Source organism: Mercenaria mercenaria, unplaced genomic scaffold (genome assembly GCF_021730395.1).
Source record: "Mercenaria mercenaria strain notata unplaced genomic scaffold, MADL_Memer_1 contig_1910, whole genome shotgun sequence".
NCBI classification, from domain to species: domain Eukaryota; kingdom Metazoa; phylum Mollusca; class Bivalvia; order Venerida; family Veneridae; genus Mercenaria; species Mercenaria mercenaria.
In genome coordinates, this window is record NW_026459928.1 from 455 (window position 1) to 72,543 (window position 72,089).

At 32.8% G+C, this 72,089-nt stretch overlaps 1 protein-coding gene and 1 long non-coding RNA gene across 2 annotated transcripts; both read right to left on the reverse strand.

Annotated features, from left to right (window-relative positions):
- Window positions 1-27,592: 27,592 nt before the first annotated feature.
- LOC128551986 (uncharacterized) lies at window positions 27,593-39,404 on the reverse strand. Its single transcript, XM_053532962.1, has 2 exons — window positions 38,909-39,404; window positions 27,593-29,594 (listed from the first exon to the last, which is right to left on the reverse strand). The coding sequence occupies exons 1-2, from the start codon at window positions 39,265-39,267 to the stop codon at window positions 28,259-28,261; spliced, it is 1,695 nt and encodes a 564-aa protein (XP_053388937.1). The 5' UTR covers window positions 39,268-39,404; the 3' UTR covers window positions 27,593-28,258.
- Window positions 35,150-38,343, reverse strand: LOC128551987 (uncharacterized). The gene is made up of 4 exons (XR_008368940.1): window positions 37,562-38,343; window positions 36,864-37,026; window positions 36,411-36,508; window positions 35,150-35,957 (listed from the first exon to the last, which is right to left on the reverse strand). It is a non-coding gene; the product is annotated as an uncharacterized LOC128551987 (long non-coding RNA).
- Window positions 39,405-72,089: the final 32,685 nt, after the last annotated feature.

Sequence of the window (72,089 nt, forward strand, 5' to 3'; positions counted from 1 at the left end):
ATCAAATTAATTCAGTAAGAACGTCTACAATTTTTGAATAATTTTATCTCATTAGAAAGTCATATAAATGTTTTAAATCTTTTTTCCCCAATTAATCCGAAAAATTAATTTCCCCATAGTGCGAAATTTATACAAATTTCTTAGTAATTTTACTGAGAGTTCAACTGATTGAATCAATTAACTAGCGTACTAAAAACGCATAAATTTACCTAGCTATTAAAGTAAGAAATTTTTACAGTAATTTTTAAAAAGCAATTTTCTCGTAATATGTCTTTATTCGATAATTATACTTCAGTTAAAAAGTAACGACTGATTTAATCAATTTACCCATTAAAAACGTCATAAAACAGTTTTGTTACTGCTTGAATAAATTTACTCTCAAAAAAGTCATATCATTGATTAGAAAATTTCATCGGTAAAAAAGTCTAAAATTAAACTGAATCATTTACCCAGTAAAAAAACACATAAACTCTACAACTGATTTATAAAATTTACTTCGCCCATTCTTGATCACGGTATATTTCCTTAACATAACTACTCAATGAATATCATCAGGTATCATAATAAACAAATAATCTAGCAAATCAGTTTTTGCTCCTCTTACAAATATCATAAAAAACTTGACACATAGATATATATATATATAATGATTTGACGTCATCTAAACAACAAGAACACCCGAAAAATGATTTCTTTTTAATTTGTAAATAAAAGTAGTAAAAAATTAAAATGGGCCCCTCGCTGCATTTAATACCCGAACAAACAAACATTCAATCAAAATTGGTCGAATAAAACCCTAATTAAAATTTACGACTTTGCATAAAAATTTCAAAACTTTCACCCCAAAATTTGTCAAAAAGGGCTTATTGCATAGACTTTGAAAATAGAGGAAAAAACGTAAAAAAAAACAAAATACAAATAAAAATTATTATATCAGAATTACCCCCTTTACATTGAGTCGCGTCATTCCTTAACGTACGTTAATTTGTATGTACACTGAGGGGCCCGATGGGCGAAACTGTTTGTATTTTTAAATTTAAAAATACTTTTGGAAAGGCATGTAAGTCATTTTTTTATTTGATTTATAGACTTCCTCTTGGCCGAGTCTTTCATTGTAAATTTATTATATATATAAAATTTATATATAATAAAATAAATATATATATGAAATTGGATATGTTTGGGGCAGCAACCTACAAACAATACAACAAAAATTTTTCTGCCCAAAAAATTAAGGGCATATGTCAAAATTTAACTTATATACAATCTTTTAACATTCAACTTCATAAACGTATATTTTATTGTGCAAGTCCATGGCAACAATTAACTGTTTCTTTGATTCATCAACTAGTACCTTTTGGTCTAAGTTTTTCCAAAGGGTTTAAGTTTTTCCCCTACATACCTAAATTTCTATCATATGTGAAAAATTAGGAATTGGACCGGACACAAGAATCTTTTTCCCTAGTTGTAAGACAAATCCCAAAAACCATTTTTAAAAAAAAGAATATCAATGGCTTTGTTTTTTCCATTCCACAAGAACAATTATTCCGTTGTTCTGTCTTTTTATAAAATTTTATTTGTACTAGACTAAGATAAATTAGAGGGGAGTGTGAAGATTCGTCGGCCGGTATTTTCGTGTCAATTGTGCGATAAGGTTCCCTTTCAATCATACGTCTTAAATGACCTGGGACGTTGTGCTGTGCCTCCCCCAAAAGTGCGAAAGGAATCATTCAACAGAAAACGCCTTTGCATGGAACGCCTCGTGAACGACTTTGTCAGTGACATTGTTTTGCGTTACTGAGCAAACTGTTTTTTTTGCTTGTCTGTATTGTAATAGCTAATTCTTTTGTTTTGAAGATTAATATACCCCATATATCCCGGGGCCCGTTTTTAGCCATTTTTTTTAAATACCTACAAAAAAATTTTCAGTCTCGGGAAAATGTCAAACCAATGAGTCCACCAAGTACACTATCAAAAATTTTGCGTCATTATCGAAAAATATATCTTTTTCGAAATTTTTCAACGGATTTTGCGCAAAGTCCGTCGACGCCATCGATGGCATTTAAAATACTGTGCTAATGAAAACAAAGTCCTTCAATGTTTTAAAGTTCTTTGTCGTCATATCTTTTTCGTTTTTCTTTGTTCATTTTTTTCATTTGGACAAACAGTTGTGCTCACTATATTATCGTTCTCGCAAAGTTTTTTACCTTGATTAAAAATTTATCTAAGGGCTTGCAGATCATTCATTCTTTCTGAAATTTTCCCTTATATCTTTCATTCATTTTCTCAAGCGACCTACTCTCAAGCTCTTCTTTTTTGAAACAAATTTTCTTGTTGTCCCTTTTTATGTCATTGATAATTCAGTTTTAAAAGTACTCATTTTTTTATTTTTCTCTTGGGGGCCCGTTTGTGTCCTCGTACAGGGTTTTGAGCCATGACACCCTCCACGTATGGGTGTATTGTTGACTCGTTCTATTCTTTACCCGTTTAAAAATTTTGGGTGAACGTCTTTGCACCTCTAAAAGAAATATATTACAAAGTAAGGTAGTAGTATAGAAGATTTCTGTTTGTCAAAAAAAAAGTCTTGTAAAAGCCAATTCGAATCTGACTAGCAAATCAGAGAAAGTACATTTTCCAAAGACGGGGTAAAAGCGATTCAAAATAAAGAAAATAAGGATGCGACCGTCTACAGAAAAGTTGAAAAAAGAATGTTTGAAAAGTTTTAACATACCCCCGAAAAAACCAAAAAAGACATCACGTAAAAGAAGAAAATCAATACTGACAACGCTTCAAATTGCAAACAAAGATTTTTTTCAAAGCTGTTTCAATATGTACCCTTTTTCTATAAAAAATTCCATCAAACGACAAAAAAGGTTGCCCCACAATTTTAAAATTTGGGAAATACTGCTTAAAATCCAAAAAAAGGGCCATAAAATTTACGGGAAAGAAAGGAAATCCCAGTGTGCTAATTAAAATCCGTAAATTTGCAGGTCTTTAAAATGAAACAAAAACCCGGGAAAAAGATATGTTAAATAAAATGCATAATTTATTTTAAAAAAAGAAAAATTTTGAGTTTTTAATGAAATAATAAAATGCGAGGCTTGCTGAGCATTTAATCATTTCATTCAATGATTTAAAAAATTCAGTTTAAAAAAAACCGAATTAAAATATTCTTTTTGTAATTATTCCTTTCTAAAACATAAAAATTTTCCTTCTTTACCTTTATGACAAAGTCAATCCCCACGCCCTTTATTTTATTAAAACAACGTCAATGTCAAAAGATTTTACACTAGTGTTATACGATTAAAATACAGTTTACAAGTTAGTGTAATACCAAATTTATATAATGGCTTTATTTTACCCCCCACACGTAAAAACCAAAATCCCAAGATAGGAAATTTTTTACACGTTCCGTTAATCAAAAAGTAACTTTCAACCTTCGTTTACATTAAAGCGTGACCAATAGTATGAGTATCATTTAATAACATTGAAGCCATTTTGTTTGCTTATTTGTCAATTCAAATCCCTTTTAAAACAAAAGTATACTTCCAAGTCTTACAAATAAAAACAAAGTCTTTAATTAGTTAGACGTTGCGATTATTTTTATACAAGTCGACATCCAAAAAAAGACACAGTGGGAATGGTAGGTTTTTGTAAAAGAAAAGGAGTGTCTCTCTGAGATTACAAAAACATTTTTTTTTTTTCCTCCTTTACTTTTTTTTAAATGTAATAAATTTAGGTAAACGTGAAATAAATTTAAATCAAATAAAAATTTGAGCGTCGTTCTTTTGCAACATGAAAAAAAATCTTTTTACGAATAATAAAAAAAGAATTGGTCATGTATATTAGCCCCATTTTAAAAAGAAACACAGATAACATTGTCGGGTAAAAACAAAAAATGTAAATTTACTATATAAAATTTTAACCCCAAAAAAGGTTTAAAATACCTGTGATCGGTGCTATACACACGTACAGCAAAAAAAACTTTAAGTTCACACAGTACATTTTTAAACATTTTGCAGGATGATTACACACGGCTAACGGGAAGTAGGGTGCGGATACCGGTTCCCCAGTTTACTCTTTCGTTTGGGTTGGAGGTCCCCCTTTTTTATCAGGTGCCCCCTTAAAAACCCGGGAAAAATTTGTTGTGACGACGGATTTTTCTAACATAAACAACATACAAATCACAGTATTAGCGCTTCCTTATAAACCCCACTTCTTCGACGGGGAACAGTTATAATATATTTCCTCGGAAGCACTGAGCACAGTTTGTGACAAATGTCCTCCTTCCGCCATGTTTGCGCACTTCTTTAATTTTCCGTATGCATAGCTCTTAAGCAACTGTTATTGATCGTGCAACATTTCAAATAACAAAAAATATCATAAAGGTAGACGAATATTTATTTAAACCTCGACAATCGTTATCAAAGGTAAAACATGATCTTCAAAATGAAATATGATCAGGAAGGTTTAAACGGTAGATTAAACTCTTTGTACAAATCCTTGACATGAAACAAAATTAAAACTGTAAAGTGACTGAGTAACCTTGTTCTTCTAAATTAAATCAACTAAATACAATACTATAATCATGAGAGTTGTACGATGGTTCAGTATGCCACACAAACATTATTTGCTAAGATCTTTAAGAACATCAACTTAAAGATTGTAAAAGTATCGCAGCGAAATATAGTTACTTAATAATTGTCACAGGGTACTCGAACCATTGACTCCATTCAATAAACTGTCACAAAGTTTCAGACTTCGCGGTAAGAATAATAATATGTTAATTGTTTTTTTTTTCTGGTTTGTTTTTCTTTCTTTTTGTTTTTGCTTCTTTTTTTCATGAAGATGAGGTGACCTTTCTCATCTGATGATTCTACACAGAGGGGAACCTCCGTTGTCGAGTGGTTTAGGTCGCTAACTTCGAATCTCTTGCCGCTCACCGATGTGGCTTCGAGTCGTGATCACTCGGGGTATTGAATTCTTCATGTCGGGAAGATCGGCGGGCTTAGGGAAAGGTCGGTGGTTTGTACTATTCCGCCCTGTGAAAAATGCCGGGGGACCCGGGGTCTTTCTCCACCTGAAAAGCTGGAAAGCGCCATACGACCTTTTAATTTTGTTGGGGCCCCCATTAAACCCAACAGAAAAAAAATGCACAGAAATTTAAAAAGTAAAAAACTGTCACCTTAAAAATTCCTAACGTTTGCCCCTCACAAATACCCCTTGCCCGGGAAAAACATGGCTGTTTAAAAGAAATTTCTTTTTTTTCGATTTTATTTTTTTCGGGGGTAGGTCTAAAACCAAATTTTTTACCTACTTAAAAACCCAAAAAAAGTTTTGAACCCAAAAAAACAGCGGGATGGACAGAAAGATACATGCATATTTTTAATTGGCTGAAAATAATTACTATTTTTACAAAACAGTTTCGCTACTTTCATCAGGTATTACATGAATTGATATATTACATACTGTCTCTAAACTTTATCGGGGAAAAACGAAGATTATTTCGACAGGAGGTTTTTAAAATGAAATTTTTGGGGTTTTTTCCCGAATGATGATTCGTTTTTTGTGACCCAAAACGCAACTCCAAGCTATTTATGTACATTTTGGTGACGGTCGTGGGTTGCTCGGCTATCTCCTAAACTTGTAAAGTATTGCGGGTTAATTTCCAAAGCTTTATTAAATTTAAAAGTGTTAAAATGCAAGCTTTGATAGACTTTGAATCACCAACTTCCGTCAATTTGCCGGTATATCTACCAAAAAGTCTCAGAAATGCAGTATTGATTTGAAATTACACATGAATATTCGAATTCATTTGTACAGTGTCATAATTTTGTCAAGAAGTCGTTCATTTCTTATGTAAACAACACACGGGAGACTGTTCTTTATTTATAATACAATCCAACATTTTCATTATATTAAGTCCCTTCCAACGCCGAATATCTTCTTAAAAGATATTTCTTGTTTCATTTTATCACACACTTTAGCATTAAATCTCTGAAAATATCGAAAACTAATACAATTACCAAAGTTTAATGTCAAACACTTTTTGATGTGAGGGGGGGGGGGTGCAGGGTGGTGTGTGTGAGTTTTTAAAGCTCCCCCTGGGTTTTTCGTATGAATACCCCAAGTACTGAATTCCCCAGTTCTTTTTTAAAAATACCACGTTATTCGAACCCTTTAATTATTTACCCGAAATTTTTAGCTGATTCTGAGCGATAGAAATTTATTCCCCCCGGGACGCGGTTTTGGTCAAACTATCTCACACCAATCGAATTTTTCAACGTGTTATCTTTCGCCCTTTATGCAGTTCCCCCGTTTACCTGTATACAATGTAGTAATAACACAAAGGGTTTAAACTTATTTTTTACTAATTTAACATAAAGCTTTGGGCATTATAAGTTAAGGGGGAAAAATTAGTTGATTAATTCTAATTACCAATTAAATATCTTTTTACGTTCACAAGACAGTATTTTTTTTATGTTACCGCATATCTTTTCCGGTTATTGTGTTATGCCTTTTATTTTAATTAATGACTTATTTGACAATATTTATGTTAAACTGAGAAATTTTAATCACAGGAACCTACTCAAAATAACATTCTTATATATTCATCGCATTTTAACAAACTTTAACTTCAGGCCGGTGCTGAAATATACAATTCCTTTTGAATTACCGTGCTGCATTTTTAAAAAAAAATAAATGTAGTAATTTCCTCCAAAGATGTTCAATATTAGCCTAATGCAAATTCCATGTAAAATTTTAATGTTATTTAATACAAAAAAGCCAGAGAAATTTTAAAACAGTTTCGTTATTTGTAAAAAAAAAAAAAGCCAAAAAACAATTGTACTTAATTATTGATATTATTTACTCCAAACAAAGAAATGCTAGAGGATTGACTCCAGTACGTTTAAAATCTGATTAAGAAAACGTGAAAATAATAAAACTATATATATAGTACTAAACTCATGCAATTTTCTTAACAAGGGTTTTTGCTATTTTCGCCTGATTTTGTTCAGCAACGAAATGTGTTGAAAAACATGATGTAAAAATGCCCAAAAGTAAAAATGTACAAAAACCCTCAAAAAACCCGTGTGCATTTGAAACGCATTTTTATGTCATTACCCCCACGATGTTTTACATGTATAAAAAAGCTGTTAACTTGTTTCGCAATTATTACGTATGTTGAGGTTGAATATACAAAGCCCAAATAGTTTTAAAACAGTTTTTTTTTTTCAAGTATTTGTCAAATTTAGAGACCAAAAAATCAAACTTAGTACATTATCTGATGATTTTATCTACACACATCAAAAAAAAACACAAGGTCTACCCAATACATTTAAAACTTTGGGGAAAATTTTAAAGCCTAGATCATACTAACTCGTGCATTTTCCTTAACACGGGAATTTTTAGCTATTTTTTTCGCGATTTTTGTTTAGCGAGCCAAATATAGAAATTTCCTGATTGAAAACATGTTTCAACAAGCTAGGCCCCAAGTGTGTTTTACATGTTGAAATAAATTTTAGTTTTACGACGGTTTAAATAAAATTAATGCTGCAGCGCACGGGTTTGGATATTGGCAAAAAATATAGAAACCGTGAGATATCCAAATAAAAACATGGGAATCACAGCAAAACAATTCTATGCAAAAAAAAAAATAAAAATAAATAAATAAATAAAATAAAAAATTTGAGTTACATAACGAACAGTATATCCTACAGAAAAATTGTCCCCAAAATTTTTGCAACCTGAAGACACTATTTTAAAAATTATACATGAATTTGCTATATTTTAATAAGCTCTTATCTTTATAAAATGTCGCTTTTTGCATTAAAAAGTTATTAAGTTGACACAAAAATCTTGACGTGTAAAATTTGAAAGTTTAAAGTCTCAGTTGTTACTGACATACCCAAGGGGAATCTTTTCAAAGCTTTTGCTCATTAATAAAAAGGGGTTTTTTTTTTGTCACTGACATTCTTATCATTTCAATAAGTAGAGTAGACAACAAATTTTATCTGCACATGACTTTTCTTAAATTCAGGGCCCTAGAAATTCAATTTGTCAAAACAACGTTTTAAGAAAATTTGTTTGTTTGGGCGGGGGGAAAGACCTCATCTCCCGCTTATCAGTTTTTTTCTTCAGTGTTATCACACCCGGGGTTTTTTTGCGGTAGCATTTTTGTGGTATTTTTTTGGGAAAAAAGAACGAAAATAATTAATGATAGAAGACAGTGCTGATAAATGAAAAATCCCCGTTTTCTACAGGTGAGTTCCAAGTATCAGAAAATACAATATGTAATCATCGTTTAATTCACAACTTATTATACATGTACTACGTTTGATTGAAACCTGAAAACAGAGAAAATTTTATTGCGATTGAAGGATTTTATTGAATATAAAACTTTTAAAATTTACATAACGATATTAATTTCGGTTGTTACATATTGGTTTTTCATTTCTTTTACTCATTAACTGCCGACACAAAATAAAACATTTCCCCATTTGGTGAAAAATTAAAGCAGTATTTATTTTGGGTGAAGTAATTTTTTTTAGTTTTTTAAATGGATACGTATGAGTTACTGGGTATTAAATAGCATTGAGGAAAAACAAATATATAATAAACTAAAAAAACTTACGATATAAAAGTTTTGATTAAAAAACAAAATCTGAATTTAAAATACCCAGACGATTCATTTTTAAACTTCCTTGTCAAAAGGGATTTTTACTGAGCATTCCGTTTTTCATGTACTTTGTTTTTTAAAGAGTATGATAAACATTCGGTATATTCAGCTGTTGCTTCAGTTTTCATTTTCCTACCTTTGTAATTGTTTTACTTTTTTTCATTTTCTGATCGAAACTCCATTAGTTTTGTTTGCAATTAAATCATGTTCAGTTTTAAAAGGAAAAAAACGTCACAAAAAATTGGGGAAAAAGACTTTTGAGTGTGGGGTTGAAAACACGCCCACAAATTTTGAAAAATTAACATGTAAAAACAAAGTTTTACGAAGCCTGGTTTTTTTAAAAAAAAATAAAAACAAAAACCTTTTTATGGGAAAATATTGGGAAAAAAATAATAGACTGGGAAATGCGTAAACTTTTTTTAATCTTTTTTAATATTGATTTCTATTTTCCCGTGCAAAAAATAACGATTTCATGCAAAATCAGGGACTGCGAGTCATTGGGAGTTTGAATTAAGATTCCCCGATTTTTTTTTCCTGTTTCCGATATCGAACCTAAAAATTTTTCTTTGCATTTAAATAAGCGCAAATTCTTTTTTCTAAAAAAATCAGTTTTGTTAACCTGTTTTCGGGGGAAAAAAAGCGCAAAAAAAAATAAAAAACTTTTTTTCTGTCATTCTTCCTGTTTGAGTCATGGGGTTTTCCCCCAGTTCATCTTTTTCAAATTAATTACCTCTACATTTTTTTCGTCCAACCCCGAGTCATGAGTTTATGTCTATCTGGGAACGTCATTCTTGTAAAACCTTATCTTTTGATTGGGAGATTATGCAAATAAGTTTTTGTGTTTTTGTTTTTATGCATGATTTCGTTAAACCCAATGGTTTTTAAAGGAAACACTAATATGTTTTATTTTTTTTCTGTTTTTAACGAGTAGAACTGAAGGAAAAATAAATTTCTGCCTTAGCACAGATTCAAAGGGGGGATCCAGGGTTGGGGCATTTTTTCTCGCCGCTAGCTTGCATGGTAATTTTATCATTTTTTTTGGTGAAAATAAAATAGCATTTTTTTCGCTGCTATGCTGATAGGCAATTTGTCTTTTGTTTAGTAAAAAAATGCATTTTTTTTTTGCCGCTACGTCGCAAAATAAAAGACCCACAAGTTTGATGAGCTCCCTTTAAAATTTTTTTTTTTCGTTAATAAACTTTTTGTAAAAACCCCCCAATAAAAAAACCTCAGAAAAAAGGGGTTAGAAATTCCATTCCGAGATACTTAAACAAGAAAAAGTTGCGAGAAATTAACTGGACTTACGTACATGTTTTTTGGGTTGTTTTTTCATAAAACCTGTCCTTTTTTATACAAAAAAAAAACACCTAGAACGCCAAGGTGCACCAGATGGATCTAATGTTTTTTCAAAATGTTCCCGGGGGAGTGGGGGGGGGGGGAGAGGAGATGGGGGAAAGCCACGGCCCTCCTAGTTGTTCTCTACAAATATTTTTTCCCCTTACACCAAATCCTGTATCCGCCTGGAAATTTGTTAAAAGCCTAATTAATTTTTTTAGTTAAAACATAAAGAAGGAACTAAAAAATACAAAATTACTAATTCTTGCAAACCAAAAGGGGATTTCCCGGGATCTTTTTCCGGGGCTGGAAAAGTCCTCTTACACCCCGGGTGTAAGATGATCCGTTGTAAATGACGTATAAAAACACATTTTGTAAAAGATTTGGTAGTAATTTTTTTCTATTTAAAAAACGGAATGAAAATTCAATCCTTGACAGTTCCCATTTGGCCTGATAGTATTTTCTCGATTCAAATCACGTTATCTTATCAAAAATTCAAAAAAGTTTCGCCAATGGTTTTAAAAAAAACCGGAACTAAACATTGTTTTTTATTTGAAACGTGTGACGTCTTCCTGTTTTTCGGACGTTGGTTTTTCCCCGCTTTGTTTAAATACACTGCCATAAAAAATAGTTCTAAAAAAGAAAGCGTTTAATTGATTTTTTTTTTTATTTTTATTTTTTTGAAACCGGATGCAAGAAAAAAAATTCTACCACTGGTTATAGGTCAGATGGAAAAATCCAGCTCTCGGGTAACTGTTTAAAGGGGGTAAATCGGCAGAGAGCCCCCGTTACCGCCCAAAAAGTTACCCCCCGAGGCCGGGTATTCCTTTGCACCCACAACCATGAAAAAATTTATAAAAATCAAGTTCAAAAGTTGGTAGCAATGGAAGTGATTTAAACACAAAAGATAAACCCTTACGTTTTGTGCTTTTTTTATGTCTTGACATAGTCTGGTTTTTTCTTCGAGTTCTGTGTTTGTCATAAAAAGTTTTTTTTTTTTTTTGACAAACAATTTTTTTATTTTAATGTGAATGATTGACGTGCTACATGTACCTACACACAGAATATAGAACTTTCTTTTTTGTCTGACCGCCCTCTTGTTTTTTTTCGGGTGGTTTGAATCGCGCTTAAAATCACTTTAAATACTCATGATTAAAGGGGGAAGGGTTTAATCCTTGTCCGCGGGTTTTTTTATGTAAAAAAGATGGGAGCTTGAGTACAGTATTTATCTTTCCAGGAATGTTGGGGAAAACTGCCCACCTGAAAATACTGAAAAAGTGTTTAAAATGGCGTGAAACCCCCCAATCAAATAATCCCTTGATTGTCTTTTCTCATTATATATATGTAACAGGAGCTTCCCATTCACCATTTTTAAACAGTTCCCTTTTCCTTTTTCACACGTACCCGGTTAGTTATACACTTTTACCCCATTTAGTCTTTCACTAATCCCCGTTTTGTTGAAACACACAATCCACATTTTGTCTTACACAAAACCCCTTTGTTTAAAATTCACCCCCGTTGGTTTTAAACACAAAAATTCCCCCCTCTGAAAATGAAAAACTCATTGCTTAACAATTGAAAATAGCTTTTAAACTAAAGCCTGGAAATTTTAAAATCATAAGAATAAGGTTGATAGAAATTGATAACTGTAGCTACCCTAAAAAAGAAGTTCCCAGTTGGTAGGTTTATAGCTTACATCCCCGATTGGTTGCGTTTACATATATATATGTGTGTGTGTGTGTGTGTGTGTGTGTGTGTGGTGACAGGATACTAAAGGAGTATTTGGGGGGAGGGGAGAGTGTTAATAGTCGGGGTTTGTAATGTTGATTGTTGCAGTTTAAAGTCAATACTTTTAATATGTTTCAGTCATGCTCTAGACATGAACTATGATGGACATATTTTACCTTGCTGTGACCATGACCTTTGACTTACCACCCTGGTTTATACATTCTGCATCGCCACTAATCACCACCTACCAACATCCCAAGTTTGAAGTAAATACCTTAAATGGTTAATAAGTTATGCCCCGGACACCAAATATGATGAGGAAGATTTGACCTTTGAGCTCATTTTGTGACCTTAACCTTAAATCTACAGAACAGGTCATATTTTCTGCATGTCATCTCATCACTTCCTACCTGCATGCCAAGTTTGAAGTCAATAACTTGAATGGCTAATAAATTATGCTCCGAACACGGAATATGACGGACAACTTTGGGCTCAATTTGTCACCTTGGCATTTGACCTACAGACCCCGTTCGTGTGTCATCGCCACCTACCTTTATGCCAATTTTGAAGTCAATACCTTGTATGGTTATTTAGTCATGCTCCGGACACAAAATATGATGGACAGTTTCAACCGCTCTGCACATTGTCTCATCGCCGTCTGCCTATATGCCAGGTTTAATGTCAATACCTATTATGGTTATAAAGTTATGCTCCGGACACGAATCATGACGAACAGATGGACGGACGTACGCGCCATCACATAATACGTCCCGTTTTTCCAAAACGGGCGTATTAAAATGCTTTTTGGACCACTTTACTGAAAATGATAACTCAAAGAAGAAGTAAACGTGAAAGTTGGAACAGACATATCATTATACATTCCTTACATTAAAGAAATGGTCTGACAGACTTAAGTCCAAGGAACAGCTCAGCCCTATCTTATCCAAATGTTTGTTCACTTTTATTTTACTGAGCATTTACTTGTAAAGTCTTCAAGAGTCGTTTAAATTAACTTTTAGTTTATAGATCTGTGGTATCTGACAGTCGGAATATGATTAAAGTCAAGGGGAAACCGGTGGCACTTTTTGTACCACAGACACTTATTGAACATATCCATGATATGATTAGAACGAAATATGACGATCCAGTGGCCGTCCATTTCAACACTAACGGCCACAATAAGGACGACTTTGCGGTGATGGGACTGGAAAAGCTGCATGGACCTATACTGCAAAATCATTGAGAACTTATGGAAAAACAAACTAAGGACGTACCGACGCTATGGCATAAACACCAAAGAATAGTGCTCCACTAAGTTACAGACATGTGATGTTGGGGCCAAAACGAACGTCAAAGACATAACGTCACTTCCGTTTTCTTGTAAACATTGTTAAATAAACGCAGCTGATGAAGGCCGAAAGGTTGAAAGTTCCGACTACTGCATTTAATTATATTTATTTATAAATGTATATGAAATTGGATATGAATGTACATTACTTTGACAGCAACCTGTCGAAAACATACACGAAGAGACGAATATCTGGCCAAGTACCGGCATATCGTCCATTTCTTTAAACATTTACAATCTCGTTTAACATTCAACTTCATAAACGTATATTTTATTGTTTCTGTCGATGCAAACAATTAACCGTTTCTTTGATTCATCAACTAGTATGCCTGTAGGTGCAAGCATTTTACCCGTAATTTTCGTCATTTTGATGTATACTATCAATACTGAACACAAGAATCTTATTCTATTCGTAGTTGTAAGACAAATACGGAATCCACTTTTCAAAAAAGAGTCATACAAATGGCTTTTTATCTTTCAATTCCTGTCAAGAACAATTATTCCATCTGCATATATATATATATATGTGTGTGTGTGTGTGTGTGTGTGTGTTATTTGTGCTAGAATCAAGAGTCATTAGACGGGGAGATGTGAAGATTCGTTGACCGGTATTGTCACTGTCAATTGTGCAGATAAAGTTTCCTTTCATATCATACTGTCTTAAATCACCTGGGACTTTGTCATTGTCGCTTCCGCCACAGGTGACGAACAATTACTCATCTCTACAGCAAACACCTTTGCATGGAACGCCTACTGTGAACGATTCTGTCAGTAACATAGTATTAGCAGTGTACTGAGCAACTGGATTGTTTGCTTGTCTCGTATTGCAATAACTAATTCTTTTGATCTTGAAGTTTTACATATACCACATATATCTCCTGGGACCGATATATTAGCCATTTTTTTAAATGATCTACTAAAACGTTTCAATCTGTCGTAACGTAACATGTCATAACCAAAGTTTATCCAATATACACATATCACGCACATTGAACTTGTTGCATTCGCCATCGTCGAATATAATATCATACTCTTTCTTCGAAAGAATTTTGACTGGTACGTTTGCGATAGCAACCAGTCGACGCCGTCGATGGCATTTCTTATACTGTCGTCTGATGAAAAACTAAGTCCTTCAAATGTTTAAAGTTCTTTGTCAATCATATCGTTTTCGTTTTTTCATTTGTCTCGTTTTTTTTTTCATTTGGACAAACAACTGTGTCTCACTAGTATTATCGATCTCTCGCACAAGTTTTGATACCTTGTCTAATAATTCATCAATATGACTTGCAGTTACATTCATTCTTTTTGTGATATGTTTATATATTTCATTCACTTTCTCAAGCGACTTACTCTCAAGCTCTTCTATTTTTGAAACTAATTCTTGCTTGTACACCTTTATTTCTTTGATAATTTCAGTCTTTACGTTACTCATTTTCTCTATCTCATCTTGGATGGACTTTTTAGTGTCGTCGTACACGGTTTTGCTTCTTTTCACCTCTTCCATGTAGTCGTTGTAATCTTGACTTGATCTGATATCTTTAGCCAGGTTTAGAATGTAGTGAACGTCTTTGCACTCTCTAAAAGTAATACATTACAAACTGTCATGGTATGTAGTATAGACGATATCTGTTTGTCAAAACAAGTCTTGTTTATGTGAATCTCCGAAATCGATATTTCTTCCATCTTTACCTACCTAGACAAAGTCAACTTGAGGGCCTCCCTGGTAAAGTGGTTAAGGTCGCTGACTATAAACCGGTTTAAGCTCCCCAGTGGTGTTTTTGCCACTGACCGTTCCAAGGCGGTGCCCCACTGTGTTCCTTTGTTTGTTTGTTTTGTCCTAATGTGTTGGCTTTGTGCGTGTGCGCGTGTATGTGTGTGTGTGTGTGTGTGTGTGTGTGTGTGTGTTTGTGGTATGCTAATGTGTTGGCTTTGTGTGTGTGCGCGTGTATGTGTTTGTGGTGTGCGCGTCTGCGTGCTGTGGGTTTCGTTTTGGGGAGACTGCGTTTTTGGTACGTGGCATTCCCTGTTTGATATTTGTCTTTGTTTTTTACTTCAAATCACTTGCCTCTCTCTGCTGTGGGTTCGAGCCTCACTCGGGGCGTTGAATTATTCATGTGCGGAAGCCATCCAGCTGGCTTACGTAAGGCCAATAGTTCTACCCAGGTGCCCGCACGTGATGAAATAATGCACGGACGGACACCACCATTGAAGCTGGAAAATCGCTATATGACCTGTAATTGTGTCGGCCAACAATAACAGAAACAAAGTCAACTCAACCAACGCCTTCTTTATTTAAAATGATGTCAACGTCAAATGTTACTACACTAGTATGTGCGTGAAATTAGCCAGAGTTCAGCCAGAGTTAAGCCAGAGTAGCCAGAGTTCAGCCAGAGTAGCCAGAGTTCAGCCAGTTCAGCCAGAGTAGCCAGAGTTCAGTCAGAGAAGTCATAACTGTGGTTACTGTGGCTGGCCAGAGTAGCCAGAGTTCAGCCAGAGAAGTCATAACTCTGGTTACTCTGGCTGGCCAGAGCAGCCAGAGTTCAGCCAGAGTAGCCAGAACTCTGGTTACTTTGGCTGGCCAGAGTAGCCAGAGTTTCTAGGATTTTAACATGTTTTTGCTACTCTGGTCAGCCAAAGTAGCCAGAGTAACCAGGTCCCATGTTCACAAACGTTTTTCAGTCTTAGCTGAATTTGATTACGAAATCTAATAATTGAGCCGTGCCATGAGAAAACAAACATAGTGGCTTTGCGACCAGCATGGATCCAGACCAGCCTGCGCATCTGCGCAGTCTGGTCAGGATCCATGCTGGTCGCTTTTAAAGCGTATTTGACTTGGAGAAACTGTTAGCGAACAGCACGGATCCTGACCAGCCTGCGCAGGCTGGTCTGGATCCATTCTGGTCTCAAACCCACTATGTTGGTTTTCTCATGGCGCGACTCATATGTCATTTCTATCTAAATAGCATGTTTAAAACTGAATTTCAAGTTAATAACTATTTTCAAGTGGCTATTTAAAGTAGCCAGAGTAGCCAGAACTCTGGTCACTATGGCTGGCCAGAGTAGCCAGAGTTCAGTCAGAGTTTAGCCAGAGTAGCCAGAGTAGCCAGAACTCTGGTTACTCTGGCTAGCCAGAGTAGTCAGAGTTCAGCCAGAGTAGCCAGAATTCTGGTTACTCTTGCTGGCCAGAATAGCCAGAGTTCAGCCAGAGTAGCCAGAAATGTAGTTACTCTGGCTGGCCAGAGTAGCCGAGTAACCAGGATGTCAATTGCTCTGGCTACTTTGGCTAGCCAGAACAGCCAGAATTTTCGAGATGTCCATTGGTTCTAGCTACCCTGGCTAGCCAGAATAGCCAGAGCAGATACTGTAATACCTATTGCGAAATGACCCTTTTGGTACTCTCAGGTTTGATTTTTTAGTGTTTTATATGTAACAAGTGTATCATCGTACCATCGTGCATCGCGGTTTAGTATTAAATAAAAAGTCACGATTGTCCAAACGGAACGCCGTACATAACAGTGTGAAAATGGTGAAAGTCAATTTACATTACTGAACAAAATTGATAGGTAAGACTAAGTCAGATTAAATGATATTTAATAGTTACCATTATATATTGAATGACCCTCATACACTATACTTGACTTTTTTTTAGCTCGTGTCACTGTATGACAAGCTGAGGTTTTGTGATCAACTTTTGTCTTGTCTATCAGATTGAGACAGGCTCTTTGACTGAACTCAGTACTTATTCCATTTTATATTGTAAAACCTTAAAAATCTTCTCAAGTATCACAAGACCCAGAGCTTAGATATTTTGCAAGAAGCATTGGCAAGTACATCTCTTTCAAAATTGTTCAAATCATGGACTCCGGGGTCATATTGGATCTGCCTTGGGGCTTTAAGTTTCACATTGAGTGATATATTAAATCCTATAAAAATATTCTTATTTTCCTTTAGGCCCAGACTATATATATTTTGTATGTAGCATGGCCTAGTGAATGCCTCTCTTAAAATTGAGCAAATCATGTCCTTCTGATGTCAAAATTGCCCCCGCTTGTGCTAATGAGCTTGCAAAGTCTTACAGGAAAATCTTTTAAAATCTTCTCAAAAGAATTGCAATGACAAGAGTTAAGATATTTTACATGTTCAAATCAATACCCCAGAGTCAAAATGGTTCCTACTTAAGTTTTATATAGAAAAAAACATGATATACTTAGATGATAGCAAAAATCTTTTTCAGAGCCACAAGGGTAAGAGCTGAAATATTTTACATGTAAATTAGCAAAATTTATAATGGAGTTCTTTCAAACTTGACTGAATCACCGCCCCCAGGGCAATATTAGTGTCTTTCTGTGGATTATCAATCTACTTCTAATCTTATACAATATAAGTTTAAAATTTCCAGAATGCCCAGAATTTAGAGTTAACAATTACAAATTGTGAATTTTTACTATGACTGTCATAACCCACAAGGTCCAGATAAGCGATTCAGGACCTTATTCAGGACCATATGGGTCCTCTTGTTTATATTGATATCATAAACAATTGCAGTGAATTCCATAAAACTTTGAGTGTAAAAATAAAGAATATTTATTTGAAGGCTTCTGGTTTTTTATTTATTTAACTTCAGTGTTTGCCTTGAATTTGTACCAAATGAATTAACTTGAAGACATAATATAAAGAAATTGGAGAATAAATTTTTCATACTTGTTAACAGCAACCAATTCCTGAAATTTGCATTTTAAAGTTGTGGAAGTTGACGAAATGTTGACATGTGAACACATACACTTAAAGCGGCTTAATAACGGTTTTTCATCTAAACCCTTGGAAAAAGGTAGGTACCTGTGACATGCCAATCAAAACGCAAAATGCCATTCAAAAATTGATTGTGGTCACCTTATGCCATCAGACAATTAACATTCCATGTTGTATTAACTCGGTATTACTTGTGTCCGTGTATGAAACGATATTGACTGTGTTTGGATTAAACAGTTATAGGACTGCTAACTGATAAGTAAGACAATTCTTTGAAGTCCGTTTGATGAACGACTTGATACATGAAACACTAAAAAAACCTGAGGGTACAAAAAAGGGTCATTTCGCAACATGTTAAAGCCCTAGAAACTCTGGCTTCTCTGGCAGAAGTCCGTTTTATGAATCACTTGATACAGAAAACACAAAAAAAATCAATCTTGAGAGAACCGAAATAGTCAACAATCTTCTCACACCTTTCCAATATAGCTTCCGTTCCAAACATAGCTGTGAGGCTCAACTATTATCCTTTACACAAGAAGCTTTTGACAATCTCCAATCTGGAAACAAACAGGTCTCATTGTAATGGATTTCTCGTAAGCTTTCGACAAGATCGATCATCAACTCCTTCTCTATAAAATCGTGAAACTTTGTGTCTACAGAATCTCTCTATCCTGGATTCAATCTTTCCTTAGTAACCGTTCTCAATCTGTAGTAGTTGAAGTCTCACACTCTTTACCAGTTCTATCAGGGGGTTCCTCAAGGTTCAGTGTTTGGTCCTTGTCTCTTCCTTTGTTTTATCAATGACATTCCTGACTCTGTTAAAGGTAGAATACGCTTATTTGCTGATGACACTATCATACACCTCAACATAGACTCGTTAATAGACTCTTACAAAGTTCAAGATGATTTGACAAAATTAGAAGAATGGGAACGCAATTGGTCTATGGAATTCAATCCTGATAAATGCGAAGTAATAGGAATCTCAAAAAAAAGAGAGAAAAATATCATCTTTGATTAAAAAATTCCATATAAATTACTTAATCAATACCTAAAAACTACAGGAAATGCTAAATATCTTGGAATTACTATTAGTGATGTCTTAACTTGGAAACACATATTGAAATTACATCTTCAAAAGCTAGTAACACTCTCAGATTTATAAAACAATATGTACAATGTAATAACAATAATATTAAAGAAACTGCCTAAAAACATACGTTCGCCCACAATTAGAATACTGTAACACCATATTGCATCCATTGCAGAAAAAACTTAGTATATGAGATTATTATCATTATTATATTATTATCATCATCATCATCATTATTATTATTAATAATATTATTATTATTAATCCAGATTTGTTGAGCGCCCATTTAATATAAAATATACGTTCAAGGGCGCTTAACAATTAAACATGTGACATATCGCAGATATGTAGGAAAATCACAAAAACATGGCATATGTAATATTAAAACTAAAACTGAATGATATGATTAATGGTTATTTGTACAACATTATTCGGGATGCATGTAGTCTTCTATGTTCTAGTGTCTGCCATTTAAGTTTCAAGCATTGATGTTACGCTGCTTTGGTATAAGTAGCCAGAACATGTTAAAATCCTAATAAAGTCTTGTTACTCTGGCTGAACTCTGCCTACTCTGGCCAGCCAGAGTAACCAGAGTTCTGGCTACTCTGGCTGAACTCTTCCTACTCTGGCCAGCCAGAGTAACCAGAGTTCTGGCTACTATGGCTACTATAAATAGCCAATTGAAAATAGTTATTAACTTGAAATTCAGTTTTAAACATGCTGTTTAGAAAGAAATAACATATTAAGTTTCAAGATCGAATTCAGCTAAGACTGAAAATGTTTTGCGAACACGGGACCTGGTTACTCTGGCTACTCTGGCTGACCAGAGTAGCCAGAACATGTTAAAGCCCTAGAAACTCTGGCTACTCTGGCCAGCCAGAGTAACCAGAGCTACTTTAATTAACCACTTGAAAATAGTTATTAACTTGAAATTCAGTTTTAAACATGCTATTTACATAGAAATGACATATTAAGTTTCATAATCAAACTCAGCTAAGACTGAAAATATTTTGCGAACACGGGATCTGGTTACTCTGGCTGACCGGAGTAGCCAGAACATGTTAAAATCCTAGAAACTCTGGCTACTCTGGCTGAACTCTGGCTACTCTGTTAGAAACAGCCAAAGTAACCAGAGCAAATGATATCCTGGTGACTCGGGCTACTGAGGCTACTTTGGCTGACTAGAGTAGCCAGAACATGTTAAAAATCTAGAAACTCTGCCTACTCTGGTTGAATTCTGGCTACTCTGGCCAGCCAGAGTAACCAGAGTTCTGGATACTGGATGAAGTCTGGCTACTCTTGCTGAACTCTGGCTACTCTGGCCAGCCAGAGTAAACAGAGTTATGACTTCTCTGGCTGAACTCTGGCTACTCTGGCTGAACTCTGGCTACTCTGGCTAGCCAGAGTAACCAGAGTTCTGACTTCTCTGGCTACTCTGGCTAAACTCTGGCTGAACTCTGCTACTCTGGCTAAACTCTGGCTGAGCTCTGGCTGAACTCTGGCTACTCAGGCTGCTCTGGCTAATTTCACGCACATAGTATAATACGATTAAAATATAGTTTACCAGTTTAGTGTAAAACCAAATTTGTGTAATCTAATGGCTTAATTTTACCCCCACCTACAAAGATAGCGTTATAGTTTTTAAACTGTATCTACGTTAATCATAAATCCCTATATTCGTTTATCATAACATGCGTAACCACAGATAAGTACCAGCTTAATAAAATCAAATTGAAAGCACATTTTGTTGCTGCAACTCTGCTTTTCAAATTACGTTCTAAAATCGAAAAAAGTATCTTCAAACTGTTAACAAATGCAAACAAAGTCGTAAATCGTATGTCACAAAAAGCGTGCGATAGCAATTACATTTTTTATCGTTTAAAGTAAGTACTTCATCCAAAGAAGTAAAAAGTAGAGACATTGTAAACATTTTTAAGAAACCCAAACGTAGTGCCTCATGAGATTATAAAACATGTTTATACTTTTTCTCTCGTGTGTCTTTAATGTGATACGTTTAGGCCATAAACTGGCTGTATAAACTGTGTTAATAGTTTTAAATTAACATATCGATATGTAATTATATCTTTCAGCCGTCGTTCTTTATACAACAGGAATTTGTCCGAATCTTGTTATCGAATATGTAAAAGAATATGGCCATTATATTTGGATCCACTGTTAAGGAATTAAAGATAATAGGTAAAATCAAATGTATTGATACCTGTGATCGAGTGCTATACACACAGTGCAGCAGACAACATAATGTTCACCACAATACATTTTTATTACCTCTTCAGGATGGTTCTCACACGGCTCGGTTGGTAGTGTTGATACGCCAGTTGCCCCAGTTTGAATGGAAGGTTTCGGTTGTGAGGTCACATCTTTTATCAGGTGACCTCTTAAAGCCAGAAATGTGTTGTGTTGTCCTAGACATTTCTTACAATAATACAACTTACAACTATCACAGTATTTCTGCGCTTCCTTATATACTCCAGATTCTTCGCACGGCGAACAGTTTTAATCATAAATTTCATCAGAGGCACCGAGCACAGTTTGTGACAAGTTCCCTCCTTCCACCATGTTTACGATTTCATAAGAAATTTGAACACTACTTTAGTTTTCCATATACATAGCTGTTATACAACAATTATTGATCGTTCAACATTTGAAATAACAAAAGATAAATGTAGACGAATATTTACTTAAGATATTCAACCTCGACGTTATAAAAACATTAGTAAAACATGATCTTCAAAATGAAATTAATAAGGAAGTTTTAAACTGTGTACACATCATTGATATGAAACAAGATTAAAACTTTAAAGTGATTGAGTAACCTTCTTCTTCAAAGTTTCAGGCTCCGCGGTAAGAATGATAATTTAATAATTGGTTTTTGTCTGGGTTTTGTTGTCTGTTTGTTTGTTGTTGTTTGTTTGTTTGTTTCTATTACGATGAGGTCACCTTTCTCAGCTGTTGTGTCTGCACAGAGGGGAACCTCCGTGGTCGAGTGGTTGAGGTCGCTGACTCCAAATCACTTGCCCCTCACCAATGGGTTCAAGCCGCGATCACTCGGGGCGTTGAATTCTTCATATAAAGAGGCCATCCAGCTGGCTTACGGAAGGTCGGTGGTTTTACTAACCCATGATGAAATAATGCACGAAGGGGCACCTGGGGTCTTTCTCCACCGTGGAAAGCTTGAAAGTCGCCATACGATCTATAATTTTGTTGGTGCGACGTTAAACCACATCAGAAAAATAATATGCTCAGAAATTTACAAATAAAAACAAGTAGACCTACTTAAAGAATCAATAAAAATTGTAAATTTATAATTCTTCAACCAAAAAACAGCGGGACTGGACAGAAATGAACACATGTATACTTTTAATTGGCTGAAAATAATACACTGTTTCACAAAAAGTTTCGTTACGTTTCAAAGGAGTATTAGATAGATATAGTAGATACTTTCTCTATAGACATAAAAGACTCTTGAATAGTATGTTTTTAAGAATTAAAATGTTCGGAAACATTAAGTTGTTGTTTCTCGATAATGATTTATTTCAAATCTATGACCACATAATAAACATTTATTACATGTTATTAAGTATATAACATCAGTTGAACTGTATGACAGATCATACCTTACATTACAACAAGATGAATTGGTGGTACTAGAAAATGAATTGGATTCATTTATATTTTAACTGTAGGTTCAGCAACGACTATAACATTTTCATACACTACCAGTCTGTATTTCTTGTTCAACTTAGAATGAACATCTTGAATATTCTTAGGTCTTTTTTAAGCAACAATAGGTTTATAGTCCACTCTCATGTTGCGAATACTTAAGAATATTCTAGGGATGGTTTATCAGTTTACCAATATTAGGCAAAGATGGGTTGTAAGTACATACAGAAGGAATGACTTTATCCTTATTTTTTGTTATTACGTGATTCAAGAGCATCTTCCATTCTAAGAGAAGAGGCTTTCTTCAATGTCACATTCATAACACATGCAGGGTAGTTACGTGCTTGCAAGAATTCACTGAGTTTGGCCATTCCCTCGTCAAAAATGGTATAATCCGAAGTAATACTCCTAAAACGACGTTAAGACTGACTCTTAACAAGAGACATCATGAAAATTCTATGTACTGATGGCAGTATCTATTTTTCATTAATACTAGTATGCAGGGTACCATTTTCATTTTATTCTATCAGTAGCTGTATGTTTAGAGTAACCATATGTAAATTTTATAGTATCATGAAAGCTGTTTGTTCAATCTGTCAATCTGTCAAAAAAGTCTAATAATCCTTCCTCTGTCTGAATTATTTCAGATGAAAAAAGTCATCTAAAAAACCGTGATCAGATAAGTGGTTTCTATAGATACTCTTTACCCATAAATAGAGAGAAAAAACAAGGAGCCATTTTTTTAAATTCCATAGCAGTACCTCATGTTTAAGAATAATCAGTTTCATTGAACAGAAAGCGGCTTTTTGTGATTCTAATGCCCTTGTTACCTATTTCCAGCTGCCTTTTTTTCATTACTTTACATGTACATGCAATGTTTCTCTGAAATATCTTTTCTGTGGAACCGCCTGGGTAGCCTAGTGATAGAGCTTCCGCTTCGAGTGCGGGTTATACCAAAGACGAAAAATGGTGCTAGTAGCTTCCTCGCTTGGCGCTCGGCTTAAAGAGCATAGAACTACGACTGGTCAACCCGGTGTCAGTATAATGTGACTGGGTGGGGTTTCATGTCACTTATATACGGCGTGATATTCTACTGAATCAGCACTATATAGTTGGGCATTGTGCTCACTACTACAAGTAGACACTGTCGTTTATGACTGAAAAAATGTGGGAAAAGACGTTAAACCCGAACACACATACATTCTTTTCTGTGGATTATGTTATTGAATTGAAAACGCCTTTTCTCGGTTTGTTTTATTGTTTTTATCGCTTGAATAATTCAAGATGCATATTTTCATTTTACACTGATGGAAAAAAGTGATAACTAACAATTAGCAATAAAAAGATAAATCACATCTCCATGATTATACGTATAATATCTTATCTTACAAGAAAAGAAAATGCATGTCACATTTTGCTTAACAAATGTTTCAGTAGTTTAAACACATATTATTTTGTGACAATGGAATTTTCATGGTTCATAAACTGGTAGTGGTAGTCGAATTCCAATGTATGATAAATACGAGTAGTTGTCCATCGAATCTCACGTGACCTTACAAATGAAAATGACAGAAATTGTTTGAGTGAACATGATAAAGCACATAATTATTACAGTAAACATTCTTAATGTAATAAAAAATAGACGATGTTCAGCCAAACACATATATTTATATACGTTACTCTATTATAAGAACTCGTTCTTAACCTCGCATTGGCTTCAAACCGTAGGTCATTCCAGTCACTGCAAACTGTGCCTTTATGCAAGTAATGATCCTAAGCCGCTCACCTGACATGGCCTTGGTATGAATGACACACTAAATCATGAAAAGCAAAAACTATGTTTAATTTAAAAGTTTTTTCTATTTTTAGTTCCGGCAGCCCCTAAAAGATTCAAGCGGACCTATTTGAACAAACATGAGAGATGACCTTACAAGTACGCTACAGACCAAAATCTGGTGATAATCCATCAATCAGGTCATTAGAAGAAGTCATAAAGGTTTTTCTATTTTTTCAGCTCTGGCGGCCCTTACAACAAATAAAGTGGAACCATTTGAACAAAATCGAGAGAGCACCTTACAGAATGCTACAAACAGTTTGGTGATTATCCATAAAGCGATTCATCAGAAGAAGTCATTTGAAGGTGATTCTATTTTAGCTCTCACAGCGCCTAATATCAGTAAAGCGAAACCGTTTGAACAAAATCGAAAGAGGACCTTACAATGACGCTACGGATTATGTTTCATGATGAACCATCAAGTGGTTCATAAGACGTAGTCGTTTAACGGCGGTTCTATTTTTTAGATATGCCGGCCCCTAATATCAGTCAAAGGTATCAATTATGAGAGAAGACCTTACATGAATGCTACAGATTAAGTTTGGAGATGATCCATCCAGCCATTCATGAGAAGAATTCATTTAAAGTCTTCTGTCTTTTTTCAGCTCTTTCAGTTCCTAATTTAATCAGTCAAACGGAACTATTTGAACACAGTTGGGAGACGACCCTACAAGGATCCTACAGCGGTTCCTTAGAAGAGGTCGTTTAAAGGTGAAAATCTAACACCAGCCGACGGTCGACGAACGATCACAATAGCTCACGCTAAATGTTTGGTTCAGGTGAGCTAAAAAGGCATTCGTAAAATAATAACGCGTTCGATAAGAGTCAGCTTTGATATTCTGCCTCAGGAACTCGTTCTCAGATATTACATTATAGATCAGAAGTCCTTTGCCGTTTTTAAAAAAAATGCCTCACAGCGAAACATATTCGTTTTTGTCAAATGTCCAATGTGGTACTGTACGACATGTATTTTTTTCTTTCATAAAAAGACAAAATTCAAATATCAAATATCGAGCACGACATTCATTTTACTTTGTTAAAAGTCGAATGTCATGACATTTTTTTTTCTTTCTTCTTTTCTTTTTTAAAATTTCGTGCAGCGCAACATCCGTGTTTGGAGAATTTTGTATGTCAAATGTGGTTACAACTTCATGCAGTTCTTTATTTCACGGCATGTGACCTATTACGATGAACAGAAGTGGCAACACAAGGAAGTTTAACAGAAAAAAATTAAGAAACACAATCAGAATCAAATTAAGTTTTAGGAAATCGTCATTAGTTGGTTAAATACTTAATATGTTAACCTACTAACAAACCATTATACAAGGACAAGTTGTTTTATAACTAAACAGTTCATGTATATTAAAAAGAAATGATGTTGATATAAAACAGTTTCACATTCACAGACAAACTGATCTTCAGTTTAATATAGAAAGCTTTGTAATTTTTACTACTTTTTGTCAAAATTACAGAAATTGGCAAAAGTGTGAAGTTTATTTACAGTGTAACAGGGCATTATCTTATTGGAACTGAGATACAGATTACTTATCTAAAAATAATTAAAATGTAAACAAGAGTGCGATTAACAGACTAACAGTAAAACTAACCCATCTTTAGATGGTCCAACATTGATGCTGCAGGTTAGAAGAAATAAGTTTAAGCCAAGTTTGCCCTTATTAATGTTTGTTGAAATGTTTGTTGAAATGTTGCCTAAAATCAAAAATGTAAGTATTTGCATTAAATGATATCTCAAAACATATCACAAGCAACATTATTGAAATAAACAAGAGTACCCTGCATAATACTTCCGCAAATATAGAAATAAACACACTGAAATGGCACGAAACTATTATAAGTGTGTATGGCATTTCATACTTGTGCACATGTTTCAACAGCAACATTCCTTAACTATAAGAAAGTGTAACTTAAAGGCAGACAAAAGCTGTTCTCATTAATCTTAAACAAATGGTCCATTTTCAGTTTATATAGAGAGAACATAATAATTAAACTAACTTAATAATTATACATCTCATGAAAAAGAATATCAAATCGAAATGTTTCGCTCACACTAATAAAACAAAATACAAAATGAATACACTCTCATACAGGCAATAGGTTTTAATCCTCTCTGGCGATCATCTGTGCTTAGCGCAATGCTTTCTTGTATTTGGACCCTAATTATGCTGATTAGACAAAGAAGTGTCCTCATCTTCATGTTTGGGCACGAATTAAAGGCATAATTATTGGATACAACTGATATGCATTTCAGGAAAACACCGTCCCTTGAGGTTTGCAGAAGGGGGAGGATAACGGAGGTGAATAGGTTTGTTAACATTTGGTGCGGGTTGGGGTTAGGGGTTACAAAATATTTCGGATGACTTGATGAAAACTAAGTAAGTTTTTTTATCGTAGCTAACAGTGCATATGTTCAATTGTAGAAATATAAGCAGATTCAATCCTTGTTCAGAAACGAAATGAAACAACCTCCGTTTTAGTCTGTATCCAATTCATATACTTCTACTGTATCAAGGACAAGTTTCAAAAGCATACATAAAAACTTAATTACAACAAAATACCCTCTATGTTTGATTTTATAGAGTCTCATTTAACATTCATAGACTTCATCAATATTTATCAAGCTTACAATTTCCTGTTGTGAGCAGTACGTATAAAGGACAAATCGTGAAGTTCTTCTTTGTTGCTGTATACTATTGAAATACTGGCTAGCCACAAAATGATATTGTTTGTAGTTAAAACATACAATTAAACCATTCTTCGGAACAAAATCATACAAATGGTTATTAATTTAATCATTCCTGTCGAGTAGAACTTATTCCCTAAGTATATGTTACATGTGCTAGAAGAGGATTCGTGTTTGCGTCAACTGTTTGTTTGCTCGTTTGTATTTAAGCCGCGACTCGTACAGAAGAATGTTATTAGTGCAGGATACAGAAGAAGCTTCCCTTAGCTTACCATTTGTCAAGCACCTACACACGGTACTTTTATCAGTCTTATTTGGAGTAGCAGATGATGGCAGTTACTGCCCTTGATTTTATAGTCAGTGTATCAAATGAATTACTACGCCCGCTCTACTCTAATTTTTACAGATTAGGTTACTTTTTGTACCACCCTTTTAATCAGTTAATATGACATTGGACGTTATAATTGTCGCCGCCGCAACAGATGACGAAAGTCATTTTTACATGAACTCTCCGGTATTGAATGGCCAATGTAAACTACTTTGTCAGTAACATTGATTTTGCATAGGAACGAAACGGGAACGCGGCAAAACAGGATCTTTCAACGAGGACATTTTACGAAGACACATGCCAATGAAACAACTCTTGGCCGAATTTTAGCTACATTTCTAACATGTAGTGTCATAACGGTACTCGTATACTTTATTGTGATTTTCCAAGCCAACAATTAACCGTTTCTTTGACTCATCAAATAGTATGCCTCCAGGATAATGCATTTTACCCGTAAGTTTCAAGATTGTTCCTACATTCATGAAATTATCCTCATATTGATGTATATCATATGAAAGAATTTGTCAATGGTCGAATAACAACGCCTAATTACAAATTTACTACATTGCATTACACGTCCAAACTTGTCAAAACAGGATTTATCTATATCAGACGTTTAAAAATATAGAAGTAATTGCACAAAAATCACAAAAATGACTAATGTTATATATATACATGAAATTGCATATGAATGCACATGTTTCTGACAGCATCCTATCGAAAACGTACACAAAGACACAAATATCTGCATATCGCCTATTTCTTTAAATATATACAGTCTCGTTTAACATTCAACTTCAAAAACGTGTATTTTATTGTTATTTTGCATGCCAACAATTAACTGTTTCTTTGATTCATCAATTAGTATGCCTAAAGGATAATGCATTTTATCCGTAAGGCTCAAGATTGTTCCTACATTCCTGAATTTTTCATCATATTGATGTATATAGGAAAGAACGCCAGACACAAGACTATTATTCCTAGTTGTAAGACAAATACCAAATCCATACTTCAGAAAAGAATCATACAAGTGGCTTTTAATCTTTCCATTTCTGTCAAGAACAATTATTCCGTTGTCTCTGTCTGCTGTATATATGTTATTTGTGCTGGAATCGAGAGTCATAAGACGGGGAGAAGTGAAAATTCGTCGGCCGGTATTGTCAGTGTCAATTGTGCATATAAGGTTACCTTTCATATCATACTTTCTTAAATGACCTAGTACATTGTCACCGTCGCCTCCGCCACAAGTGACGAACAGGTAGTCACCTCTACAGCAAATACCTTTGCATGAAACACCTACTTTGAACGATTTTGTCATGGACATTTTTCTTTCAGTGTACTGAACAAACCCTATTGTTTGCCTGTCTCTTATTGTAACAGCTAATTCTTTTGACTTTGAAGTTTTGCATATACCACACAGTTCCCCTGGGACCGACATGTTAGCCAGTTTATTCAATGACCTTGTAAATCGTTTCAGTTTGTCGTCACATGTCATAACCAAGGTGTCATCATCCAAGATACATATATCACGTACATCGTACTTGTTCTTTAAGTCATCAAAGAATATAATATCAAACTCTTTCTTCGAAAGAATTTTTAGAGGTACGTTTGCGATAGCAAGTCCGTCGAAATTAGTGAGAGCATTTCTAATACTGTCGTCTAATGAAAAACTCAGTCCTTCAAACGTTTTAACTTCTTTGTCAATCATATCGTTTTCGTTTTTCATTTGTCTCATTTGTTTCATTTGAACAAACAGCTGTGCCTCACTAGTATTATCGATCTCTCGCACAAGTCTTGTTACCTTGTCTAATAATTCATCAACATGACTTGAAGTTACATTCATTCTTTCTGTGATTTGCTTATACCTTTCATTCACTCTCTCAAGCGACCTACTCTCGAGTTCTTCTATTTTTGAAACTAATTCTTGCTTGTACTCTTTTATTTCATTGATAACTTCAGTCTTAACATTGCTTATTGTTTGTAATTCATCTTGGATGGACTGTTTAGTTTCTTTATACATGATTTTGATTCTTTTCACCTCCTCCACATAGTCGATGTATACTTGACTTGTTCTGATATCTTTAGCCAGCTTTAGAATGTAGTGAACGTCTTTGCACTCTCTAAAAATAATACATTACAAACTGTCATGATATGTAGTATAGAATAAATTTGTTTGTCAAAAGAAAAGTGTTGTCTAGGAGATCTCCGAAATTTCGACTAGCAAATCATAGGAAGTATCATGATGACCCAAAGATGGGTTACAGATCCAAAATATACAAAATAAGGAAGCGACCGTCTACAAAGTTGACAAAAAGAAATCGTTTGAAAAGTATAAACAAGATCCCGCTACAAACCTAAAAGAGACATGTTAATTATAAACAAGAGGGCCATGCATGATGACCTATATCTCTCACCTGACTCCAGTTGCTTGCTTGAACAAATTTCTTTGTTAAAGCTTCAAAAACAAACACAAACTAGGTGAGTGGGTCATGGTAAAGATTATACAAGATAACTACTAAAATCTGTTAAAAATTATACACGTGGTCCAATTTTCTACGCTGTACCTTCAAAAACAAGGAAGTAGGTCAGTAGGTCAAGATAAGACTATTCAAGTTGAGTATTGAAATTAGTATCAAACATTATACATGTGGTCCAAATTTCTTTTCTGTAACTTCAAAAACAAGAAAGAATGGCAGTAAGTCATGCTTAAGACTATTCAAGATGAGTACGACCCAGATTCAAACTTGGCCTAGGAATCACCAAGATAAACATCCTGACCAAGTTTCATGAAGACAGGGTCATAAATGTGGCCTCTAGAGTGTTAAAAATCTTTTCCTTTGATTAGAGTGAGTGGCCTAGTTTTTGAATCCACATCACTCAGATTCAAACCTGGCCTTGGAAACATAAAGATAAACATTCTGACCAAGTTTCATGGAGATAGGGTCATAAATGTGCCTTCTAAAGTGTTAACAAACTTTTCCTTTGATCTGAGTGGTGACCTAGGTTTTGACCCCTCATAATTCAGTTTCGCACTTGGCCTAGGAATCATCAAGATAAACATTCTAACCCAGTTTCATGAAGATAGGGTCATAAATATGACCTCCAGGATGTAAATAAGCTTTTCTTTTTATTTTACCGGGTGACCTAGTTTTTAAACCCACATGACCCAGTTTTAAATTTGGTATAATAAATATTCTGACAAAGTTTCATGAAGATAGGATCATAAATGTGGCCTCTATGATGCCAAAATTCTTTCCCTTTTATTTGACCTGGTGACCTAGTTTTTGACACCACATAACCCAGTTTAGAAATTCGTCTACAGATCATCAAGATAAACATTCTGTGCAAGTTTGTATCAAATCAAAGCATAATTGAAACCTCTATATGGCTGAAAGGGCCAAAATAGAAAATTATAGTTTTTAAGTAAAACTTTAAAATCCGTATCTTCGTTTATCATAAAATGTGTGACCACATATAAGTACCATCTAGATAAACTCAAATTAAAAATACATTTTGTTGCATTTCAAATTGATTCTAAAATCGAAAAGAGTATCTTCAGACTGCTAACAAATGCAAACAAGAGGGTCATGATGACCCTGGATCGCTCACCTGAGTAATGTGAGCTACATGTTTAAAATGTAAAACTGATGCTAAAATATTTAGGAAGTGGGTCAGAAGGTCACATTCATGATCACTGAAAGTCAGTTTTAAGATCGGTGTGCAAAACTGTATATGCCATCCAAATTTCAAGGCTGTATCTTAAAAAAAAACAAGAAAGTAGGTAAGTAGGCCAAGGTCACCGTCAAGTGACCCTAATTACTTGTGGTCATCAGGTAATTATGATTAAACAGCCTAGGAAAAATGATCAGATAATTTTTAAAGTACTTTTGCCTATAAAAAAAATAGGCGACCCCAGTGTGGAGCTTTAAATGGGCCCTTAGTAAAGGAGTACCAGACAATGTCACATGTAAAATATCTAAGCTCTGTTTTCACATACTAAATATCTGGCGGTCTTGTTTCTAACGAAATAGAATGGCTTAAGTAATTTTAGTAGAAAGTCACCTAGAGATCATTTCAACAAAATATTTTTGAACTAACAGTTTCTGAGAAGATTTTTAAACATTTTCCTTTCGGTTGCCATGGCAACCACAGGTCAGTTCTGAATGGATTTTAATTATTTGGGCAATTTTGAAAGGTAGCTACCCAAGGATTATCTCTGTAAAGTTTGGTGTAAACCTGCCCAGTTGTTTTGAAGAATTTTTAAATCTTGTTATCGGATATGTAAAAGAATATGGTCATTTATATTTGGACCACTGTTAAGGAAATATCATTAACAGGTAAAATTAAATGTAATATTACTATATAATAAATAGAATTTAAGAACTATGCTATTTTGAAATTATGAATTAGGTGGGTGGGGTACATGATATGATCGAAGTTACTGTAAAACAAACTTTTTTCCAATGTGACAATACAAACCATGAAGTGCTGAACTCTTACTTTAATTAAAAGACTAAAGTGGGAAAAGTTATCAGTATGTTCATGTCACAATTTTCGGTGACAGTATTCTATGTCAGCTTGCATAACTGCGAAAACCTATAACATACATAATAAAGCTGAACTATTCGTGTAAATGAGCTGAGAGCTATTTTTCTATTTCCATTTATTACTTTCTAAAAAAACACATTACAATTTACAAGGTGTTGGCAAAATTTGTCATTTTGTGCACATGCCTTTACACATTAAAGAAGTCCGAACTATAGGTATGGTGTGCGGGAAGGGCCCGAGCGCTTACGTAGTGCGCATACAGGGATTGTACTGCTCAGACAGATATATATATAACTTTATCATAAGTCCGCAAAGTGCAACAAAAGAAATATCAGTATTAATTATGTAATAATATTATTTATTTACACGGTATGTCTGACAAATGACATCGAGAATTCTTACTGACCTTTCAGAAAGCTGCATTTTCAAGTACCTGATATTTTCCACTTTGGTTAAAAAAGCATTTTTACAATAAATAACTGACTACTGGAGGTAATAAAAATACCCTTGATCTAGAGAATGCTACAACCTACTAAACTTCAAAGTTTAAAATTATATTGAACACGTTTGCTTTAATTTAAGGTGAAAATTAAACTAGAACTCTATGATAAAAATCGAATAGATCATTTCGGACATGTTAGACAGTGAGAAAGCAAACATATCGTACGTATTAATTAGCATGGATGATTTGCACTGTGAATACATACTATTTACACTTAACATATAATTTCACGAGTACATACTCATATACATATAAATGGGGGTGTTTGGCACGGGATTCGATCCGATAAGGCCGGTACTTGAGCTGCGAGCTGAATGAATGGTTACCGACTTCTATCCGCATGGCGCCTGGCATAGTGGTAGGAGTTGGGAGGTAATTGAAAAGCACAATAACGGTGTCTCATAAGCCAAATTGGCAGGCCCTTTCAATAAAAGTGGCACTTTAATAAACAAGACCTTTACTTTTACCTTTTAAACACTAGGAATATGTTTGTTTTATATATAAGATCAAAGCATTAACCCTCGGGAAAATATAATGCATGTGACGTTCACTGTTGATATATAATTGTAATTATATATTTTCACATTACACTGAAACAAACAATTACACTTTTGCAAATTCATTTATATAAAAATATAAACAAACAAACAAACCATAACGGGAACAATTTTTATTTTGTATGATGAGAGTAACACCGAAACTACACAATGAACTTTTCCCAGGTTTTGATGGCGGGGAAAGACTCCAAGTGCCCCTCCAGACATGTTTTGGGGCTTAGACTAGTACATAGATCGAGACACTAACCTCAGCTGGATGGCTTCCTTACGTGAAAAGTTTTACACATCAAGTGAGGGTTCCATCCCACGTCGGTAATGGGCGGGGAATTCGAAGTCAGCGACCATGACCATCACGTTTTTTTTTGCAAGTATAAAACTTAAATATTCAATTAAATTTCGTGAACATAAATGATACTCAAAATGATATTTACGGTCAGAAATTACAAATGGTTTGCCGAATACACCGTACTTTTAATTACAACAGTTTACACACCATGTGGGTCGGAAAGCACGAAATTTACGTTCTTGAACGTATATGTTAATCGTCATGTTTGAAATGTAAACAAAGGAATAAAAGTTACTGTTTTCATGTTCGAGGAAAAGATCGAACTGTGATTGTCAATGTTCCCGATACGGAATATATATGAATGTATAAACATGAGCCGTTTCATCTTACAGGACTTACAAAAACATTGTAAGCGATTGTTTATTTATTGTATTTATGTTCTAGTAACCTTTGACATTTTACTCGAGGACAAGCCGGGTTTGTGACATATACGTGTCTGTTGTTGGGCTGGAAATAGATAGGTCCAAAATTTAAACTAAAGGCTATATTGCATAAATTCCTCGTTATTTCTGTGCATACTATTCGATTGTTTAAAGTTTAGAATATCAGAAAATTGCAGAAAATAAAACATATCTTTGAAAAAGTCCCGATCTTTCATCATTTGTTTGGTTGGCTCATGATTACAAATTTAATGTTAGTAGGTCGTGATGTCCATGAAGCCGTGTAAAGTGATAACTTTGATGACACTTTGGATTTATTTTATAATTGTGAGTGATCGTTAAGTGATCAGAAAGATCGGACGGTGGGATGTTATAAAAAAGTGATGCTTTATTTAGATTAGAAAGTGAATCGTACTATACAATAATGAAATCCAAGGTAAAACACTACTTTTATTTCGTTCACTGAAGAAAACATGGCGGACATATTTTTGTAAAAGAGCGGTGCACGTGTGATTTGTGTAACACAGTTTTACGGCGATTTCTTAGAAAACTAACGCTCAGCTCATTTACACTGACATATCCTTGATTTATTAATATATGTGACAAGCCATGACAAAATGGTCCCAAATGACATTTTTATGGAAACTGAGTTTTTCATATATTCTGAACTGTACATGTGTCCTTAACATAAATTCAAAATTTTAGACCTGCGTGTTTTAAAATATCAAAAGTATAGCATTTTTTGTACAATAACTCCCCATCGCAAACTTGCACTTTTTGTTTAATAATAATGACAAATACTAAAATCATTTACTTTTATCATATATTTTAATTTCATATTTTGCCATCAATATCAAAAGTATTTAACATGATTAGCACAGTTGATAATGCCTTCTTGCTATAAATATGCTAGTTTATATTCAAAAAATTGTCACAATTCATGTTTCCATAGCAACAAAATACAAGAATTGCTTTAAATGTCAATTTAACAGACATTTTAGCCTACATTTGATGCAAAAAAAATGTAAATTTATAAAATGTATATTAGTTCTCTAGAAGAACAAGAATTTGTGATTTTTCTGATTTATATTCATCTCAAAAATATCTAAAAGCAATTCCATAAATATCTAATATTGTAACTTCAAATGTAAGATGCATTGCTAAATGACAGTGTCAATTGAAAATTAAAAGTATCAGTGATGATTACATAACATTAAATTGTTTACATAATTATAATTAAAAGTCATATTACTCTGGTATGAAAGCAGATAAACTTAATACTCAAGTTCTGTTTCCATGGCAACAACATTTTTTTATAAAATAAAGAATTCATTTTAACATCTATTTCCTTCATTTTTCACATAAATTTTCAAGTAAAAGTATCATTTCAAAATATTCTTCCTGGAGGGTAGCTTTTTTCAACTTATATAGTTGCATAAAATATATCTTCACTAAAATATTTAATATTTAGGTAATTACTTCAAATGTAGAAAATCATCAATAAATATATTTAACTTTGCTTAATGTATAAATCAACTGTGTATGTAGAGCTCCATTTAGAATTTTATGTCGTGCAGTACTAAACAGTAGATTGTTGAAAAATCTTCCAGTGTCTTAGAGGAATTTCACATTTATACTGTGTTCAGCCTTACATACATACAGTGTGTCAATATTTAACCAATGCATAGTACTGCTGACACCATAAACTTGTTAATTCAATGTTTACATAACTATATGTAGCATTTGTTCATATTCATATTATATGGAATTTGGGTCTAGTACACCTTTAAAAAATCAAAAACACTTTCAAATTAATTGAAATTTCAGAAAATACCAAATGAGCTTAGCTCTTTCTCTGTCTTAATTTAAATGTTAAACACTTTTTTCCATTCATTCTTCGTTTTAAATGACAGAGTTCTCAATTTTAATGGCTTTGGTACTGCTGGTTTTGAGCATACATTGCTGTTGCTGCAAAGGGGCGCTATTTCATTATACAGGTACGACTGTCGACTGGCATCCAGCTCAGGAATGGTAATACGGTTGGAGAATTTGCCTGTCATGCCAATCCCCTGCCTAAAATATTAATCTCTGTCTCTGTGTTGAAGTTATAATCCTTCAAGAATACTATACTAGGTCATGCAGAAGACATTCTGTAATGATAAATATAGCAAATATTTAAGACAAAGAACACTAATAACCCTTTTTTCAATCCTGAACAACAGCTGTCCATAAGACAGCCCACACATAATTACATTAAATTACATTTTAGAATTTTATTATAGTAATGACAACCTCTTTTCATCAAAAATTTCAACCATCGCACATATTTTACATCAAGTAAGGGCCATGATTTTGATCTCGTTTTAACAAATAGTTTTTTAACCTGGTTAAGAAAAAACAGTTACTTTATTACAATTATGTTATTTCTGTTGAACTGGCTTGCAGTGAGCTAGACACTCTTTAACAACATAAAAAGAAACAGAAAATGTGGCATCTTAATATAAGTGGCCTATTTACAGACATGAACTCTGCAGCAAGTTTTATCAATACTTGATTATTTCAAAGAAACTTAACTGCTTAAAGAGGTGACAAGCCAAATATACCTAAACATGTTTAGGACTGAAATCTGCAAGCCCGGCCTCCATCAGGTTGTACTCCAAGTCAATCATGTAGACCCATCATAACCAGCCACATTCCAGAACTGAAATAAGGGTATATTTAAACAATGAATTCTTAGACAATAACTTTTAAGTAGCAATAGTGTAGTCCTTAGAATATAACATAGCATCACTTTATTACAACAATTAAATGCCAGCTACACAGTTGAATTTTTTAATACAGTATGTTATGTAAGTATGCAATATTCAAATTGTAAATCAATGTTTATCAGTGGAGTTATGATGTTTCATTTACATAAAAGTATGCACATATATATATAAACTGGAAAACCAGTGACTTTCCAAACTGAAGTATATGATCATACTGTGAAATTAAATATTTCAGCATCAAGTTCTGTGTGCTTAATAAATATTTCTTTATTTATTGGGAATTCTTACCTTATTAGAACACTTTTCTTATTTTGTCCAATATAATTGTCCATATGTAATGAAACCTTCTTTTATCCATAGCCATGATGCTTGAAGTGATGGTGGACCATAGATACTCCTCTTCCAACAGCAGTACTGTACTTTTCATACACTAGGTAGAAAATCTGAGAGCCTTAAAAACAAGAACAGTTTATGAGAAATGTATTAAAGTCCTCATCAAATTGGAGTGAATCAACACTTACCAAAACAGTCGATCATTTCTTATAGATAATGCTTGACAACAACTTGCATTTATCAAAATTTAATTGAATTCCAATTTGCTTATTATACAGCATCTTTATTATAAAGCAATGCAGTATTTTCAATCCCATTTCACTATGATTTCAGGGATTTACAAAAAGTTCAGTGAAAAAAACAAGCAAAGAAATTAATAGTAAAGTCAAGTCTTAACAAAACACAACTTCCTTTAGATAATTTCACTTACCCAAATTTCTGTTATTAAGGTGTCACTGTAAATTCCAATGTAAAGTGTGCACTGTAGGCTTGTAGCTTTTATTTATAGAGTCATGGTTGTTTTGAAGACGTGGAATTTAATTTAGTAATGCTGCAGTATATGGAATTTCATAGTTAAAATTGATATTGAAAAAAAATGCATTTGAGGATACTGACACTGATATGAATGTAAACACTAACTTTAAATATTATACCTGCATGAGAATTCACAGCAACTCCACTTGCTGAGCATAGTATGTGTACAATACTTGTTGAGCATAGTCAAAACTGCAATGAACCTTTATATCTCTTACTGCTGGAGGTTGTCCTGAAAAAATATAAACAAAGAATTTTTCATTTATTTAGTAGCCTACCAGTATGCTGTCTGCCAGTACAGGCAGTAGTGAGAATGAAAAAAGTAGTTTTTATTGTAAATTGCATGTAGAATTTTTTAGAAATTTTCAGGAGGTCTATTTTAGTTGCTATTACAACAAAAAGTGACAATTTAAAACACCACTTTTCCTGTGTTATTGTACTTTTCTTTTCCAATTGTCATAGATTCTACTGTATGTGCATAATGACCATGTAATTATTCACCAGTTCACATCTGTGACAGTTAAAAAAATGTAAAATATTCCTTTTATTTACAATTTCTAGATAGAAAATAATTTCATACAGAATGTACTTAATCAGTGTTAATATAGTAGATGCCTGACTGTCTTGGCTACAAGTATATTCTGCCATCATGAAAATTTACAAATATACAGAAAATATATTAAAAGTACTTGACAGCAGACAGTCAGATCGAAATGTCAACACGGCCATTTTTTCGCTGCCAAGTTGTATCTTCGATACATCAACAAAAGAAGCGGTCTTTCCATTCTTTTTTTACTTAAGTTAGAATAAATTTATGATGAAAATAAACACTTATCATAACAACCAATAAATCCGCCATGCACTTTAAATATCCGCGTATATTCAGAGCAATAACTGCATGTTTTCTCTGACACAGTTTCACACATGTATACACCGTTAATGGCGTGTAGATTTCAAAGGGAAACAATTCGCTAATTTACTCATTACTGTATTTGTGATATTTCACTACTAGTGCGATAACTAAATGTTGAAACGTTTAAACTTAAAAATCTTCGTCCGATATTATTGATTTTGACACTAATGGCTGTTGCTTTAAAAACAAATTAATGAAAACAAATATCTAATTAAGTGACGTCAACTTCAACGTCATTTTACCGATATCGAGGCTTGTGTCATTTGGGATAAAAATGTCATGGCGGGACACATATATATTGTATAAATATGAGAGACTTACGTTATCAAATACTTGCACCGAACATTTCTATGCATTTTCTTCTAGTACACTGTTGGGACATGCTTTTGAGTGTTTTTGATACTTTATAATTTACTTGGAGATACATTTTCTGATTATTATTAGTTTCTCTTTGATCCCCATGCATTTCTCGTGTAGTTACGACAATTTCAGTTTTACATAGGAATTTTACATATGTCAAAATAGCATAGGCCTTAAAAGAAAGTTAAAATACCTGTGATCGAGTGCTATACACACAGTGCAGCAGACAACATCGTGTTTACCACAATACATCTTTATCACTTCTTCGGGATGGTTGTCACACGGCTCAGTTGGTTGTGTTGATGCGCCAGTTGCCCTAGTTTGAATGGCAGGTTTCGGCTGACAGGTCACATCTTTTATCAGGTGTCCTCTTAAAGCCGGAAATTTTCTGTGATCGCCGAGACATTTCTTACAATAATACAACTTACAACTATCACAGTATTTATGTGCTTCCTTATAAACTCCAGATTCTTCGCACGGCGAACAGTTGTAATCATATATTTCCTCAGAGGCCCCGAGCACACTTTGTGACAAATGTCCTCCTTCCGCCATGTTTACGCTTTCAAAACCAAACACTTCTTTAGTTTCCCATATACATAGCTGTTAATTTAAGCAACTATATATATTATCGATCGTTCAACATTTGAAATAACCAAAAAATAATGGTAGACGAGAATTTACTTAAGATCTTAAAGTTTTTAACATGATCTTCAAAATGAAATATGATCAGGAAGTTTTAAACGGTAGATTAAACTCTTTTTAAAATCCTTTATATGAAACAGGAGCGACTAAATACAATATTGTGATCACGAGTGTTGTATAATTGTACAGTATGTCACACAAAAATCATTTGCTAAGATATTTTAGAATATCAACTTTAAGATTGTAAAAGTATCGCAGTGAAATATATTTACAAAATAATTGTCACAGGGTACTCAAATCATTGACTCCATTCAATAAACTGTCGCACAGTTTCAGGCTCCGCGGTAAGATTAATAATTATGTCTCCCGCAGGAGACATATTGTTTTTGCCCTGTCCGTCCGTCCGTCTGTCCGTCCGTCCGTCCTTCTGTCCTTCCGTCCGTCCGTACGTCACACTTCATTTCCGAGCAATAACTGGAGAACCATTTGACCTAGAACCTTCAAACTTTATAGGGTTGTAGGGCTGCTGGAGTAGACGACCCCTATTGTTTTTGGGGTCACTCTGTCAAAGGTCAAGGTCACAGGGGCCTGAACATTGAAAACCATTTCCGATCAATAACTAGAGAACCACTTGACCCAGAATGTTGAAACTTCATAGGATGATTGGTCATGAAGAGAAGATGACCCCTATTGATTTTGGGGTCACCCCGTCAAAGGTCAAGGTCACAGGGGCCTGAACATGGAAAACCATTTCCGATCAATAACTAGAGAACCACTTGACCCAGAATGTTGAAACTTCATAGGATGATTGGTCATGAAGAGTAGATGACCCCTATTGATTTTGAGGTCACTCCGTCAAAGGTCAAGGTCACAGGGGCCTGAACATTGAAAACCATTTCCGATCAATAACTAGAGAACCACTTGACCCAGAATGTTGAAACTTCATAGGATGATTGGTCATGAAGAGTAGATGACCCCTATTGATTTTGGGGTCACTCCATCAAAGGTCAAGGTCACAGGGGCCTGAACATTGAAAACCATTTCCGGTCAGTACCTTGAGAACCACTTGACCCAGAATGTTGAAATTTAATAGGATGATTGGTCATGCAGAGTAGATAACCACTAACGATTTTGGGGTCACTCTGTGAAAGGTCAAGGCCACAGGGGCCTGAACAATGAAAACCATTTCCAGTCAGTAACTTGAGAACCACTTGACCCAGAATGATGAAACTTCATAGGATGATTGGTCATGCAGAGTAGATGACCCCTAACGATTTTGGGGTCACTCTGTTAAAGGTCAAGGCCACAGGGGCCTGAACATTGAAAACCATTTCCAATCAATAACTTGAGAACCTCTCGACCCAGAATGTTGAAACTTCATAGGATGATTGTTCATACAGAGTAAATGACCCCTATTGTTTTTGGGGCCACTCCGTTAAAGGTCAAGGTCACAGGGGCCTGAACATTGATAACCAGTTCCGATCAATAACTTGAGAACCACTTGACCCAGAATGTTGAAACTTCATAGGATGATTGAACATGCAGAGTATGTGACCCCTATTGATTTTGGAGTCAGTCAATTAAAGGTCAAGGTCACAGTGGCCTGTTCATGTAAAATCATTTTTTGGAAATAACTTGAGAACCACTTGACCTACAACGTTGAAACTTAATAGGATGATTGGACATGCAGAGTAGATGACCCCTATTTATTTTGAGGTCACTTGATCAAAGGTCAAGGTCACAGGAGCCTGAACAGTGACTTGAGAACCACTAGGCCAAGAGTGTTGAAATTTAGTGGGATGACTGGACATGCCAAGCAGACGGATTGCAGTCAACCATCAGTGTCTCTTTGACTTTCGCTCCTGACCCCTATTGACTTCTTGCCTATAGGACTTTGCATTTGGGGAGACATGCGCTTTTTTACAAAAGCATTTTCTAGTTTATAATTGTTTTTCTTCTGATTTTTTTGGGGGTGGTTGTTGTTGTTTTTATTTTTGGACGATGACGTGACCTTTCTCATCTGTTGATTCTGCACAGAGGGGAATCTCCGTGGTCGAGTGGTTAATGTCTCTGACTTAGAATCACTTGCCTCTCACCGATGTGGGTTCGAACCTCGATCTATCGGGCCGTTGAATTCTGAGGAAGCCATCCAGCTGGCTTACGGAAAGTTGGTGGTTCTACCCAGGTATTCGACCATGATGAAATAATGCACGGATGGGCACCCGGGGTCTTTCTCCAACATGAAAAGCTGGAAAATCGCCATACGACCGATAACTGTATTGGTGCAACCAAAAAATTATATGCACAGAAATTTACATTAATCGCTGCCGTCATAAATACCACGTGACCGTGAAAGTCACGTTACCGTTGAAAAAAAATCAATTGTCTTTTATTTTTTCGGCATAGCTGTTTAAGCCATCTTTTGACCTACTTAATGAACCAACAAAAGTTGTGAATTTATAATTCTTCAACCAAAAAAAACCACAACAAAATACAGCTGGACTGGACAGAAATGAATACGTGCATACTTTTAATTGGCTGAAAATAATAAACTCTTTCACAGAAAGTTTCGTTACATCAGCAGAGTATTACTTGGATACTGTCTCAAATGACAATTATCAAGGAAGCACGATACATGTACTTTTTTAGTTTAACCTTAGTGATGATTTGTTTTTAGTAAGCAAATCTTGGAACTCCAAACTATTTATATATATTGTATATGACGATCGTGGTTAGCTCGGCTATCTCCGTAAGTAGTATAAGAATTGTTTGTTTTGAGACATCTGACCCCCCTGACCTTTTGACCACTTCTAAAAAACTGACCAATGCCGGACAATTTAAAATCCACAGGTTTTAAACCCAACAATTAACCCAACCCTAAACTTATAATACTAACTCGCGAAGCTGAAACCTTCGAGGTCTTTGACCCAGTCAGACCTACAGTCTTCGGTTGCACTCGGTACACTTGTACCCTCAAAATCTAACGACACCAGTCATTTTCTTTAATAAGTTTATCAATCAATATCGTTTGTAAGCTCAATGTAAAGCGACACCGGTGTCGTTCTATTGATATTTACTTTCATTCATAAAGTTAACCGCGATATGTTTACATTTGTAGTACAATTCGTTTAAACTTCCTTGTGATCGATTTACATTTTACAGGTGATTTAATATAAGTGTCATAGGTAAATCAAGTGCATTTTTTAAAAATGATAATGCGGGAAACCAAAAATTCAACCAATCAAAAGCCTGCCATTTTTCTGCCAAGTTGGCAGCAAACTGTCATTTGCTTTTACTTTGGCCGAATCTTTGGCAGAACTTTGGCAAAACCTTGGCAGATTATTTTTATTAATAAAATGTAAGGTGGGTCTACGACCCCCGGAGGCAAAGCCTCTGGTCTTTGATCTTATTTTCAATTAGTAAGTATATTATCAGGGTACACATAGTAATTAAAAGCTTAATTAAACTTTTAATTAAACTTTTAATTAAAACTTAAATTAAACCTTTAATCCAAAAGTTTGTTTATATCATAGGATACAGGTTCGTCCGATATGTAGAATCTGATGTAACTGCCCATCAAAAGCATAAATGTTAATTCTGTAGATGCTGAATCGTCATAAGTGTGAATATCAAACATTGTCCCTTGTTTTAGATAAATTTTAATTTTTTTCTTATACATAGATATTAACTTATCAGTGTCAAAGTCCTCAGCTGCCTCAGCTGTTATATTTACATTATCAAATATATCAAAAAATAAAATATCATCCTGGGGTCTTGGATTCCGCCACCTAAATATAAAATGTGATATTGGGCTTTTAGTCGGTTTATACGGTTCACCCGGGAGCTCGCACCCTTTAATAAAATCTTAATATCTATTATATAAGTTCCGTTTTTCTGACTATAAACACACCACTCAAAAGCATATCTAGTACATTTATTTTATATTCTTGGTTTGTGTTTATAAATTTTCATAATTTACGAAAATTCCAGGTCTTATTTCAAATATATTTAAATAGTTCAGATCGGCCATATTTTTATATGTTGAATGTATCCAGGCACCACGACGGTCAAAATACTTTTTCATTTGTATGTAATCAAAAGTATGATTATAATAGTATTCAAAGAGAAACACTTCATGTTTTACTTCCTCTACCCTTTTTTCTATTTTCCTGTCTTTTTTTTTTAAGTTTAAGAATTATTTCAGCTAAATCATCAACTCGTTTTGTTGTAGCAACTTCAGAAGCAGATAAATTGTCAACAACGCCTTTTGTTCTAGCTAATTGTGTTTCTTGTTTTAAGAAAACATTTTTTACTTTTGTAATTTCTTCAGCATTAGTGGTAATTTCTTCAACATTAGCGGTTATTGCTTTAGTATTAGCAGTAATTACTTGGGTATTAGCAGTGATTGATTCTCCTTGTTTATCTGATATTTTAACTACAGAGTCCAAATCATTTATTATTTTTTTAATTTGATCATTAATTATCTTAATTGCTTCTTCTTGTTTAGCTGATATTTCAACTACAGAGTCCAGATCATTTATTATTTTTTTAATTTTATTATTAAATTCATTAATATCTTCTTGTAATTTTTTTGTAATATTACTTAATTCTGCATATTTTAAATTGTGACGGTTGTCAACAATACTAATCCAATTTCGAATTTGTTTTTTAAAGTCATCTATTTTAGAATTAATTTCTTTTTTAAGGTTATCTAATGCTGTATCATGATCATCACCTCTTTGTGAAGCTGCCTTTTCCAATTCAGATTTATATTCTGCAAATTTATTTGAAAATGTGTCGAGTAAATCTTGATTCCCTTTTGACATTTCAGTATTTAGTTTATTTATTTCTGTTCTGATTTCTAACTGATACATATTTTGTAACTTTTTCTCAGCTTCAATAATCTTATCTTTTAGCTCTTCATGTTTAATCATACTATCTTTTAATTCTTGAACTTGAGTGTATAACTTTTCAAAATTGCTTCTAAATACTTTTTTTATATTGTCATCTGTCAAATCAGATTTCTCTTCAAGTTCTTTAATAGAATCAGTCATAGCTTTCATTTCTTCTTCAATTTTACCTTGTAATTGATTAATTAATAATGAATTCTTTTTAAAATCTTTTGTTAATTCTTCAATATTCTTTACTTCTACTTCTAGTGTTTGTTTTATACTTTTGACATCTTCAAGTTTATAGTCATCTATTACACTTTGAATTTTTTTATACACAAAACCGTCTTGAAACTGCATCGTTGGGTTTATCTGGATTTCCTAGGTTGATTATTTCATTACCTCCCATATCTAATGCTCTATTCATTGTGTTATCAAGTTCCTTATTCTGTGAAGATACGATTCCGTTTCCTTTTTAAGCTTTTTGAATTGTTTTTAGTAGCATAATCACTTAAAATCAATATCAAATTTAACTTTACTTATACTGTCAGGTTCACTTATTTGTTTTACATCATTAAAAACTCCCATTATATAATTATTATATATTACCAGTAAAGTTTTTTCTTAAAAACTTCCTTGGTTTGTCAATATATAAGAAATCATATTTTTGATTTGTTGCATTAGCAAAAGTATCACGATCTATATTTTGTTCATCACAAATCCTATTATTTTCCATTTTACCTGGACTTTCAAATAAAATATAATGTGAACAGTTAATTCGAATATCTTTTGGTGTTTTATAGTAAGACTGACTTAAATAAATAACACAACAGTTTGTGTGACGTCCTTGAATAAAGTATTTTGTTATTTCATTTTGAACTTTTTTATCTTCACATACAAAATCATCAAATATTACTACTTTTTGTTTTTCTGATTCAAGATTCTCACAAGGTTCAATTTGGTTGGGATCAGCTGAATATTCAAGTATTTCATTTGGATCTACTTTAATTTTTTTTGCAATTTGGTTTAAGTTGTTAATTAAATCTTGATATTTAGATTGTTCTAAGTTTTTAGCATATAAGTATAATTTATCATAATATATAAGAGGTTTTTGAAGTATATGCATTAATGTATTTGTTTTTCCAGATCCAGAAGATCCACATATTAACATTCTAAAACATGAATCTGGCATAAAAGGATAAAATTGTTTAAAGTTATTGGATTTATCACTTTTTGTATCATAATTTGGAATTTCCATTTATATATAATAATACATTATTTACATTATCTTACATTATCTTACATTATTTTACATTATCTTACATTATCTTACATTATTTTACATTATTTTACATTATCTTACATTATTATATAAATGCAATCAAAACTTAATGAAATGATAATAAGAAAAAAATTAGTTGGGCAAAAGATGAGAGATCTTAGAGAAGAAATAATGAGAGAAAAAATAAGAAAAGCTACAAATCGGGATATGTATACTGAAATTTATAAGCCAATTACTGAAAAAATAGAAAGTCAAAAAGAACAATTATCAAGTCAGTTAAAAGCATTACCTGGAATAAAACAACAATTAGCGTTACTTCCAGAAAGTTTTGCTGATAAGATACATGAAATAGAAAATCTAAAAATGGTGACAGAGTTAATGGAAAAATCACCACCTCCGGGACTACAACAACCATTACAACCATTACCGCCGGAAGATACTATGGGTTTGGAAGAACTATTCCGAGAACCAACACGATTATTACCGCCGAAAGATCATATGGGTTTGGATGATGGAGATGATGAGTTTGAAGACATTGAAGAACCTCCCGAAGAACTAACAGAAGAATTTATAGCAAATTTAGATATAAATATCGATAAAGATATAATATCAGAATATGGATTGCCTACATTAACAGAGTTAGTAATAAACAAAAATAAAGATGATTGGATAAAAACAAGAAAAGAGGTTACCGAAAAATTAAAGGTCTTTACTCGTGATATAAATAAATATAGTAAAGAAAAACCAGATGAAATAATTGAATTTACAAATGCAGAACCTACGGCTGCAGGTGAGTATGTTTCGGAGTTAGAATTACATAGAGAAAATCTTAAAAGATACAATGAACGCTTATTAAAAATTATTAAAGACCCAAAGGTATTTGGAAGGGGAATAAAATATCATAACCCATATAAAGTTTCACCAAATGGACAATATGGTAATTTAATTATTAACTTAAATAAACTTTATGGTCAAAATAAGTTAATTGCTAAGGATAGAATAACTGGAAAAGAAGTAATTAACACTAAAGTAGATGATGATTTAATTGATTTGATTAATAAAAGATATAACAATAATAAAAAACATTCAATTCATTCAAGAAAAATATTTAAAGAATTAACAGAAAAGTCAGGATTACCTATCAATAAAAGATCTATGAAATTTAAAAAAGTAATTAGGGGACAAGGTTATGACGTTTGTCCATGTAATCCAGAAGAATTGGTTAATGACTTGGAGTTAATTTGTGGTTCAATTAATGCTGGAAATAATAATGAAGAACTAAAAAATGAAGGTATTAGAATAATTGATGAACTATTAAAAATGAATTCCCTTTTACCAGAACAACATGAAAAGTTATATAAAAATTATTTTTCTTGAATTTAGTTTTTAATTATATATAAATGGAACAAAAAATAGTATTAAGTTCTGAAACACTTAAAGATAATAAAAATACTCCGAGTGATTTTTCAATCAGATTTAGTCGTTCTTTAATTTTAGATAAAAATAAAACTTATGTTGTTGGTTTGGATAGTATTAACACTATGACCTACTCTTGGCATAATATTAGTGATGAATATGACAATAAAAGAATTCGTTACAATAATGGTAAAGAATGGAAAGATATTATATTTACAAATGGTTCTTACAGTTACACAGATATTAATAATTATATTAGGGAAACATTAATAAGTAATGATGATTATGAATTTGATAAATCAGAAATTGCTCCAATAAGTTTGGAATTTGATTTAAGTAGTTTTAAGATTTTGATTTCAATTACAGATAATTTTAAGTTGGATTTGGAAATATCAAATTTTCATACATTGCTTGGATTTGAGAAAAAAAAATTGGAAAATACTGAATGGGGAACTAAAACACCAAATATAACTAACTCTGTGGATACAATTTACATTCATTGTGATCTTATTGATAATTCACTTGTTGATGGTAATTTCAGTGATATTATCTATGCTTTAAGTACTGCAGATTTAACAAGAGCTTATCCATTTACAAAAGAACCACAAAGAGTTTGGATATTCTGAAATTAATAAATATATTATAAATTCAATTAGAATATATATTACAGATGTATTTGGTAGAATAATTAATTTTAATGAGGTTGAAACAAGTTTTACACTAATTTTAAAAGAAATTTGAAATTATAAAATTTAGTTTTATATAATGTACAAGAAAGTTTATGATAAAAATAAAGGAATATTTATTTATGTTGATGCTCAGACCGAAGAAGAAATCATACATGGTACAGGTATCTTTGACACTTTAACGAAATTGTTTTCAAGCGGAGTTGCATCTTCAATTGGCACAGCTGGAAAAAAAGCTTTGGGAAAAACAGCAGGAAAAGCAGCACTTGAAAGTGGAAAAAAAAAGGTGGAAAACAGAAGTTGGAAATTTAGCTGCAGCAAAACTTATTGGAAGCTTCACTGGAGATACTAATAAAATTATTAAAAACTTAATAAAAAAACCTGCTCCGGCATTGGTAATTTAATTCCCAAGGGAAATTACAAGAAAAGAAAAACAGTAAAAATAATAATGAGGGGTATTAATATAAGATTAAATAGTTATTGTCAGGATCTGGGACTTTAGCTCGTGCGGAACTTCAGCTCAACAAAAACTTATTAACAGATTAATTTATAAAAACTAAAGTTTTAACTTTAAAAAAAAAAATAAAAACTAAAATAAAAACTAGAATAAAAAAATAAAATAATATATAATATCCCATGTTTAAAACAAAAGAATATTGTGAAAGATATGAATTAACCCCTATTCAATTGATACAGCTTTAAAATATCTGTCTTGGGAAATAATGTTAAACAACAGAAAAAGGGATATCACTTTACAATTAATGATAGAAGTTCATATTTTGATTGGTTTAATGCTTATTTTGAAGTAAGTTTTAAAGTAAATAAGCTTGCTAATGGTAATAATTATGCTGATGGAGCCCAAATTGCTCTAATTAATAATGCAGCTTCATTAATTGATCAATTCGTGGTTAAACAAAATGGAAAAATTGTTTATGATTGTAATAATTTATACAAAGTAAAAAATGTAAAGATTTTTGGTTGAACTATCTGAAGATTATGCAAAATCAACTGGAACAAATGAATATTTTATTTAGTTTACTACTCCTATTTGCTGCTACTGTGATAATTCAGGTTTTAAATTTAGAAATAATTAATCCAGGGTAAATAAAGAGAAAATGCTAAAATTCCATTAAAAAAATTATTCATTTTTTCAGGGTTTAGAAACTAATATTTTACCTCCAAGTCAAATTCAAATAACACTGCAGCTGACAGATGATGATTAATTTAAATTTTTTGAGCTAATGCTGCTGATCCTGGTATGGTAATTGTAACAAAATTAATTTCTATGGGTTCCACGTTTAATTTTTTAATGAATTTGGGTTTGATCAAATTATTTACTGAAAGATTTCAAAGCAAAAATGGTCAAAACCTAGGGAAATGATGACGCAATCAACTGATACACAACAAACTAATTATAACCTTTAGAATAACAGCTGGTGTATAAAACCACAACATGTATTTGTTTATTTACAACGACCTGATAAAAGTAATTCACAAGAACATAATCCACATTTATTAGATACATTTAAAAATTAATAAAGATAATGAAAATTGCTTTTTGAGCTCTTGTCGTCTTAAAGTTTGGTAATGGTGTTTTTTATCCAGAATAGAATACACAAGTATATCAAAAATTATATGATATGTAATTAATTATATTATAACAAAATAACAAAACTACTGGAAGTCTCTTAAATAGATTTAATTTTCAAAGTTTGTTGGATTGTTCATTTTAACTTGGAATATAAAAAGGAAGTAACTACAGATGACCCTAATCATATTACTTTAACAGCTAAATTAAATATTCCCCCAGCAGCTAATATTCGTGTTTACGCAATTGTATTTATGAGGAAACAGTTGAAATAAATACTATTGGAAATGAACTTGTTATTTTTTAAAAATAAAATAAATATAAATTAAAATAAATATAAAGTATATAATGTCATAAAATTTTATATTGAATATAAAGTTAACCTTACAGATGGACAAAAAAAAAATTTAGCCCGACCCTCAACAACAAAACTCCATATAATTTTAGATTAAAACATGAACAATTACGTGAAACTTCCCTTTACTTTAACAAAAACACAAATTAATCAAATTAAAAAGCTATTGCAATAAGAAGAGATTAGAATTACAATTTCAAAAAACAAATGTCCAGTCAAGGTCAAAATGGTGGATTTTTAGGAGCTTTACGGGTTTGTTGGGAAAAACAATTCTTCCAATGGCAGCAAAAATAGCTCCAAAATATTAGCCCCCTCTAGGCTTGGTGCTTTGTCTGGGCTAGCCAGTACTGGTGTTAGAAAAATATTTGGGAAATGGTATGATTTTCAGTAGCAAATGATAAGGAAATATGATATCACCATATCTTACACCTAATCAAAGAAAGCAACTAGTAGGATCTGGAGTGTTTAAAATTAACACAAAAAACAAAACAAGACGGTGGGTTTTAGGTATGTTGGCTGCTAGTCTAGGGATACCTTTGATTACATCTTTGTTAAGTGGGAAAGGTCTACAGTTTTGATTCACAACGGAGACCTTACAGACGAATTCCTATAGTAAAAAAAAATAAAATTTATAAACAAACCAATATCTAACTTGAATTGAACAATGGGTAAACCAATTAAAAATTAAAAATTTAGGGGTTTGTTTAGTAGAAATAATTTACTAAAATTAAAAGAAAAGGTTGAATGTGGAATTATAAATTTGGACGACTCTGTTGGCCCTGGAACACATTGGGTTTGTTATTTTAAATAATATGTACTTTGATCCATTTGGACTTCCTCCACCAAAAGAAGTAATTAAGTATATACCCAAATTAAAATACAACAATTTGTTCAATATCAGACAAAACAATATGCTTTGCGGATATTATTGTTTATTTTTCATTAAAATGTTACAAGATAAAGTACCGTTGTATGATTTATTGTATAAAATACTAAAAATTCATAATCAAAGAGTAAATGAACAAACCTATTATAAATTATTTTAATAAAAAAGGGCATTTATTTAACTGGAATAATTAATATAATGGGAATATTAAATAATATAAATGAAAAAGTAAATAAAATAGAAAAACAAATAATAAGAAAACCTCCTTTTGTTTTTAACAAGTTTACCCAAGATACCGATGGTGGATTATTTCAAGGGAAACTGTAAAGCTGTCCTGGTTTAGTTCAAAAAGGTAATAATGTAAAAATTTAAATTTTTAATTTGCTTTTTAATTATTTTTGGGTTGATGCAATTAAAATTAGATAAGGGAGAAGCTAAATTAAAATTTAAAAAAATAAAAAAAATGTATTCTTCAAAGTTATCATGTAAAAAATAATAGAAAAAATAAATCATTTCATTAATTATGCTAAAAAATTTAAAATAAATGATTTATTTATATTAATTCTTTAAACGTTATGAATATTCAGTTAACAATTTATGGTTCTATAATTTAAAAAAACTTTAATAAAAATTTTAATTTAAATTTTAAGAATAAGCTAATGTATCAATACCATTATCAAGAAAATTTTCTTTTATCATCATAACATGATAAAGATGTTTTTATTTATAACATAACTGGAAAGATTGTGTTTATCAGACGAATAACTTTAAAGGGTGATTACTTTGGGTTGAATTAAACAAAGTATCTTGTAATTTTTATGAACTATTGTTTTCTTAACAACAAGTTTTTTAATTCCTTTACATTTTTTAATTAATTCGTTTCTAATAAATAATAAAATACATTTTACTTCTTAATCCGACAAATTCAACAATTACACCCACAGCTTCATCTTTAAATTTTCCAATTTTTTTTTTATTATCAAATAAAATTTTGAATTACTATCGTAATCACTATTATCAAATAAATCTTTGTCCTTATAAAAACCCTCATATGCATCTTTGGTTTTTATTTCATAACATAATAAATTTCAGTGTCAGTAAAAAATAATTTACAATTACCCTCGTACTTTTCCTTAATGTAATTAAAATGAAAATCATACATTAAATATTTGATAAATCTAGAATGCACATCCAACATTACAAGGTCTGTTTAAAAACAAACTTTCTTTTATTCTATGAATACCAAAAAGGTTAGGTTAAAACTCGTTGAACTAACAAATAAAGGTTTGGCTATGTATTTTTAATAAAATATTTTCATCATGTGTTAATTTTTTTAATTAATCCCTTGCGTAAATTCTCCATCGTCTTACCGAATACAGAATTGTTCATTAATTTAAAAAAGTCCTTTTCAAATGAATTTTTTGCTTTTGATCTTTTTTGAGTATTAAAATCAATTTACTTTTTTAACCAAGGCTTTCGTCAAAATTAATATTTTGTGTATTTTTGTTACTTTTAACCTAATTGTGTATATAGTCAAGATTTTTATAATAAACTACATAATTTTGTTTTTTCATTAAAGTTGGAACCAACCCTTCTTTAAAATTACTTTTTTCCTATTTAAAATTCTGTTTTAATATTTTTACTATAACCCAAAAAGCCATTGACTGGTATAATAATTTTTTTCAGGAGCTAAAGGATAATCATTGTGGGTTTATGTAATTCTTTTGGATATTCAAGATCACATTCAACTATAAAAGTTAGTTTTACCTTTTGCAATTAATTTCTTAAATTGTTTTTCGGTAAAAAATTTAAAGTTTCAGAGGGTAAAGGTTGACACATAGCCCAACCGTAAAGATTATTGGCGTCAGTACATAATGTATTTCCCTTTCTTCTTTTAAATTTATATCCTTCTATATTTATTGTTTGCTTTACTGTATCTGTTTGAAATATAACTTATTCCTCCTCTCAGTCCCTTTTCAATAAAAGATCATATCAATATCAGTTATTAAATCTAACTTAATTCCAGTCATTTTTAACATTGCATCCAAGCTAAACCGGGACTACAAAAAATAATGACAAGGATCTAATTTGTAGTACTCCAAACATAGTTTTCTAAAATTTTCGAATACATCAGCTAAAAGTAATACGTCGTTTTTAAATTAGATCATGATATTCCCCCATTGTTTTAATTTTAAATTTTTTCCCAAAAACATTTTTAGCATGTTCTATTCATTATCAGAAATATTAGTTTCATTTAAATTTGAATAAAAATCTTCTTTAGAAGGTAATTTTGTTTCTTTGAATTTTTTAAATGAATCCATGTAATCATATGGATAGATACATTTTGTCTTTAATAAATTAATGCTTTCGCAATCAAATTCTTGAGATAAATATTTAAATTCTGAAATATTTTTTACTAGGTTATCCAATGATTGAGACATAAATTGGAATGAATCAATAAAGACCAAGTCAGAAATCTAAATGCCATATATCTTTCCATTTTGTTGGGAAATAACATTAATTTCTTTTTTGAATTCCCATTTGCTGCATAAAAAAATGACCGTCATACCTCTTAAATTATGAAAAATAACGGGAAATTTTGTGTTTTTAGTCAAAAATTTAAATATTACATTCTGAGTGAGCACTTCCTCTAAATTTTCCTGTTAATGACAATGATCACGTCTGGCACTTCACCTTCTATATATTCTTTTTTACAGATATGACAAACTTTGTTTTAAATTCACTTTCATCCCTTTTTTTGACATTCTTAGTTCTTTTTTAAAAGTTCTTTAAATATTTCTTTACAATATTCCTTTTCCTCAAGCATTTTTTCAGTAAAAATTATAAACTGCATTAGGACCTCTATAAATCTGGTTGGTTTAGTATATTTATCGTCATAACAACAAACAACTTTATAGCCGTAACCACAATCTATATGATTTTGATATGGTTCAGTAAATGAAGATTCAGTTGATGGTAAAGCAGTTAAACTTTTTTTGTTATTGATTCAAAAACAGCTAAATTACAAAAGGTACTGCTAAACCTTTTTGATAATTTTTAAATTGTACTTTACTTCCCTCTTTTGGCATTTTTACACCTTGGATACCATTAATAGCTAAACAATTTGGTATGTGTTCATTTAATATTCTTTCTTGAGTAAAATGTTGTAAGCAACTTTTACAAAAATGTTTCTTTTTGTATTTTTTGTTTTGTTAAATTTATTAATCTATTAAAGTCTTTTTTTCCAAACATATGTTGGACTACAGTTCTTGAGGGTTTTACAATCATCATCAGTTATTTTATCATTTATTTTTTCATTTATTTTATTTATTTTATCATTAGTAATTAGCAACAGTCACAGTGTTTTTTCGTATTGATATTTTGATATGTACAATTTGGGTAAATACTATTTTCTTCATAACCAAATATATTAAATGATATTTTTATTTAAAACTTCTATTTTAGGTATTTGATTTAATGTAACAGGAAATTTTTAAACCAGTATAATCAAGATCGTTTATATTTTTTTATAATTTGAAACTCTTTCAGAATGTTTTGTTACAGGAAATTTGTAAGCTAAATGGCACCATCTAAAAAATTCGTTTATCATCATTCTTTATATTTATTAATCCTTTCATTGATGTTGTAATGGTTTTGGGAATTCTAAAAAAACTTGAAGCAGCCCAAAGGACTATACTTATAAACTATTTATAATGAGCATCAACTGACTCTATTCTCCAGCCACTTCCTTTAGAAATCCAATTACCAATTCTATTTATTATTTCATCAAAAACTTGATGTAAGTTTTTTTTTTTTTCGTTTGTGTTAATTAAATTTTTAAAGCCTTTGATTGAAAAAAGCTGATTTATATATTGTATCAGTTTTTATCCCTTTTTGCAAAAGTTATTTTTTAAAACAACGTTTATTTTTATACCTTTTAAAGTTTAAGTTCAGATTTAAGTATTTCATAAGAGTCGTTTTTAGTTTTAAAAATAATTTATTCTTTGGATCTTGTCTATATGTAATTTTAATTTCAAATTTCTTATAATATTGTTTTGTAGATCTCTCGATTTCCATCTATATATTATATTTAGAAAAAAAATCTTCAAGCAAAAAAGGATTAAAAAATAATAAAAATAAAAATTAAAAAAATAATAAAATAAAAAAGTTTTAAATTAAACTTTTTAAAAAGAATAAAATATTTAAACTTTTATCTTTTTCCATTAACTTTTGATATTCCACATTTTACTCGGTTGTCCCTTCACAACACATTTTTATTAACCCAGCATTAATACCAAATTTTTTAGATGCTTTGTAAGTGCTTCTATTATTTTTTTTTTCATTAGTTATCACAGTCGGTTACAATAACTTTTTTAGGTTGTTTCGATAATTTTTTGTCTGGGACAATCACATAATCTTTCATCATTTTCTTCTTCAGTTAATAGACAACCACAGTTCCCTTCAAATAATTATTTTTTAAAAGATAAGGGTCTATAACATTTTGTAATTTATCAATGACATGATTTTTATATTATCGCTAACTATTTGATCAAGTTTTGATTTAATAACATTTCTCTTTTAAGAACTTTCATAGAATTTTCATCTGGATTCATTATTTCTCTAAAAGTGCAGATAATTTTTGGGATAATCATTCTATTTTACCTTTCTATTAACCAAACTATATATAATATACTTATAGAAAAAAAATCTTTAAAAAACACACGTAAATTTAATACAGCCTTCCTTTTTTTTTACTTTTATATCCGTTAAGTTTAAAATTCCTTCATATGCATTTCAAGAGGGTTGGGAAAATTTTTTTTTCTTTCTGCTTTCTAATAGTATTGTAAAATATCCTTAATAACTTTATTTGGGTCTTCTTTATTTTTCTTTTCCGATATGTGCTTTTGTTATAAGTTGTTTTATTTTGTGATGATGTGATTTTAAAATAAATTTCTTGTCGTCAGTTTTAGTCTGTTAGTAAATATGGTAATTACTGATGGAACAGCGCCAGCAACTGCTACAAATATAGGAAAGCTGGAACAAGTGCTAATGCAGCTGAACAACCAAAAACACCCGCTGTATATATAACCCAGTACTTACTCTCCCCCAAAATTTATAACTTTTTCTGTAAGCAGCGCTAGTTTAGTTAAGTGAATAATTAAATTTATCTATTGTTTCTATTCCATTATTATTAGAAATTAGACTTTTATTGCTCATTTATATAATTAAATTTTTTTATTTCTAAATTAAATTTGTCAAGATCGCTAAATGGTACCCAACTATTAAATTTTTCACTATTTAAACCTTTTCCCTTTTACTAAAGCTTGTTTTTCTTATGTCTCGTCTAATACTTTTTTTTATTCTAAAAACTTCTTGTGTAGTAGGTAAAAGTTCTTGTTCATAAAAATAAACCTTGAAATATTTCATCATTTAAAATCTTTAATAGTGTATTTCTGGGATTTGTATTTAATTTTATAAATTATAAATTTTCCTCTGCCAGTTTTGTGTATATCCTTTTTCAAAATGTCTTTTAAGTTTGCTTAAACGGACTCGATCACCCCAATTTTAAATTTTGCTTTGCTCTTTGGTATCTTAAATCACCATATAAATTAAAGTAAACAGTACCTTTATTTAAGTTTTTACTAGCTTCGGTTGGTGTCATTTTTATACTAGAATGTTTTGTTTTGTTATATTTATCAACCATATCCTGCAAATTATTTAAATAAGTATAAGATTTTTTGCTGTAAAATATTTCCACATTATTCTTTTTAAACTTCTATTAAATCTTTCTATTACTACAGCCTTTTCCCTTTATTAAATGTATGGTACTATTAATCTTATTTTTATTCAAAAATGATTCAACCTTTTTTTTATAAAATTCTTTTCCTTCATCTACCCATAAATTTACTGGTAATCGTCCTTTTAAAATTATTTTTTTCAAATGTTCAGTAACAGATTCTCCGGTTTTATTCCTTTAAAGGAATTTAACCCAAGCATATTTACTAAATATATCAATACGGTTAACAAGTACTTTACTCCTTTATTATATTTGAAAAGCTTGCATGTCAACTAAATCAGCTGACCAAGTATCACAATTATCATTAACTATCACTCTTCGTTTCCTAAATTTTCTTTTAATTGGTTTGTGTAATTCTTCTGCTATTCATCGCTCCAATTTATTTCGGGGGTATACTCACCCCCTTTCCCGTTTTTTGATTTTTGTCCCAGCCCCCAAATTGTATTTTGTTTTAATTATAGGTTTTACAACTAAAAGTTTTGCAATCTTTTCTCCAAAAGTTTTTGATTTAGTTTTAAATTTAAATTGGAAAGCATTTGTTTATTCACATGTACCCTTTTTTACATCGCTGTCATAGCAAAAATCATGGGCCATACATACTGCATCCAGTTTATTGACAGGGGGTCCATTATCTTTGGGGATTTCCTGGCCCCCAATAATTATATCCTGGAAGTGTTAAACCTTTCTTAGGTAATAAAGGTAACCCTTGCTTTGTGAATATCTAAATTACCCCCTGTACTTTTTAAAAAAACTTTGATTTCATCTTTCCACAAAATGAACAGGTAGCTTTTTCATTTTTCTCCCAATTTTTGTTATAACATAATGGGGGTTATATTATCAGTAAATCTTCTTTCTTTCAAACAATATATTTTATTTTTTAACTCATCTATATCATATGTATTTAAAACTTTTAAATGGGTTTAAAACCTGTGGATTTTAAATTGTCCGGCATTGGTCAGTTTTTTAGAAGTGGTCAAAAGGTCAGGGGGGTCAGATGTCTCAAAACAAACAATTCTTATACTACTTCCGTAAACTCTGTAATGTATCTGCGGATTAATTTTCACCGCTTGATTAAATTAACAGTAATGAATGCAAGTGTTTGACTCTGAATCACTGGATTCCGTCTATTTTCTATTTGCTGGTATATCAACCGAAAAGTGTCAGAAATGCAGAATAGATTTAAAATTGCACATAAGTATTCGAACTCATTTGTACGGCGTCATAATTTTAGCTAGAAGTAATTCATTTCTTATGAAAACAACGCGCGATAGTATGCAATCCAGCAGTTTCATTACATTGAATCCCCACCAACGCCAAATACCTTTTTTAAAGATATTTTTGTTTCATTTTATCACACACTTTAGAATTAAATTTCTGTAAATATCTAAAACTAATACAATAACTAAATAAAATTTAATGTCAACATACTTTTTGGTGTGAAGGGGAGGGGGAAGCAGTGTGTGTGCATGCGTACATGCGTACGTGCGTGCGTGCTTGCGTTACAGGGGGAAGGGTACTTGGGGTGGGGTTGTTATGTAAATTTTTGAAGTCTGCACATCGTCTCATCACTATTTACATATATACCACGTTTTAAGTCAATACGTAACTTAATATTTTTAAGTTGTGCTCTAGACATGAAATATGATGGGCAGATTTGACCTTGCTTTGACCATGACCTTTAACTTACCACCCTAATTCATGCACTCTGCACCTTTGAAGTCAATACCTTTATATATTGAATGGTTAATAAGTTATAATCCGGACACCAAATATGATGGGCAGATTTGACCTTTGAGCTTAGTTTGTGACCTTGACCTTGACCTTAAATCTACAGACCAGTTCATGTTCTTTGCATCATTACTGCCTGCCTACATGACAAGTCTGGAGTCAATAACTTGAATGGCTAGTAAGTTATGCCCGGAGACGGAATATGACAGATATTGAGCTCAATTTGTGACCTTGACCTTTGACTTACAGAGCCGGTTTAAGCGCTCTGCACATTGTCTTATCGCCAATTAACTATATGCCAAGTTTAATGTCAATGTCTTTGATAGTTATAAAGTTATGCTCTGGACACGAATTACTAGTATGACGGACAGACGCACGGAAGTTCTCACGAAACGGTATTTATGTGACACCCCCATTGTTCTCTCCATTGTTCTATCAGTCACATAAAAAGAAAAAGGTCACATAAACAGAACGGAATGAATGACATAAAAGAGAAAGTGCCGTTATGAAGTCACTTAACCATCATTTCGCGGGCACGCGCTATCACATAATACGTCCCGTTTTTCCAAAACGGTCGTATAAAAATGTTTTTTTATCCGCTTTACTGACAATGATAACTCAAAGAAAAAATAAATGCGAAAGTTGCAACAGACGTATCGTTGTACATTTCTTAAGTCAATGAAACGGTCTGACAGATTCATTATTTCATTTTACTATGCATTTACTTGTGAAGCCTTCAAGAGTCGTTTAGATGAACATTTAGTTTAGAGATGTGTGGTATCTGACCGCCGGAATATGACTAAAATCAAGTAAAAAGGCATTTTAACGAAACAATAGAATAAATCATTTAAGGGTCAACAGAATGCCATAGGTTATGTACATTGATTAGAATAATAGCACATTTTCAGATTACAGGTATAACTACGTCACACTCAATGCGGTCATCCCTATTATTAGTAACAAACACTCGTGGCAGAGAGATTTTCGGACAGTAGAATTCTATAGCACATAGAGTTAATTAGTGTAAGGATTGCATTTGCACATTCTTATCTCACAGTAAATGATGTACCTGGCCGTGTTGCAAAATTTGTTTAGATTTAAGGCACTAAAATGCATATTAACTGAGATGGTTGAATATTTGGTGCATTTTATCCACATCTTTTAATATAATCATGAATGGAATATACATGTAATAATTGATCATGTATACATATTTATGAGACTTATTTTTAGTAAAAAAAATGCTTAAAAAATGTCTTAACAATTGGCGAAATAAGAACATCTGCATGATTTATATTTATACGATAGTTTAAATTAAAAAAAATAATGGGTTGTAATTTTATAGCCCATTTTAAGCTACTTAATTAATGTACCTAGTAAAGGTGCTGGACAAACTTTTAAACTATTATTTTCCACGATGTTATTAGATGATATTTGTTAATTGTATTTTGTAACAATCTCTGCTTTTATTTTAGACGGAAAATTAAATTTGAATTTAGTAACTTTTACACATAAAAATTATTTACATAATCTTGAATGATAGTAAAATAATGCAGAAAAATATATTGTTTTTAATTTTTGTTGCATAATAAATTTGTAACATTTGTTCTGACAGATTCTACTTGGTTTTTTTCTTTATTGTTTGTTGCAGCATTATTATCGTTTTAGTCCTATTTAGGCTATGTATTATGCGTCTCTGAAGTAATGTAAACTGTCACACAACTTCCCCACAAAATTTGGATCCAGAACAAATTATTTCTGATTTACTCTCTCTAGTCAAAGTGTCCCCGAGATCAAACTCGCAACATCTGGATTGGTCACACTGAGTTGGCTAAAATACTGAATATGTTTTAGTTTAAACACAAAAAATTCTTACAAAGTTAAGACAGTTGTTCATGATCTCCCCACTCTGATTCTCAAAAAAAGGGAAAATTGTTTTATACTGACAGATCACATTATGTAACTTTCATATTAAAATGTATTTTTTTTATTGATATAGATTTCAGTCTAAGGCTTTCAATAACAGATGGTTTATTTTCCTATCGGTGTCATCTGTTGTTTACATTCACCAATGATAATACAGAACAATATGTCATTTGATTTTATGATAATCTTAGTTAAAACCAATTTTTAATGTTATTTTTTATTCATCAAGTTTTCCCGAATTATTATTTGTTATAACTAATGTCATAGCTCTCGGTATAGTCAATCTAATTAAATTTCAACACGAATAAGATATACTAGTAATCTAATTTGGTGTGAAAACAGTTTACTGCATGTTATAATATCATCAGGTAAAGTAGATGTTTCTGTAATTCAGTCCACAGAGTTCTAGGACATGTCTGAATCCATTTAAGTTCTTAAACAGAAAAAAATAATGTGTAAAACAATATTCAACCATCACATAACATTCATTGAGTCTATATAAATAACACACATCTCTCTGAATGTTTGTCCGAATTCTAAAACCATAAACCTGGGTTTTATCAGGTCATTCTGAAAATAGACACAGGGGCTGATTAGAGAATGTGCTATTCACTTCTTCTTCTTCTTCTAGCCACACATTGCTAAATATTCCGTTCGTTTGAGGAGGTAGTATATCCTGTTACCAGGGTAAATTTGAATTAATTGAACCGTAGCAATTTAATGTATTTCGTGTAATTTAATGTTTTTAGCTGCTACAATCTCAACTTCCTTTATCTCTGTTCCTTTAAGTACAGTTTTATCCAGGTTTGAAGTACATGACCCTCTAAAAGTATTTTATATTGAAAGAAGAAGGAAAATATAGATATTTAACACTTTTCAGTGTATTTCGGTTTCACTGTTATCCGTATAGAAGTCTGTGTAGTTGATAATTTTATAAGAATGCGCGTTAGTTTTCTAGTATAAGCTTAAAATGTATATGTCGCGGGGCTCGTGTTTCCATGGTAACCTATTTTCATTATTTTTAAACAACTATGTATGATAACGGGTTTTTCGACGGCTGCAGAGCAATTCTGTTTTATGACCAACATGGAATTTTAGAGTAATATTATTAGCAGAATACCAAATTACCACTTTACATGGTACCATATTTATCCTAGCGTTTAAAGTAACAATGGCATCACAAATATTTAAAATAGCTTATATCTTGTTCTTTACTGTAATTTCTTAGAAAAATATTAAATAAGATTATTTGTCTCATTCAGTGTACCTTTAAAACATTTTATTTCTAAATTAAAATGTTCGTGTTATTTACATTTATTTAAACAAATTTCAAAGCTTAAAATAGTTACATTAGTACCCCTCGTCGGACATTTCTATGGAAAAATCATTGTGCTTCGAGTTATTATTCTCATGGATAGTGTTGAAATACAGATAAAAAGCTGAAGCTGTGATCCTTAAACAGACAAGTGTCAACGCCCTTGAATCAATCTGCCAATTTGTATTTGAAAATGGCCGTAATAAGTGACCTTTCACTCAACTATATTCCCTATTACATCAGTTACCATCATCCATTTTCTTACATTCCGCATACCATTTCAATATAACAACATAAAAGACGCAAAATATTGATCATTATTCAGAGCGAAAGAATATTTCGGCATCTAATGGCTGTTTAAAAATAGTTCAAATTAAAAAATGCTCAGAATTACGTACTTTCAAGATAAAAGCTATTAATTTTTGCGGTAACTGACATGTAACGTCATTACGTGGATGACGTCATTTTAAGGTAACAATGTTTTGTAGCGTTTTTGCGTTAATTTATTCATTATTTCAGCATTATTTAAGAAATAATAAATCTGTACCTATATTTTATTAGTTAATAAAATATGGGCAGGAGTTTGGATGCGTAATGATTAAATCATGAGTGCGTAGCACGAGTGATTTAATTATCCGCATCCGAACGACTGCTCATATTTTATTAACTGATAAAATTATTGGAACATATTTATTATTTCGATTCTAACAACGCAAATAATTCGCATTTTACAGTACTACATGTTCAGCGTAATGCGTCATTCGGATCATATGCAGTTACAATTTACTCCCGTGGTTAGGAAGTGTTGCGTAGCCAATGGAAACGTATAGATATTTGTTCATTTTTTATTAGAATTTTGAGAAGTATTTATAAACTAGTTATCTAACAGCTTGCAAATTATACATGTAATACGAAGGTTAGTTGACCCTATATTACGAGTTACAAGCTTAACTTTTGTATGACGTCACATCATTATGACGTCATAATTTATGTCATATATTTATGACGTCACTGCTGAATCATAATTTGGCTAATTGAATTCGCTCGTAGAGATCAAAACGTGTTTTACGGTCCTACACATAAGTCAATATGACTTTTTATCATAATTATGTTTTTGAAATGTTGTTTTCAACCATTTGGCCCTGAATTAATTCGTATGTAATGGAACAGAAGTAGAATCTCTTATGTCACAGTCGTAGGGGGTGAAATGTAACAGCCAACCATATTTTATCGTAGATTCATGTATAGGCGATTTCGCTATATGTTTATATAGCAATTGCTGCGGATCGTGTTAGAATAAACCATTAAGCATATGATCAGAGACAGGTTAGTGATTTTTTTTTTTCAGAGGAATAAATATACAAAAACATTTAGTTATTCGTAAACGTTGTAGTAAATCGTCACGTTAGCTTCCGGTTGGACATGCGCACATACAAATGTTAAAGTAAACTACATTCTTAAAGTTTGTTTGCTTTTTGCGGCGTATGTTTTTGTTGTTGTTGTTGGGATTGACGTCACATCGACACAAATATAGGTCATATGGCGAATTTCCAGCTTATTATGGTGGTGGAAGACCCCAGGTGCACCTCCGGGCAGTATTTTATCACCGTCGACCTTCCGTTAGCCTGCTGGATGGCTTCCTTACATGAAAAATTCTAAGCCCCGAACGAGGCTCGAACCTGTATAGGTGAGGGGCAAGTGATTTGAAGTCAGCAACATTAACCACATGGCCACGGGGATGCCCTTGTTAAAATTTAATTATTTGTTTTTAAATATCGTGAAAAGTGGTATATCATATCATTAAATGATTAAGATCTAACAAAAAAGTATAAAAAGTGGATATCTGTAAATAGGCCCCCTATGATTGTTATTTTTATATCCTTAATTTGGTCGTATATATAAATTTGATTCATTTAAGATATCTCAGTCTGAGTAATTTTATGATAATTTTCCTAAATTCGATTAAATGCAGCTTACTTAGTTTTCTTTTAAATGGTCCTGGTTTTAGATGTATTCGACCACTGGCACCAGACCAGAATGAAAATGCCTCTGTACATATTATGGTATTCTATAAGAACCATGGTCGTGAACGGGAAAATATACTAACCCATGTCAATCGCGCGTTTCATACCTAAAACGTGCAGTTCGGTAAATGTTTACTCTGGATATTAAACAAGTGGTAATTTATCTTCCGTTGCGTACCGGTCACATTTCTTCAATACTTCTTATCTTATACCCCAGTCACACATACGGCGCGGATAGCTACGTCTAGCCACGGATAGAAACGTAGTAATCCGTATCGATCCGTATCGATGCGTACCTGAGCCGTACCTTAAAGTAGTAACCCGTATCAATCCGTACGGCTCAGGTACGGATCGATACGGATCACTACGTTTTTATCCGTAGCTAGACGTAGCTACCTGCGCCGTATGTGTGACTGTGGTATAAGAAAAACAACGCGTGGTTTATAGTTTTTTCAACGTTACACAAAAAACTTGCTTGAACTTCCCTGGTGAAGTTCCGGTCTAGATTACAAAACCATTCTGATTGACTAATGTGAAAATGTATGTCAGTCGTCATTTTACTATACGTGTAGGATAAAATGTGTATATGCAGCATAAATGTGCAAAATGAATTAAATAAACAGAACAGATGTATACCAATGTATGGTTTCAAATTCAAAATCATATCAAAGATGAATTTCATTCATCATTTCGAGGTTTATTGTAAAACTGTGAATATTTAGCATTCTGTTTTTGTTTGTTTACATTTCGCCTAACATGTGCACACTGCCGTGACCTCTAGACCGGATGTTCATTAGGGAAGTTCACGCAAGTTTTTTCTGTAACGTTGAAGAAAGCATAAAATATGTTGAGCATCTCTGCACTATGGAACATTGAGACAATGTGACTGGTGCACGATGAAAGATAAATTATCGCTTGTTCAATATACTAGGTACCCATTCAACAACTGCGTGTTTTAGGTGAGAAATACACGATTGAATTGGGTTAGTGCACTTTCCCGTTCATAACCATGGTTCTTATAGAATACCTAGGGGTAGGGTATAACATGTACAGAGGCATTTTCATTCTGGTCTGGTGCCAGTGTATTCGACCGGCGATATTTTGCCAATGGAGGGCCTATACTGTGGTCGGACATTTTCACTTTCAAAATATAACTTATTATATTAACATAACTTATTAGACCGTCTTTGCTAAACTACAATAAAAACACAAACACCGTATGCAAGGTTGATAAATGTTGCAGCCGGAAGTACAAACTATTAAAATTTATTATCGTAAATGTCACAGTATAACAATACACTATACGTCATATTATTACGAGTAAATATATTTTAATTAAAGAAAATGAATACATGAATAAAAAACAGAAGAAAATGATAGACACGTGCATTGCTCGATTAGTCACGATAGGATACACGGGACCTATATATAGGACCCTTCTAGGAAACGTATTTTATTCAGACTAAATAAATGCATTAAAATTCTTGGAAAACATACAAAACGATTGTTTATACTAGTGACAACCCTTTCAAATTTAAATTAATAAATTAGCATCAGAGCACTGCACCGAGGCATTGTATATGGGCCCGATGTGGGCCAATTCTTACAATACGGGACATAAAATTGGGGCCTTGAGGGAAACATGCTTTTTGAGACCAAATAAATGTATTTACATCCGACGAAAACAGGCAAAAACGTTCTTTGTACTGGTGACAACACTTACAAACTTAAAATGAACACAGTATATTGGACCTACTTCCTGCACTTCCTATATCAGATCGCTTAGACATTGAATATGGGTCCTATATGGTTCCTTTGTGGACAAATACTTATATGGGTCCTATATGGGTCCTTTGTGGACAAATACTTACAATATGGGACCCATATGGTACATTTGGCCAGACACAACCCATATGGGCCTCATATAGGCTTGTGTGCTAGGATGTTTGATAATGTTACGATTTCATTGATTGGCAAAAGAAGGCAGACCGAACCATTACGAATAAAATGAGACTTTAAAGTACGTCTTTATGTTTTACGTTTCTTTCTACCGTTAGTATGTTTACTCTTTCCAGGCTCTCTGAAACTTTAGAGCTAAGCAATGGCAATACTACTTTAGAATCAATTTTACATGCACTAACAGCCAAATATCCAGCAGCTAAGGAGAATGTAAATGAATGTCTAATATCGAAAACAATATTTGCAGTCTTTCCTAATGCCAAAAAAATCATATGTTCGTGAAAAAGATACAAAAACGAATATAACGAAGAGAAAGGTTAGTTTTAAAGGCTTAAACATTTGTGAAAAATTGAAACAAGGCCCAGCGGTCACGTACCACCTGAATGGTTTGTTATTGATAAAACAGAAAACGAAGTTACCTTTGGAAAACTTTCTGAAGAGAGGTTTAATGGAAATCAGGTTCTGCTTAAATTAAATATAAATGAGAATGGAATGTGTACCATGTTTATTGCAGATAATAATGTAGACCTCCATAGCTTGTTCATTTCGCCAAATATAGAATTTACTTCTTGGTCTGTGATTGCTTTTTTTCGGTGTCTGAACAATGCAATTCGGTTATGCTGCGGTCACGAAAGTGTGACTGGAGATTTTCAATCAACTTCAGTAGGCGTAGTTGAAAGTTTCACTAAACCTTCAGGACCAAAGACGACAGTTATAAGGCATATATATTGAGAAAGAGTTGTTTCAGTGCAGGCAACTTTCAAAAGCTGTAAGAAGTGTTCTAGGTTGTCTTCAGGGAAAGCTTGTAGAGACCAAGAAGAGGATCATGAAGCAGACCGTAATCAGTGTAACACTTTTAGCGATATTAAAAATATTCTAAGCGGTATTGCTCCAAATATGAATGAAAACCAATTACTGTTAATAGAAACCCAGTTGAAGGCCTCAGGTAAAAGTGCTTATGGTATGAGGTGGCCAAAGGAGGTTATAAGTATGTCATTATCAATATTCAATAGAAATCCTTCTTCCTACCGCTTATTATGTCAAAACGGCTGGTTACAATTACCGTCTGAAAGACTGCTGTCTTTATATAAAAACACAGTACATCAAAAGCCAGGTATAATACCCGAAATGCTTCTGTGGATGACACAGGAGGCTGAGCGTCAACAAGTTCCGCCAAATGGAATGTATGACGATTTAGTAATGGATGAAATGTCGATTCAAGAAGATATTTGTATAACTCAGTGTAAACAGGGGAGCAGTCTAGTGGGTTTGTCCGACAGTGGTAGAGAATGTTTGTTGATGCAGGCAGCAGATAATTGTTATCTTGAAAGAAAGTTAGGTAATCATGTATTGCAATATGTTTTTCATGGACTGACTGGCTTCAGATGACCGTTTGCAAACTACCCAAATACACAGGCGCCACCTGCTGAACTTTTTGTAACTGCTTGGAAATGCATCGAGGCTCTTGGCCAGACACAACCCATATGGGCCCCATATAGACGTGTGTGCTGGGATGTTTGATAATGTTACGATTTCATTGATTGGCAAAAGTAGGCAGACCGAACCTATACGAGTAAAATGAGACTTTAAAGTACGTCTTTAACATTTTAACGCCTTAAAGGGAAGTGTCTAGGGATACGGATCCGTATCTCTAGAATCTGATTCGTACCTGTAAACACGCCTGTTAAGGAATTTCTAGGGATACGAACCTTTTTGTCAAGATTTATGGTTATTTACATATCAAGTTTGTTGAATATGACAGCCCAAATAATGTTTTTTAAGTATCCCCTTAAAATTTGGGTCTAAATTCACCAGCCTTCACCAGATTGTTTATATTTTCTTTAGAAACGTAAATAAAAGACCAAATAAATCACGAGGAATCGAAGTGGCACAAATAGACTTAGATTAGCCAAAACAATGTTTAATTACGTCGTGACAAACGTTTTTAATAATCATTATGTTAGTATATGTTTTCGACACATTTGGTGACCATCTTGAGGTAAAAGGGATGGTTAATTGACTATAAAACAAAGTCTTCCGTGTTGATTATATCTTGTTAGACAATAATATAAATAGGATAAATAGGTGCACGTGCCTTGTCATGAAATAAAGATTTTAAAAACATATTTTGCTGCTGAATTTCAAGTACAGTTCATTCGTGAAAGGGTTTGATAGGCTCGTTATCAGTTTATTTTACAATAAATTAAAGTGCACAGAACATTGTATTCATTCGGAGTTCCTCGGTTACATACGTTTCCAAAGAAAATGTAAACAATGGGATGAACTCTGTCATCTTTAAACCATTTAGATGTCAGTTTTAGGTGAATACTGATTAAGTCTTAATTGTTCTTTCATGTTAAGCAAACGTTATGATGTAAATAACCTTTAATCTCTGGAAAAAAAGAGGTCCGTACCCATAGAAAATCCCTAATAGGCTTGTTTAGAGGTACGGATCCGTACCCCTAAACACTTCCAAATTAACAATAGATTTTTTACATTTTTTTTCTGTCACTTAAAGCGTATTTAAAACTATGAGACGAATAGGAAAGCAAAACATTTATTATCATATCCCGGTTATAAAGATAAGATATAGTCTCATCTTTGTAGATGCCATCAGTATTCATATTGATGACCGGACCTCTAGCCAACCCTGTAGGTGTTGTCCAGAGGTCCGGTTACCGGACCCCAAGCCACTGCCAAAATATTGTCTCATAATTGGCAGTGGCGGGGGAGGGGTGGGGCAAGTGTCTGCTATTGAAGTTTGACTGAGAGCAGCTACACCCGCCATACGGTATGGCAAACAACACTTTTACTTATAATTCTTATGAAGTTTTGTCAAAAATATACAAATTGAGTTTCATCACTACCCGCAGACGTTATGTCACTAGGATAGTCTGAAGTTCAATGCTTTCCTACCCTGAAAATACGCAGACTGGTGTGTACGTTGCCTGGCTACGTTACTAGGGCTTGGCTACGTTACTAGGGCTTGGCTTCATCACTGTTATCAGTGTATGTCTTCTGATTATTTTTGATATTATAAATGCGTTATGTGATCTAAATTCTTCGCCCAGATATTGTGAATTTTAAGAGACTTGCTATGTAACGCACAGAACCTTTGAACCTTTACTTCTAATAAAATATACGATGTCCGTGTATTCGTCATGATAGTGGGTTGGGTGTTGGAACCAAAAATTAACTTTGTAGATAGGATACATGTACATGTACCTCGTTCTCCATGTCTTCTGGTGATCTCCTTCACAACAAATCTTTTTCCTGTGCCGCTCTGTCCCAGCAACAGCAAATTATGACCGTCCAGGGCTTTTTCCAAACAAGTTTGTTTTAGACAATTCATGTCTCTCATTATCTCGAAAACAGAACACAATAAATGCGGTCCACACAATAAATGCGGTCCACACGGTAAATGCCGTCCACACTGAATTACGTACTGTCACGATCTGTGAGACGATGGTATTTCAAGGAATAAATGATAGATGATTATATCATACAAAATAATAGATTAATTTTGATATCTAAACACCTCTAAGACAAAATTATTTTGCAAAAAATAACAAAATAACTGTGGGATATATTTTATAATTGGGTCGAAATTCTGAGGACGAATAGTATCACAGACGACTACAAATTTAAGTTAACTTTCTTCCAACATTAAATTGAAGTTTGTGAATACTCATTTCGTCAATGTTTAATTCTATCACTGTAACAGATTAGTCCATTTTATTTTATTTTGATACAAAACATATTACTTTCGTTTTCACTTTCACCAATAAATATATGGAAACTCAATTAACTCCGTACGTCACCGGAAGTTATGGCAATAAAAACTTGACAGCTTAGCGGGTAGCTAAATACGGCGAAGAAAGTTGATTATATCTCGAACAGAAATCGTGATGAGAATATGGTACCGATTTAAATCGACAGATAAATGTGTACTCTTTCGACTGCAATATGTGTCCAGTTGCATATTACGTGTACCGTAATAAAAAATCGCCAAGAACGCCGCCCATCAAATTTTCGTACCAGCAGACTTTCGTACCTTTAGAAGATTTAGAAGCTAGAGGGGTGTAATATTGCATTGTGTGTGTTTTATTGACCGAAACAAGTGCCTGTGATATAATGTATATATGAAACTGAAAAATGATAGGTGAGTGAAAATAAGAGTTAGATGTTGGTAGTACTGCAAGGACAATATACATTTTCTGCAGTATCTGAAATGTGTTGCAATGGTTTACTAATTTGTGCACAATAGTTTTGAATATTCATTAGGATATCTTGCAAAAATCACATGTCAACAAGGTTGTACCACTAGTCACCCTCAGCTCATCACCTTTAATTGATTTTTGTGAGAAAAACATTCTCACTTAAAGAGTGTGGGCGAATCCCTTTAAAAGCAAAATGATTTATACGACGTTCTCTGTGTGAAATCATCTGGAAGAGTGACCACTTACTATGCCCCAACGATAACGTGATGTTTACAAACATAACTATAAGTATTAATGGATCGCGATAATTTTATTTTAACGGTACTTGGTAAAATCCAAAAACAGGTAAAGCAGGTATATTATCCGATAAATGGTATTAATTTGTATATTCTAGTATTCTTGACTCTAAATACCATGTGTTATTCCAAAACAGGTTTGTAGTCTAGTGGATAGTGTGTCGGACTTCTATTCTTTTTACGTTTCTATGGTGTAGGTTCAAACCCTTCTTTTATTAAATGATTTTTACTTATTCTATTTTTTGCAGGTCTTTTTATATCGTCTTTTGTATTTATTTTTACTTTCATTCTTTTTTTATTTATGTGTTTATATAGTTTCTTTTTCATGTCATGACATATATATATACAGAAGTTCATTAAAAACACTGTCGGTATCTCTGAGTAGTCATCCTGCTCATTAGCAGTGTCTGTAGCCACTGACCTCAATGAAGTGTCTGTAGCCACTGACCTGAATAATGAAATGCTCACATGAGTCGTTATAAATACTGATATGTTTTAAACATAACATTTTATTAGCCTTCATAATGTCTTTAACTATCGTAACTTTGGTTTTATTTTCCTTGCAAGAGTTTTCTTTATTCATTTTGCAATGTTGATAAATTCAACGTCTATTCTAATATGAGATCCTCTGCTAAATGTCAATAAGTACTCAGTATAAGTTACCTGTATTCCTTCTCCAGGTAAAACATGATAGAAAGATAAAAAAGTAGCTCGTCCTATATTCGAACCAGCACCGTAAGCTTACAAATCATACGTGTTAACCACTAGACCACGCCGCTTCTTACATCGGTTTCGCGATATAACATATTTGTCATATAATGTGTCTACCCGATTCCCTATTTCATTGTTATGGGTTAATCCGGTATTAGTAAATAAAGGCCACAGTTATCGCGTTTTGTTAATAATTCAACATTTTCATAACTTTTCAAGATCTAAATATTTCTATTTTTCCTTACAATTTCAAATTAGTTCAGAGATAAAGCAAACCGTTTATGTCCATCAGATCTTTTTCCGTGTGGGTTCTAAACTTAGCGACGGCAGTTAAGTTTCGTTTTATTTTTGCATAAAATGTTAGATTCCTTCATTTTCTCTATGACACAACGACAGAGAAATATCTGAAGCCGATATGACAAATGAGAAATGTTTAGTATCATATCAAAGATGATATTACTAGTTAAAAGTGAATAATGGACATGTGTTATATAACGACATGTAATGTATGCATATGCATAATGGACATATGTCATATAACAACATGTATGCATATACAAACCATCAAAGAAAGTAACGAAGACTACGGTAATAAAATTGAAAAGGGATAGGAAATACCAAAAAATAAAATTATCTGAAAAAAACAAAATGTCGTCGTGAGAATTCGAACTCATTCAAAACATGACGGTGTGAAGTTGGCATCAGCATTTTACCGGACTGAATAAGCACAACCAATATGAATTGTTATTTCATCTATTATCACGAAATGGACGCGTACTCACGTTATCACATATTATTTTGTACACATTGATACAATGTCTCGATTCAGTAAACACACTGGCCAATTTCACCCTTTCGAAAACGTAACACGATAGACAATAATTTCACGCTATTTCTATCTAAACGCATGAAATTTTTATTCTACAGCACTGTCAGCTTTCGGTCTACCCATGTAATATGACCAAACTCACCGTGCCCAACGTATACGTCGCACTTACGGTGGGTACGCTGCATACATGGTATATTGTACGCTCCATTACCGGCATTTCCTGTTGATTTTGTCAACATCCCGTATAGTGAGGTAAGAAAAACTACTTATTTTCATTAAAGTTCAACGTGTTCAAAGAAGCGATATATTCAGTACGAGCTGCAGATCATTCAAGCTCCCCATGGTAATGTGATTTTGGTCAGTAATTCTCTAGTTTCTTCAAAACTTCGAGTAAACCGACGTGTGAAGTCGGTTTTGAACTCGGATGTTCACTTTCAGGTTCATTTTCTGTCTCTTAAAATCATTCTGTTGATTTTTCATCGGTTTAACGCGAGAATAGTATCACAAGCTACAATTTGAAATATATATCATGGCGTAAATTCACGTTTAAAGGGAGCTTTATGCCAAAATTAGCGATGTACGCCCCATAAAACGGCGCGTCTACAGAAGTACGCCACATAAAAAGGCCGTTATTACCTGCGGCCTGAAGGCCGCAGGTATATTGGAATGCAACAAGTAGTATAGCACATGGAGACTGGGTGATTTCACGTGATTTTTTACCGATATGCGATTGGCTTATCGCATTTATGGAACGCCGTTTTTGCAATATAGCTGGCACTCTATATAATATACATGTATAGAGAAATGCTTCTGACCTGAATTCCT

Bases quoted from the DNA above. Each gene is read 5' to 3' on its own strand.
- LOC128551986 (XM_053532962.1), bottom strand. From the start codon at position 39,267: ATGGCGGAAGGAGGACATTTGTCACAAAGTGTGCTCGGGGCCTCTGAG. The intron at 29,595-38,908 runs GTATTTTAACTT...TATTATTTTTAG, and splicing joins TGTATAGCACTCGATCACAG to AGAGTGCAAAGACGTTCACT.